Source organism: Quercus suber, unplaced genomic scaffold (genome assembly GCF_002906115.3).
Source record: "Quercus suber isolate HL8 unplaced genomic scaffold, Cork oak 2.0 scaffold_166, whole genome shotgun sequence".
NCBI classification, from domain to species: Eukaryota; Viridiplantae; Streptophyta; class Magnoliopsida; order Fagales; family Fagaceae; genus Quercus; species Quercus suber.
In genome coordinates, this window is record NW_027069627.1 from 475,574 (window position 1) to 547,412 (window position 71,839).

At 35.4% G+C, this 71,839-nt stretch overlaps 7 protein-coding genes across 8 annotated transcripts; 5 read left to right on the forward strand and 2 right to left on the reverse strand.

Moving 5' to 3' along the window:
• Positions 1-3,658: 3,658 nt before the first annotated feature.
• On the forward strand, positions 3,659-4,850 carry LOC112038043 (dof zinc finger protein DOF3.4). Its single transcript, XM_024070851.2, has one exon. The coding sequence runs from the start codon at positions 3,957-3,959 to the stop codon at positions 4,656-4,658; it is 702 nt and encodes a 233-aa protein (XP_023926619.1). The 5' UTR covers positions 3,659-3,956; the 3' UTR covers positions 4,659-4,850.
• An 11,195-nt stretch (positions 4,851-16,045) lies between these two features.
• LOC112038100 (methyl jasmonate esterase 1-like) lies at positions 16,046-27,581 on the reverse strand. The gene is made up of 3 exons (XM_065777844.1): positions 27,192-27,581; positions 16,977-17,078; positions 16,046-16,563 (listed from the first exon to the last, which is right to left on the reverse strand). The coding sequence occupies exons 1-3, from the start codon at positions 27,555-27,557 to the stop codon at positions 16,276-16,278; spliced, it is 756 nt and encodes a 251-aa protein (XP_065633916.1). The 5' UTR covers positions 27,558-27,581; the 3' UTR covers positions 16,046-16,275.
• Positions 27,582-42,034: 14,453 nt separating this feature from the next.
• Positions 42,035-48,613, forward strand: LOC112012764 (E3 ubiquitin-protein ligase SINAT5). The gene is made up of 3 exons (XM_024045147.2): positions 42,035-42,645; positions 47,194-47,580; positions 48,091-48,613. The coding sequence occupies exons 1-3, from the start codon at positions 42,343-42,345 to the stop codon at positions 48,451-48,453; spliced, it is 1,053 nt and encodes a 350-aa protein (XP_023900915.1). The 5' UTR covers positions 42,035-42,342; the 3' UTR covers positions 48,454-48,613.
• A 1,882-nt stretch (positions 48,614-50,495) lies between these two features.
• On the reverse strand, positions 50,496-52,612 carry LOC112012776 (pentatricopeptide repeat-containing protein At3g49240, mitochondrial). The gene is given in 2 exon segments (XM_024045158.2): positions 50,496-52,544; positions 52,547-52,612. Coding segments are annotated over 2 exon segments (1,950 nt in total). The 3' UTR covers positions 50,496-50,660.
• A 2,741-nt stretch (positions 52,613-55,353) lies between these two features.
• On the forward strand, positions 55,354-60,264 carry LOC112012774 (GDSL esterase/lipase At4g10955). 2 transcript variants are annotated; one of them, XM_024045156.2, is made up of 4 exons: positions 55,354-55,518; positions 56,266-56,320; positions 57,963-58,066; positions 59,030-60,264. In XM_024045156.2, exons 3-4 carry the CDS (start codon positions 57,981-57,983, stop codon positions 59,997-59,999), a joined length of 1,056 nt encoding a protein of 351 aa, XP_023900924.2. In that variant the 5' UTR covers positions 55,354-55,518; positions 56,266-56,320; positions 57,963-57,980; the 3' UTR covers positions 60,000-60,264. The 2 variants fall into 2 exon arrangements, with proteins under 2 accessions (XP_023900924.2, XP_065633944.1); XM_065777872.1 differs by lacking the exon at positions 55,354-55,518 and adding an exon at positions 55,626-55,778.
• A 5,077-nt stretch (positions 60,265-65,341) lies between these two features.
• Positions 65,342-68,079, forward strand: LOC136069388 (GDSL esterase/lipase At4g10955-like). The gene is made up of 3 exons (XM_065777851.1): positions 65,342-65,432; positions 67,334-67,427; positions 67,524-68,079. The coding sequence occupies exons 2-3, from the start codon at positions 67,366-67,368 to the stop codon at positions 68,077-68,079; spliced, it is 618 nt and encodes a 205-aa protein (XP_065633923.1). The 5' UTR covers positions 65,342-65,432; positions 67,334-67,365.
• Positions 68,080-68,123: 44 nt separating this feature from the next.
• LOC112012762 (GDSL esterase/lipase At4g10955-like) lies at positions 68,124-70,278 on the forward strand. The gene is made up of 3 exons (XM_065777845.1): positions 68,124-68,221; positions 68,708-68,801; positions 68,898-70,278. Exons 2-3 carry the CDS (start codon positions 68,740-68,742, stop codon positions 69,871-69,873), a joined length of 1,038 nt encoding a protein of 345 aa, XP_065633917.1. The 5' UTR covers positions 68,124-68,221; positions 68,708-68,739; the 3' UTR covers positions 69,874-70,278.
• Positions 70,279-71,839: the final 1,561 nt, after the last annotated feature.

The following is a 71,839-nucleotide window of genomic DNA, read 5'->3' on the forward strand; positions in this document are numbered from 1 at the left end:
GTAAATAAAGGCCTTAGTGTCTGTTTGGGATTCGCTTATTTTGTTGAAATTGAAAACTTTTTGCTGAAAATATTGTAGATAAAAGTAAAAGTTAGCTGAAATAGTATAATGAGATCCATGAATAGTAACAAAAAGTGTATGGGATTCATGAATAGTACCAAATATAAGCTGAATAGTAAAATAAGTTGATAAAAATAATCTATGCCAAACACACACTTAAGGGTCTTTTTGGAATTTGTTTATTTTGCTAAAATTGAAAACATTTTATTGAAAATTTTGTAAGTAAAAGTAAAAGTTAGCTGAAATAATATAGTATCACTTGTGAATAGTACTAAAAAGTGCAAGTGAGACTCATGAATAGTAATAAAAATAAACTGAATAATAAAATAAGTTGACTTTTTAATTTGGAGCCAAACACATAATTAGTATAGGATAAGATATAACCCACCCTAACTGCCTCTTGAGAATAAAAAATTACAAAGTTTGTTTAGCACATGCAATTTATGAACTGGGATATACCCTAAAAGATTCTCTTATAATATAGTAAGTTTTTTAGCGAAGGCAAAATTGGAACATAAGCAAGTAACCAATCAAATAACCAGTAAGAAGGTGAACTTAGTATAGACTCTATCTCAGATGTAAATCCATGACCTCATCAGAGTACATGGTATGTTGCATTGCCCATCAGCTACATGACCTAAGAATATGAAAAAAATTGATGATGATCAAATCAAAATTAATTAGAAATTGTTTAAGAGTGAGTTTGGTTTAACTTTTTAATTTTGTTTTTTTTTTCCCCCTTTAAATGGTGATTTATAACTACTACTCAAGAGATGAATGCAAAAATACTTTTTTTTTTTCGTTATATTTTCAAATTGCCTTATACAAATATACTAAACCAATCATCTTAATAATTAGGTCTGTTTGACTAGAGATTTCTAGTATCATTATTTAAATATTATAAAAATATGTATGTATTAAAAAATGTTATAAAAATATGTATTATAAACACTGAAAACTGTTGTTAAAAATTTAGTACCAAACATCTCGGAATATTCCTAATTATGGACATAAGGGATGAATCAAAAAGTTTATGGCTAGGGAATTGGGGTACATATGGGTACACTTCCTACTTAGGAAGTGGGTACACATTCAAATAAAAAAAAAAAAAAAAAAAAAAAGGAAGTGGGTACATATAGTATGTACATTACACAATGGATTAAACGATCACCGTCAAAAAACGATCTGATGTCCCCTTTAAGACAAATCACACGGCGGGGATATTTTGGAAGTTGGTATGCAGGGCTTAACAAGGCACAACAACCTATCAAAAAAAAAAAAAAAAAACAAGGCACACACAAAATTTTAGTTTTGTTTGATAATGGGTACAGTGTAGCGCAAAATCCGGTGATAGATAGGTGTACGGAGGAGGAATCTGATGCGGACATGACGCGTCCGAAATCAGAGGCGAGACCCAATAATTGCTCCCCACGCTGCCCGACATTCATGATTCTGTCGGTTCTGTCCCACACCCCCACCCACCTTCCCAACCCCAACAAAATCAATCTCTCTTCTACTTCTTTGACTACAAATATCAACCTCCCCCACCCCGCCTATCTCTTTTCAATTTTTGAAGGCTCCGATTCGACTCACCCATTTAATTATAGCCACATGTTGCTTCTTTTTTTTATTATAGCCACATGTTGCTTTCTTATTATAGATATCATTTGCAATATATGGGATTATGTGCTGCTTTGTGTACTCATACATGATTGCCTTTTGCCTCACTCAATTTTTATGTTTGTATGACTATTGGGTATTTTGTAATCATACTTTTGCGAAGCCTTTGTTTGCCACTAACGTGTAATGACGACGATTGAGCACTTTCCCTTTTATATTTAAGAAAATGTAATATATATATATATATATATATATAGGTCCAATTAATGTATGTTTTTAGAGCACATATAAATTATTTATTTTAATAAATAGTTTGTGAAAAAGTGAAAAAATTATTAAAAAAAAGTTGATCAGTTTTTTGCTTTATCGTAATGACATTTCTAAATGAGAAATAATATATTTACAACATTTTTACAATAAATTTTAAGTAGCAGGTTGTTACTGATTGTTATTGTTAAGACAAAAAAGTCATCTTAGTGTTAGATTCAAATTTTATCTAATAACAACTAACCACATATGATTTGTTGTAAAAATATTATAAACGTAGCATTTTTTTTTTCTAAATTGGTTTATTAATATATATCCTGAAGATATATATTAGTAAAATCCTATATAAAGATTAAATCATATCAATAAATCATGTTAAGAAAATTTTGGTAAATATAACAAATTGTCAACAAAGTTAATTATTTTATCATTTTTTCTTAAAATATTCTCAAAAAGAATTCTAAACCATTGCATTTTTTAAATTTCACGTAAAGAATTGGGAATTTATAGAAAAACAGCAACAAGACATTGCTTGAAAATTTGCGTCAGCACATTTTCTTCATGCAAGTTGAATTTGTTGAACACAGAGGAAAATTTTACAAGCCTATAACTCTAGAATGTGGTGCCCCCTCTATCCTATAAAGATCAAATCCCGAAGCACTGTAGCGCAAAGCCGCAGACATTGGAAGCTACATTCACCTTTTCATTTTTTTATTTTTTTGTTTTATGAATGAAGCTACATTCACCTAAATCGAAGGAATGAATGAAAAAAAATAAAAATAAAAGCGTTAATTGTGAGCTACACGTGTTATTCAGCCCCCCAAAAAAAAAAAAAAAAGCTACATGTGTCATATATATATATATATAGGTATATGGTTTGCAGGTCTTATACAATATAAAGTAGGAAAAAGTATACCATGTTTCGGTAATATCAATTTAGAATCTATTTTGATATTTCCTATCTGATAAATGAGTGATACTTATTTCAAAAAATCACATTAGACTACTCCAATAAATAATTAATTTATCTTTCTGGTAGTTTTGTCAATATCATTATAATTTATTAGAGTAATCTGATGTAATTTTTTAAAATAAATGTAACTCATTTATTAAATAGAAAATATCTAAATATCATGTCGAAATACAGCTCTTGTGTGCTATGCTATGCCAACATTAATTAAAAAAACAAACGGACACTGTACAAAGCTGCATAAATTAAACCTTGGAAAAATTATACGGGTACAATGATGCTTTGTCCTATTGCATGTAGCCAAATAGAATTCAACATACAATTCGTCTCTCTCTTCTTAAATACTGTTGTACTGCACAAGTAATACAAAGATCCTGCGTAGAAGAAGAAGAAAAATAATAATAAAATAAATAAAAATAAGGTTTTGTTTGTTTGTTTTTTTTTTTTTTTGGTTGTTTTTTAGTCTCAAAAGTTACTGGTCCATAATTGATTTGTGCATGATAAGAAAGGGCACTGTATTTAATTGATGCAGCCACTTAATTAATACTACATCGCTTTCCTACTCCTACCATTATACCAAACAAAGAAGAATGAAAAAAAAACAAAGAGTAAGAAAAAAACAAAGCTATTAATGAACAGAGAGGAATAATAAAGGCTCGGTTGAAGTTGAACACACAAGCCGCACTCGTAGCTGTGTAGTGTAGCCGACCCAAAACTGAACCCCACCTTCTGGAGCCGACTGAAATTGTCGTGCTTAACAGAACTCTGTAAAAGCTGTTCACTCTGGCTCATATGATATAAGCCTCAAATTATGTCTCTGTTTGCTGCAGCACACTCTCATATTCCTTCACACTCTCTCTCCATAATAAAACCCCCCCTTCACCCACTCCACAAGGACACCAAAATTAACTTCCTTCCTAGTCATCTTCTTCTTCTTCTTCTACTTTTTCTGCTTCATCATTCACACTCTCCCTAACTCTCAATACTTAAAAAAAAAGTTTCAATCTTTTTGCAACACTCAGAACCAAAAACCCAACAAATGCCTTCGGACTCAAGCGAGCAACGCAGACAAAACAAGCCCCAAAACTCGGGAGCTCCACCAGCAGAGCAAGAGCAACTTCCATGTCCACGCTGTGACTCCACCAACACCAAGTTCTGCTACTACAACAACTACAACTTCTCTCAGCCTCGCCACTTCTGCAAGTCCTGCCGTCGCTACTGGACTCACGGTGGCACCCTCCGCGACATCCCAGTCGGCGGTGGGTCCCGCAAAAACGCTAAGCGCTCTCGCACCACTTCTCACACCATGTCCTCTACTTCTTCTCAAGACCCATTGTCTGCAACCCCAGTCTTGGTCCCTCTTGGGTCTAACCACGGCTCGTCCGTACAGTTTGGTCTTGGTGGTAATGGTGGTGGGTCTGATAAGGGTAATGTGAATGTTTGTGGGACTTTTACTTCTCTGTTGAATACTCAGGGACCTGGGTTCTTGGCTTTGGGTGGGTTTGGGCTTGGACTTGGGACAGGATTTGAAGAAATGGGCTTTGGGCTTGGGAGAGCGGTCTGGCCTTTTCCAGGTGTGGCTGATGGTGGTGTTGCTGGTGGTGGTGGCGGAGGAAATGCTGGTGCAACAGGAATGGGGAACACGTGGCAGTTTGAGAATGGAGAGTCTGGGTTTGTCGGTGGAGATTGCTTTTCATGGCCTGATTTGGCAATTTCTACCCCTGGAAATGGTCTCAAATAAACTGCTATTTTCTTCTTCTTTTTTCTTTTACATTTTCCTTTTTTTTTTTTGAATGGAAACTGTGGTTTAGGGCTTTATTTGCTAGTGTTGAGAGTAAATTGGGGTATGAAACTTAGAAAAAGAACTAGACTTTTTTGACTCTTTTGCTGTGTATTATTTGTTGTTTTTGTTTATGTTCAGTGACTTTCTCCATGTAATTCTTTTAACTAGTTTCAGATGTGCCATATAGTTGTTAGTTGCTTAAGCGCACTTAAAAATTGCATCTTGCCTAAAGCTATCATTAATTCTTCATAAACATTTTCAAGAGGCATTGCTAAAAAGTAAAACTAATGTGAAGATATTTCTAAACATGATGAAAATCTGGATCTGTTTTGAAATTCACTAAGAAATAATACACTTGTTGATCCACATCGTTTGAGCATAAAATCTTGGTAAGCATCTGTGATGTGTGAATTCTATCTGCGACACACAGATTTGGAGTGGATTCTGTTTCTATTCATTTCAAGTAACGATTTTGATTTGATTTGATTCTATCTTATAACAAGTGCGGACGAGGATTTGAACCTAATGAGCTAGAAGAAAGACTTTTGATATCAATTTAATACTACTGAGACTTTTGATATCAATTTAATACTACTGGGAATAGAATAGATGCATGAATGTTTGCTTTCTTCGATGTAAACCTCAAAGCCTACGGGAATGGTGTCCGACCATGATTAAGGTTGTCAATTTCAAGATTTCTTTAAATGAACGACATCGTTCCTTGGATGTGAATGTAATTAAAGCATGTTAATTATAAAACTTGAGTATAATATGCAGCTCCAAAATGATAAATATTATATTCGTGCACGTTTAAAAATTAAATAAAATAAAATATATATATATATATGTTTAAGAGCCTTGTTGGAAAATATTATGAATCATTCTTTACTTATAATTATGCTTAACGTGAGCCTTGCCTCGTTTGTCTCAATTTTTAAATGCAAATTCTTCCCTCCTCTTGTAACTTGTAAGCGACAACGAAAAATTGTATTTTTGTATGAGGGAGATATTGAAAAATAAGACATTGAAAGCTCAGCCCATCTAAATCCCTCTCGGGAAAGTAGAGTAGGAGGGAGATAAAAGACGAGTTGGGCTTCTAATAATGAGATCATACATAAGCCCAACGGGTCAGATAATGTGGATCGAGTTTAGCAATTATAGTGACCTCATTTGAGCCCATAGCTGTGTCAAAGTTTATTCTAAATCCATCCCTTCGGGGTAAGGGTCCGGACAGCCAGGTTATCAATTAAAAAAAAATAAAAAAAAAATAAAAACAAAGAATCTTAGAGGATGAAACATCGCTTTCTTAAAGACTATATTGTCTCCCTTAAATTAGTCATTGAGTCTGCTAATAAGCAAGGCAAGTCGTATTTAGGAAACAACTAAGTCATGATTTTACACCTGGCAAACTTGAAGAATCCTATGCATCTCTATCTATAAGTTTATTTACAAACAATGAAGGGTTAGCAATGAAGAGACATCCACAAAATGTCACTTGTGTTGGGACAAACACATTCTAAAGCATTGTCTTGGTTATTAATAGTCATTAAGTAGTGTTGTTCAGCCATCGATCTGCGCCGACTCGCTAGACTGCCACCAAGTTGATCGCACCACTGGAAGAAGTTATTGACAGCACCAACCTTTTATTTTAATTGTCATTCAGTATGGTTATGTGTGTGTATATATAGGGAAAAGTTAATAGATGTCTTAATGTGGCGTTTGGTACAGGGTAATGTTTTAGGATTCCCAGGAATGTTTAAAGATTCCCATGTTTGGTTGCAAATCATGCGAGGGAATCAAATGCCAGGAGAATCTGGATTCCCCCCTTAAACCCCTCTCAATAGGAATGTGGATTCCCTTTAAAACAGGTGGGAATCCAGATTCCCAAACTTAAAAGAAATTGTATTTTTTATAAATTGACAATTTTAACCATTTTTTTTAAATGACTTGGTAGTTCACATTCAAATCTAAGGATAGAATGGGAAAAATAAATAATTCATTTAAGATTCTTGGGAATGAACCAAATATAGGAATAATCACATTCCTAAGAATCTGGATGCCAAGAGTAATGTGGATTTTCCTGTACCAAACGCCACATAAGGGTATTGATTTAGGAAATATTGGAAATATTTAGAAACTTTTTATAGGAAAATAAAAAAGTAACTGATATTTTTAACAATTTTTTATATTTTTTATAAAATTGATATCAAAATTTTCTTAAAAATAATTCACTAATAAATGTTTTAAGGGCTCTCATTAATCGGATCCATATAATATTTAGATCTTACCACCATGCATCCTTGGTGCGGTGGTCACTCTACAAGTATAAATGCTTGTGGGGTGTGAGGGTAAAAGCCGGAGTTCAAGTCTTTAGGAAAGAATTTCACATATATATACACTTAGATTAGGTTAGAGTAGAAATTCTATCTTGTATATATATATATATATATATATTTAGATCTTAGGTCTCTCTCTCCTGCTATGATATGCTTGGTGGCAATAAACTGCCACACCAACGAAAATCGCCACCGATATTGTTGAAGAACTATTTCAACGATACGACACAGTTTGCGTTTTTAGGATACCAATGAGTCCAGTGTGCATGGCCCAAAAACACGAATCCTCACCACGAGGGGGTTGTGTGCTAGTGGATAATTTTTTCTGTTGTGTTGATGAGGATGTTGTTCATAGTGATGAGGGTTGGCGTTTTGTGGTTGAAAAATATGTTGTGCATCACCTTGCATGAATCTTTTAAGTATGAAGTTTGTGTTTAGTTATAAGAGTAGATTTTTTAAAATAAAATAAAATTTCTTAATTTTTTTAAAAAAAAGTATCTCCTTTTATTAAGACTTAAAACCAAAAAAAAAAAAAAATCAAAATTATGTTGTTTTGGGCATGCAACATCACCCACTTAACCCAAGTGCACATAATGACCGAATTGATATGAAATGAGAGTTGAGGGAAGAATTTTTTTTTTTTTTTTTAAAGGACAAAAATTAAAACAGACCAAATTTCAAGAGTTGAGATTTTTTAATCGAAAAATTGCTCGTAAAGAATGTTCCAAGTGTCAACTGTTGAGATCTTTTTGTTGCCAATAGTAGGCCCAATACTAGCGTTTGATAAGTCAATGGCTAGATTTGAACTGTTTGAGATAGTCCGTCTAAAGCATGAGAAATTATTAGATCTGTTGGGGTGATTGCTGAAGTGATCTTTTTATTACTTTTAACCAATAAAATGTTGTTATTTATATAAATATGATATTATTTAGTGGTTTTTTGTTTTTAATTCTTGTACTGATTAAGAATCTAACACACACATTTATATAAGTGGCATTATTTCATTAATTAGGATAACCATATAATTGATCTTCTCGGTGGACCTAATAATTTCTCCTAAAACATGTACTAATGGATTACTTTTATTAACCACTACCGATATGTTTTCCTTTATACAATAAAATAATCCAGTGAGCATGGGAAGGGAAGTAGAATAATAATGTAAATTAATAAAAGAAGAATACAAATCTTCTGTATCATTTCTTTATGTTCTATTTTATGTTTCATTAATCATAACTTTATCACATATATATCTGACTTTCTTTATAAAATAATCAATGTTTAAAAAGAGAAAAAAATCAAACACATGCCATATTGTAATTGATAGAACATAAAATAGTATATAAAAAGTGATATAAAAAATTCGTATTCATAAAAGAATATTCTTTCATGAAAATAATTAGACTATAAAACATAGGACAAAGTTTAGCTACAACACCCACTAAAAAAAAAAAAAACTAAGAGCATTTAGTATCCAGATGCCAAAAAAGTTCTATTTTAGACCCTAAAATCCTATTTTATCTATTTTACAACTCTCCCAACATCCCAATTTCTATTTTTACAAATAACAAATTAAAATAATATAAAATATACCAACAAATAATCTTACAAATTATTATCTCTTCTGAAACACCAAACACCCAGAAACATACTAGCACCACCGATCATCAAACACCAAATTCAACCACCCAGAAACATCAAACACCACAACCACGACCACCACCTCTGAAACTCCATTAAAACACCAAACCAAACCCCTAAACCCACCATTGTAACACCAAACCCACAGCAACAGCAACCACCAACAGCAATGACAACCCACCAACGATAACACATCACCTACAACCAGCAACAGTAACGGCAACCCACAACAGCACCACTGAAACACCCATCTACAGTAGCACCAACGAGAAACACTCCAACAAAAACCCAAGCGCCAAAATACTCAAATCTAAACACTGATTCATCACCGAAAATACACAAAAAAATCCAAATCTAAACACACAAGACCCACGGCGAGCAAAACCACCTACCCATGGCGACCCATGATCCCACGGTGAATAAAACCACCCACCAGCCGCCACCCATGCCAACCCATAGCCACCCACAATCCTGGCGAACCCCGCCGATCTGAAGCCACCGTGAGAGGAAGAGAGTAGAGAGTGTGAGAGAAGGGGATAAAAAAAAAAGAAAAAAAGAAAAAGAAGAGAGAGGTAAAGGAGTCTGAACTCTGAAGTTAGAGGAAGAGAATAAAAAATTATAAATTTTTTACATCCTCATGAATAGTAGGTTGCAAATATGCAATCTTACCGTAACTGAGATGTAAAACTTTTTGGGTTTGCATACCCGGATGTGGAATGAATTGAAGGGTTCAGTTGGTAAAATAGCAACTGGGGGGTCACCCCCTAATGCTAGTGCCCTAACATGGCTACATATTAGAGCATTTAAAAATTTGTGTGAGGATAATTATAATTTGGTAAAATTGTAATTTGTGTTTTTAAATTTAAAATTATTTAACTAAAAGATAGGAGTATTTTAGAGCATTTAAACATTTGTGTGAGGATATTTGTGTACAAAAAATGATGAAACTCAAACAAAAAATCCTGTTATTAATAGTGTGTATATATATGGTTGGGTTCAAATTACACCTAATGTAACTTTAAGTAATGTTACACTATTCAATATTTTTTAATTCGATGTAAATTTTGACAAATCCACCATTGGATTATATTATCTTTGTATATTCTCCATGTTTGCAAAATTTCAAGGTGATCAAAGATTAATAGTCATGTCAATAATTAATTATTTAAATTCAAGTTTTTGTAGTTTAAAATAATGCATAAAAAATGAGTAATGCATCGAATGGTAAATAACATCCAATTGGCATAAATATTAAGAACATATAGAACATGTAATTTCAATGATGGAATTTTTGAAATATAAATTCTATAACAAGTTATTAGATGGTTCTCTTGTTTGTTCTTAGAGTCGGTTGAAGTTAACGCCAAGTGCCAACTGTGACATCCAGCTCTAGAACTTACCATCTAATGAGCTATGTACCACTTAACACATAGCCACATCATTTGACAATGGTACTTGCCAGAGAATCAGGTGTTCAAACTTATCATAATCAAAATTACTCATCATCTGACTGTGATCTTGAATGATTCTCATTTTGTAGCTCAAATTACTGTATTTAAACTTTGACACCATATCAGATAAAGCACAATATGTATGTTATGTTTGTAGACAATTCTATATTTATAATTAGGGATGGTTACACTACTATGCAAGGTAGTAGTTGAGCTTTTATTTTGATGATATTATATAATTTTGTTAAGTGCAGATAAGTATCTTTGGGGATTATGTGCATATGGAGGTGGCCACATGTTTGAACATGGCTAGGACTAAACAAAATAGATGGTTTTATCAATATATGCCATATTTTGAAACAACTATTATGAATGGTTACTGATTTATATGTGCAGGTTTCGAAATTGAGCATTTTTTCACTTGCTTTTGTTGTATAGAACCACAAAAATAGTTTCATATGGACCAAAGAATTACCAGTCATTTTTTAGACAAATACAATATTCCGTTGAGCACACGTATACATGATGCAAGTAAATCATATTCAATACCTCATAAGGGACAGCAAGGGTGGATTATTTTTTATTGTGCATTTGTAATTTCTCTGACATTATGTCTTTTTAGAAAAATACATTATTTCAGAGATACATAGTGAAAAAATACATTCCAAATTCCAACACACAAACAACATAAATAAGAAATTTAAGAATATTTATCCGCAATCTCTTGGAGACATGAGCACAGCTCCTTTGGTTTAGAAAACATGCCCATGTGATCAGAACCAGTTATCACATTCCCTTCATTTGTTGGATTATTCTCGATCATCCACCTTTAAATTAATATCCTCATTTACAACATTGTCTTGGTTACACACAATATAAACTCTACAAACAGACCCATATTTCTCCTTGGTTAGTTCTACTTATTTTAACAACAATGCATCGTCACCATAAAGATGGAAAGCTCACCAAAGACATGGCAAGCGTCAAATCCTAATTCAGTTCATCATTAATCATTGTTAAGTAAATTCAATATATATATATATATATATATGAGCTTATTGTTTAAGAATTTGAAACTTATACAAGTTGTTAAATTGATGATTGCATACCTGACTAACTTTTCTGATTTTTCTTTTTAATGATTTCTTCCTAATCAACGTGTGACAATGTTCAATAAATATGAGGTTAAAGAAAAGTATAAACTCTATATCTTACCTTAGGTGGGGAGAACTGGTATAACTTGGTTGACATGAAATTGGACCCAAACAGCAATGAGTTTGGTGGGTTGTTGGGCCCTTGATCGAATGTGAATTGTGAGTCCATGAACGAATCCAACCTCCGAAAGAACTACATATAACCAAAGATATCATTATGCACATTTAGGAGCTAGTATGGGAAAGAGCAGTGACCACTAACTCGATTAGGGATTTGGAGCTCCTTTGATTGTCCTAAATTTAAGAGAGGCAAATTGGAAATCCATGATCTAAACATTATCGATTTCACAGTAAAACATGTAATAATTTCATTTAACTTTTCAGCTAATCTTTTCATGGTACATTCCTATGATTCTATCCCTAAAAGGTGTATCTTCCATAAGGTCACATCACATACCAAAGCTCGACAGTTTTGTTTATAATAAAAAAGGGTTAAAGTCTATTATCAATAGTTTCAAGTCCTTTAACATCACCACTATGCACTTTTAGTGTGATGGTTACTCCACAATTGTATAGGTACTTGTGGGGTGTGGGGAGTAAGGGCTGAGATTCAAGTCTTTAGATTATGCTAAATTAGAATATTTATCTTCTATCAACAAAAAAAAAAAAGGTCCTACCACATCATTTGACAATGGTACTTGCCAGAGAATCAGGTGTTCAAACTTATCATAATCAAAATTACTCATCATCTGACTGTGATCTTGAATGATTCTCATTTTGTAGCTCAAATTACTGTATTTAAACTTTGACACCATATCAGATAAAGCACAATATGTATGTTATGTTTGTAGACAATTCTATATTTATAATTAGGGATGGTTACACTACTATGCAAGGTAGTAGTTGAGCTTTTATTTTGATGATATTATATAATTTTGTTAAGTGCAGATAAGTATCTTTGGGGATTATGTGCATATGGAGGTGGCCACATGTTTGAACATGGCTAGGACTAAACAAAATAGATGGTTTTATCAATATATGCCATATTTTGAAACAACTATTATGAATGGTTACTGATTTATATGTGCAGGTTTCGAAATTGAGCATTTTTTCACTTGCTTTTGTTGTATAGAACCACAAAAATAGTTTCATATGGACCAAAGAATTACCAGTCATTTTTTAGACAAATACAATATTCCGTTGAGCACACGTATACATGATGCAAGTAAATCATATTCAATACCTCATAAGGGACAGCAAGGGTGGATTATTTTTTATTGTGCATTTGTAATTTCTCTGACATTATGTCTTTTTAGAAAAATACATTATTTCAGAGATACATAGTGAAAAAATACATTCCAAATTCCAACACACAAACAACATAAATAAGAAATTTAAGAATATTTATCCGCAATCTCTTGGAGACATGAGCACAGCTCCTTTGGTTTAGAAAACATGCCCATGTGATCAGAACCAGTTATCACATTCCCTTCATTTGTTGGATTATTCTCGATCATCCACCTTTAAATTAATATCCTCATTTACAACATTGTCTTGGTTACACACAATATAAACTCTACAAACAGACCCATATTTCTCCTTGGTTAGTTCTACTTATTTTAACAACAATGCATCGTCACCATAAAGATGGAAAGCTCACCAAAGACATGGCAAGCGTCAAATCCTAATTCAGTTCATCATTAATCATTGTTAAGTAAATTCAATATATATATATATATATATATGAGCTTATTGTTTAAGAATTTGAAACTTATACAAGTTGTTAAATTGATGATTGCATACCTGACTAACTTTTCTGATTTTTCTTTTTAATGATTTCTTCCTAATCAACGTGTGACAATGTTCAATAAATATGAGGTTAAAGAAAAGTATAAACTCTATATCTTACCTTAGGTGGGGAGAACTGGTATAACTTGGTTGACATGAAATTGGACCCAAACAGCAATGAGTTTGGTGGGTTGTTGGGCCCTTGATCGAATGTGAATTGTGAGTCCATGAACGAATCCAACCTCCGAAAGAACTACATATAACCAAAGATATCATTATGCACATTTAGGAGCTAGTATGGGAAAGAGCAGTGACCACTAACTCGATTAGGGATTTGGAGCTCCTTTGATTGTCCTAAATTTAAGAGAGGCAAATTGGAAATCCATGATCTAAACATTATCGATTTCACAGTAAAACATGTAATAATTTCATTTAACTTTTCAGCTAATCTTTTCATGGTACATTCCTATGATTCTATCCCTAAAAGGTGTATCTTCCATAAGGTCACATCACATACCAAAGCTCGACAGTTTTGTTTATAATAAAAAAGGGTTAAAGTCTATTATCAATAGTTTCAAGTCCTTTAACATCACCACTATGCACTTTTAGTGTGATGGTTACTCCACAATTGTATAGGTACTTGTGGGGTGTGGGGAGTAAGGGCTGAGATTCAAGTCTTTAGATTATGCTAAATTAGAATATTTATCTTCTATCAACAAAAAAAAAAAAGGTCCTAGAACATCCCAAGTATATATAATTGTTGTTAATAGATTGAGATTTGGTGCAATTGCACCATGCAATTACCCCTCTCTTCTCTCACAAAATTTTTTACCACACCCACTTTTTAACTTTAGCTTTTTAACAAATTTTTACTTTATTTTATTCAATGGTTGAGATTGAGAGTTGCATTTTCCAACTCTCAATCTCAACCTGATCTCAATTTGTTGTTGATCACCAAGCCCCATCCCATAACTTCTATGACTTCATGTGTGGTAAAGAAACCTAGTAACCACATTGAACTAGCGGTCAACAATGACTTAAAACCATTGCAAAGTGGGGCATGAATTCAAGGATTGAGATTTGGTAGCTATTGCACCATGCAATACCACTTTTAAGGGTTAAAATTGAAACTTGATAAGTTCACTTTAAATCTCAATCCTTGAATCAAAAATATTTTTAACCTTTTAAATTTTTATCTTTTTTTTTTTTTTTTACTTTTTTTACTTTTTTTACCTTGATATCTTTAACCCAAGGGTGTAGCAAGAAAAAATTATTAGGGGTGGCCGAATTGTAGTATTAGTACAATAATTATAATTCATAAATTTATTAAATACAAAATTATCATCTTTGATATATCACAATATTCTTAAACATTAATAAACAAACGAAAATTGCTTAGTTCGCTGTAAACATTATACAAAAATATCCCTACACCAAAAAAAAAAAAAAAAAAAAAAATCTTGTTTTGACAAGTTTTCATAGTCATTGTATATTATCATATAGCTAGAATAATGAATAAAAGAATGATGATGATTTTGTGAGAGAGACACAGAGAGAGAGAGAGGAAAAATCCCTCTTGCAAATTCATTTCAGCAAAGCGTCAAAGAGGTGATGTCGCATCCATGCTAAAATTTGATTAATGGTTAGATTTTTTGTTATAGGTAAAAGGAGTTAGTTTTAGTTATGTTGAGATGATTGTTGTGGGGAAAAATGGCTAAATAATCATAATTTTTAAACTATTTAGTTAAACAACCCCCTTCTCAAACTAAGTAGTAAGATACGACTGTTTTAGTACTTGACATTACTGATGTCAAGTTCTTGGCAGAACTCGACATTAGCAATGTCAAGTTCTAAGTATATTTTGCCACTTAAATATTTTTGAAAAAATTTCATAGAACTCGACATTAGAAATGTCAAATTTCACTTAAAAATATGCATAGAACTCAACATTACTAGATAATTTTAAAATATGCATAGAACTCAACATCAGTAATGTCGAGTTCCAAAATAGTGATATTTTGCTAGATAGTTTAAAAAAATGATTATTTGGTTACATAGTTTAAAAATTAAGGTTATTTAGTCATTTTCCCCCATAGTTGTTGAGAAGAAAGAAAATGGGGCTATGTGGGCTGGTAAAGGCAGTAGCTGTAGTGCTTAGGAAAATTAATTTCGTAGGTAGCTTAATTCCCTGAGTTTTTTTTTTTTTTTTTTTTGGCTTTTGAGATAAGAGAGGAAATCATAAAGTGAATTTTGTGTCATTAATGATGCTAGAGTGAGTTATTGCCCATTGGATTGAGTATAAAAATTTCTCTTGGGCAATTGGGGAGTCCAACAATTAGTCATGTATAACTAGAAATCTTAAGAAGAATTAGGGGTTGGTTATAATCTTTTAGACACCTAGTAAGTTACCCATGCGATGCATGGATAATGTTGTAATGTTTTTTGTTAGATGGTTTTGAAGAATGTTATATATGTATTATAGTATAATTGTTATAGAACTTTATTAGTAATGAGTTCATCATAAAAAAGCAAAAGTTATAAATTGCGCACACACACATATATATTATAATTATTCAATTGAAGTAATGAGAAAAAAAAAAAAAATAGAGGTGGCCATATGTTAAAAAAAAAAAGGTATTTGTTCAGCTTTTATTTTGATGATATTGTATAATTTTGTTAAGTTCAGATAAGTATGGTTGGGGATTATGTGCATATGGAGGTGGCCACTTGTTTAAACATGGCTAGGAGTAAACAAAATTGATGGTTTTCTCAATGTTCATTGTGGAAGGTATGCCACATTTTGCCACAACTATTATGAATGGCTACTGATTTATATGTGCAGGTTTTGAAATTGGACATTTTTTCACTTGCTTTAATTTGTTGTATAGAACCACAAAAATATATAGTTTCATTTGGGCACATAATTATCGGTCACTTTTGAGACACATACAACATTGCATTATGCACACATACACATGATGCAAGTAAATCACATTCAATACCTCAAAAGGAATAGCAAGAGTGGATATTATATATGTTATTGCGCATTTGTAATAATTTCACTGACATTATGTTTTTTTAGAAAAATATATTATGGATGATGCTTATTACACACAGAATAATCGATTTTACCCATACATTATATCAGATACATTGTGAAGAATATATTTGGAAGTCCAACACAAATATGGCATAAATAAGAAATTTAAGAATATTTCTCCACAATCTCTTGGAGACATAAGCACAGCTCCTTCGATTTAGAAAACATAACCATGTGATCGGAACCAGTTATCACCTTCACTTCATCTGTTGGATTTTTCTCGATCATCCACCTTTGAAAATCCTCCTTCGAAGCATTGTCTTGGTCACACACAATATAAACTCTATGAACAGACCCATATTTCTCCTTGGTTAGTTCTGCTTCTTTTAACAACAATGCATCATGACCATAAAGACGAAAAGGTCTCACCAACGACATAGCAAGCGTCAAATCCTAGTTCAGTTTATCACTGATCGTTATTAAATAAATTATATATATATATATATATATATATATATATAAGCCTAAGATAGATGGACACTTCATTTGGGGTATCATACTCGTGTTGTAGCTGTGTTATACATATGTTGTAACAGTGTTCTATCTGTTATATCATGTTATAATTTTTCAAAAATTGCTTATGTCACTATATCTTATGTATGTTCATGTTCATGTTCTTGCATCCTAGATACTAACTAATTTATTAAGAAATTGAAACTCATACAAGCTGTTAAATTGATGGTTGCATGCCCAACTTACTTTTCTGATTTTTTTTTTTAATTATTATAATGTTTTCTTCCTAATCAACGTGTAACAATGTTGAATAACTATGAGGTTAAAGGAAAGTGTCAACTCTAAATTCTTACCTCCATCAAATTGAGCCCAAATAACCCCGTGGTTGGTGGGTTGTTGGGCCCTTGATTGAATGTGAATTGTGAGTCCATGAGCGAATCCAATCTCTGAAAGAACTACATATAACCAAAGATATCATTATGCACATTTGGGAACTAGTATGGGAATGAGTAGTGATCACTGATCAATGAGAGATTTAAAGCCCTTTTGATTGTCCTGAACTTGAGAGAGGCAGATTGGAAACCATAATCTAAACAAAATCTAATTCATAGCAAAACATGTAATAATTTCATTTACCTTTTTAGTTAATCTTTTCATGGTACATTCCTATGATACTATCCCTCATAGGTGTATCCTCATTCATCCATAAGGTCAAATCACATGCGCAAGCTCAACAGTTGAGTTATTAGTTTATAATAAAAAAAGATTAAAGTTTATTGTCTATAGTTTCAACTTTCAAGTCCTTTAACATCCCTAGTATATATAACTATTGTTAATCACTAGGACTCATCCCATAACTTGTATGACTTGATATGTGGTAAAGAAACCTGATAACCACACTGAACCAGTGGTCGATAGTGACTTAAATCCATCGTGAAGTGGGGCATGAAACTAGTATATCTATAAGATAAAATAAAAAATTCACCCTTGCTTTTAGCTCTTACAATTCAATTATGCTATCGCACCAAATTCAAATCCTACGAAATAACTAGCAAAACAAGTGGAGGACACAAACTCCAATAAACTTTAGTGATATAGCAAATAAGAGCACATTTGTTTCAACGCAAAATGTTTAATGATCAGAAAATGTTTTGATTTTTGGTGTTTAGTCTGAATGGAAAATTACTAATGAACCAGCCGTAGATCTTACTACGAACTACTTGTATATCTAGAAAAAAAAAAAGATCGAGTAAGAAAGAGGGGTGTGGTGAACCAGCCCAATGATCGAGTAAGAACCAGCCCAATCACCAATCTCATTGCGAATTAGTCGCAAATCTTTATTAAAAAAAAAAAAAAAAAGGAAAAAAAAAATGATTGACGAGAGGGAGAATCTTCCTGATCGTAGATCTCACCACACCATGCAAAGCTTCGACACCATCAAAACGATGTTGTCAAGGCAAGCACCAAATCTCCTTAGGTCTCTATATGTTGAGTCATGGGGTGGTTGGGGGCGGTGGCCATGATGAAGAGGAGTGTGGTGATTATGGTGGGTGGAAAATTTGAAGAGGGAGGAGGTCTCCAATTTAAAAGCCTTGGGGTGTAAATTGTTTTACACCATTTTTAGTCATACCAAACACCTGGGAAAAAAAAAGGAAATAGTTTCCAGAAGATATTATATGTTGAACTAGTGTAGCCTCATCATATATATTTTTTTTAATGGGTGGTGTAAGGAATGATCCAACATTTGAAACTCTTGTTGCATATATGCAATATTTGTGGTTGCGATTATATATATATATATATATATCACAATGAATTTACATATGCAAGTTATTGACATTTAAAAAAAACAGAGCATTATGCAAGCCAAATATACATGACAAGTGCATTCTTTTTTCTTTTCCAAAAAATGAGCATTATAATCACTCATAATTGAGATTTAAAAAAAAAAAAAAAATTTAAACTTGTGTTCTTAAGGACACTTATTGATAAGACTCTTCTTTAACAAGAGTAAAAAAAAATCACAACTTTTTAATGTTGAGGTGACATATTGTGAGAGTGCATTAAAAAAGATTTTCATTTTATCCCAAGTTTAGATAGAAGGAGCGAAAGAGATGAACAAAGAGAACACTGAAATATGCTTCAAATTAATATATTATGACTTCAAATCATTTAATAATAATAATAATAATACATTCTTCTCTCTCTCAAATATATATATATATATATATATAGCCAAAGTTCAGAGAAAATCCAATTAAGTTTTAATTGGATTCTCAATTTTGCGCTACGTGTTCTATTTAATTTTTAATTTTGTGTCAGATGAATTATTGAGTGTAAAAATCGAAGAGTCCAAATTCAATTAAATTCTAAATTGAATTTCAATTGAAGTCCAATTTTCTGCCATGTGTCCATTTATTTATTTTTTTTAAATTTTTGTGACAAATGAATTATTGGATAAAAAAAACGAAGAGTCTAAATCTAATTAAATTCTAAATCATATATATATATATATATATATATTGTAGGGTCAGCTTTTGTTGCCTAAGCCCAAAAGAGATTGGTTATAGGCCCAACGAACCCAGAATAATGAATTTGTAGAGAGTGGGTTGAAGGTTTAGGCGCTGGCCGGCGTTTACGAAGTATGAACGCCTTTCTGTTTTATTGAAGAAATACTTAGAACACTTTACAATTGGGGGATACTCTTCGGCCCGTGGCCGAGGAGGCTTTCTTCCCCCCCCCCCCTTTCTCCTTTCTCCATTTTACTTGTATCCCTTATATATTACTCTCTCCCTCCTTCTGTTGATCGTTCATTGGCCTCTCCTCTGGCTGCCTGTCCCATCAGAGGTCGTATCTGTACTCAAGTGGTTCACTCTCATCGATGTAGTCCTGCCCGGGGGTTGCATCCCCATTAATGCGGCCAGAAGGGTTAGGTGAACGTATTAAGTGTTGAGGTGACAACTTGCTCTGGATCTGTCCTCCCTCCCCTACAGTTATCCTTAGTACGCTGAGGACGAGGGGATCCTCGGCGTGGATCCAAAGAAGAGTTTGCTCCCCAAATTGGCCTTGGGTAGTCATCCTTCCTCGGATTGGGCCATTTGGGCCTGGCTTGGAGTGGGCTGTGGCTGTACGATTTCCTAGCCCCACAATAGCCCCTCAAAATCTTGCTGCACGCATCCTTGGGCGGGGAGGAGGATTTTGACATCCTCGGCCTCATCCCCCCCCACCCCTCGTTAGTGCTGGGGCCCATTCACCTGCCAAGGGCACGTCGCTGACGCTTCGGAGCACATAACGTGTCCATCATTAAATCCAGGCGGCTCTGCGCTCCCCACGTCCAATGAGGAGTTATCCATCCAAAGGTGGAGATTCGTCTGGCATTCATGAGCGGGAAAACCCGCATGGCTCCTCGATTTGGGGTATAAATACCAGTACGAACCGCTTCCTGTTCCTCATTTGTAATCGAGGATATTCGTGCGCCCTTCCCGAGTTCAGACACACCCTTACTAGCACCTCCAGCACAAAAGCCTGTCCGATGAGTCCTTTCTCTTTCCTGTAAGTCGCTCTCTCTTTGGCCCCTCTTTCTCGTTACCCTTTTTTTTGCTTCGCATGTTCTTTCTTAGTTCTTTTAGGCGTCTACTGGGATAGGCAGGTTTAAGAAATACGTCGATACTGAGAAGGCGATGGAGAAATTCATCACCGACTATAAAATTCCCGGCAATGTGAATCTGAGACATTGTGAGGACGGGGAGTGGCGCATATACAGGCAGGAGGGCGAGGTGGTAATTCTCGTAGTCGCCTTCCTTGAAGGGGGGATGACGATCCCTATGGGGTCGGTGATGAGGGATTACCTCATGCACTTTCGGTTGGCCCCCACTAAGTGTGGGATAAATGTCTTTAGGATTCTGGGCTGTGTGGACACCCTGAACGAGAAGATGGGGCTGAGGTTGACCCACCATGACGTGAACTGGTGTTACAATCTTCAGCTTCTTAAGGGCAAGTCGTATTACCTGAAGACGAGGGACGACAGGGTGCGGCTCATTCAGTGCCTCCCCGAGTCCAGCAAGGGGTTCTATGAGGATTTTCTTATTGTGTCAGGGGAGTGGCACGATGGCCTTCACTGTCCAACAACAGAGGGAACACCAGGTGGGGCAGTGGGAGACAGATAGGGTTTCAAGCTCTCGTCTTTTTTCTTTACCCCCTTTCTTTTTTACTAACGTCCTGGTACTTTCCGTTTGCAGACCTGCACGCCTTCCAGCGTCACTTCCATTTGATCAACCGGGAAGATTTGCAAAAGGTGCTGAGGGCGCCGGAGTACATAAACGAGGACGACAACCAAGTTAGGGCCGCCCACATAATTTTGGGTTATACGCCTACCCAGAAATCGTTCCCGGTTCCGAAGCACGTCATCCTCGCCAACAATCCTCGGCTCTAGAGGATTATTGTGACTGAGGACAGATTTTCGTTCCCCGAGGGGCCCTCCGACCAGGAAGCTGTCACATTAGCCGTCCCCTCCTCTTCCCAACTATTTGTCGAGGCCGCCGAGGGAGCTCCAGAGGGGGAAGGGGACGCGTTTGAAGTTTTCGCTCATCTTGATCAGTCCGAGGATCCTCCCGGGGACTTGGGTGATCCCAATTTGAGCGAAGCAGACCTCCTTGCTTCAGAAACCCCTCCTCGGCCGACAATGGGTTACAAGAGGAAACCCACCACCAAGTTGTTGGACCTGCTTGAGGGTTAGCCAGGGGAGTCCCAACAGAAAACTCCTACTCCTCCTTCGAAGGCTAAGTCGACTTCCGCTCGGCAGAAGCTTCCTCCTTCTCATTCTCAGACGCGCTCGCCCTCTGGGTCCGTGCCTGCTGGCCTTAAGAAGAAGAAGGATAAGGGTAAAAGGATCGTGGGGGATAGGACGGTGTCCTCACAGGAGGAGGACACTGCTCTGCGGCCGTCCAAGCAGATTAAGATAGGCGGAAGGAGTCCGGATAGGCAGGTCGCCGACATCACCTCGTCCGAGGTTGACGCCTGGCTCCCAGCCCCGATGCTCCGCGGGGAGCCATTGAGAGATAACGCCTCTCTTAGGGATTTCAACGAGGGCGAAGGTACGCGCGTGGCAGACGCATTGGAGAAGAGCCTGTTGCTCCCGGCGGACATGGCTGAGCTTGACTCTTTGACGAGCGAGCAGGTCTTTCTCAGCCTTAAGCGATATGTAGGGATGGTAAGGGCTATAACCTCAATTCTTCTCCCACTCTTTTCCTCTTATAGGGCTCATCGCACACTAGTCATTCTGACAGGCCGTCCAAGCTATCTTTGCGTTGGAGAGGGCGGCAAACGACCAGAAGGAGGCCCTTAAAAAGGAGCGCGACTGGCGATACCAGGCCACCAGTACTCTGAAGAATTTCGAAGCTGACCTCGTCAAGGCCCGAGAGGCTCTGAAAGAGGTGACCAATGAGCGGGATAATGCGCTGTTTGGTCTTAAGGGCGCACAGCCCCAGGCCACGGAGCAGACGAGGCGCCTACGCGAGGCGGAGGAGCAATTGCGGATTGCGAGGGATCTGATTACTGACCTGCGGGCTGACGTGGTTAAGGCCGAGGGGAATCAGAGGGCAGCGGAGTGGGCCAGGGACCAGGCCCTGCGGGCCAAGGACGAGGCTGATCGTGGCAAGGAGATGGCCGAGCGTGCCAAGGAGGAGGCCGAAGCCGCAGCCTATGCTGATGGGGTGGCTGCAGTAGAGGCCGACTACAAGGCTCAAGTCCCGGGAGTGTGTAGGCGATATTGTTCCCAGGTCTGGGCTGAGGCCCTCAAACAAGCTGGGGTGGAGGCTGCGTCCGACCTGTGGAAGGCGGAGAACGTGTATTATCCCTCCGCTATCCGTAAGGCCGCTCCTGAGGACCCTAAGGTTGGGGAGATTGCTGAAGAGGTACGGGCAGCTGAACTGGGGGAGCATTCGAGTGAGGAGGTGCCCCCAGAGATAGTGGAGATCCCTTTCGATGATCCAGCCCCCACTACTGAGGAAGTAGCTGCTCTCGCCGTACCCCCGCAGACTATCCCCTCAGGCCAGGGCTCGGAGGGGTCAGGGGTTGCCTCTGTCCAGCCTGAGCAAGAGGAGTAGAATCCCCGGCGTCTCGGCTCGTCCTGCTGTCACGTTATCATTTTATTTTGTTATACTTCTCTTCTATGTACTGTGGCTCTTGCCATGCAATTTTTACGAACTCATCGTTGTAATGCGAATTTGATTTCCCTTTATTTGAGTTGTTTATTCGTGTACACGCTGCCTGTTTTTCCTTTCTTCCTTAGATCTTGTATGACTTTAGCTTGAATTGCCTGTCGGTCAGTTACGCCAGTAACAATGATAAGGAGAGAAAACGTATGCATGGGCAGCTCTCTTGCGTCTCAAGGGCCCTGTGGTGCTTGGTTCTTTCCTAACTTGGGATGTTCTGTAGTTGGCCTCCCTGTAGGCCTGAGTCCGAGAGCCACGCGATGCCTCTGTTCTGTTCGGCGCAACGGTCTGATTGAGCGGTTAGTTTCCCCATAGGCCCGAGTCCGAGGACCATGCAGTGCCTTGGTTCTGTCTAAAGCTTTCATTGCTCTGTAAGTATCTAGTTTCCCCATAGGTTTGAGTCTGAGGACTATGCAATACCTTGGTTCTGTCTAGTACCCAGGTATAGAGGAGCGAGTAGTTTCCCCATAGGCCTGAGTCCGAGGACCATGCAGTGCCTTGGTTCTGTCTAACGCTTTCATTTCTCTGTAAGTATCTAGTTTCCCCATAGGTTTGAGTCCGAGGACCATGCAATACCTTGGTTCTGTCTAGTACCCAGGTATAGAGGAGCGAGTAGTTTCCCCACAGGCCTGAGTCCGAGGACTATGCAGTGCCTTGGTTCTGTCTAATGCTTTCATTTCTCTGTAAGTATCTAGTTTCCCCATAGGTTTGAGTCCGAGGACCATGCAATACCTTGGTTCTGTCTAGTACCCAGGTATAGAGGAGCGAGTAGTTTCCCCACAGGCCTGAGTCCGAGGACCATACAGTACCTTGGTTCTGTCTAACGCTTTCATTTCTCTGTAAGCAGGGGTTTGTCTTCGGACCGCTCTACTGGAGATGATTCTTCCTTGAGTCGGATTTTGATCTTACACGTGGCGTTGATCTCGCCTCCAGCTCGAGCCCCCATTTCCTTCACTTATGAAGCGTCCCTTGGCCGTTCGTGTTCCGCGCTTGACGTTTCGGTGCGCGAGACGTGCCCTCATTAATGTCCTCGTGAATTAGCACAAATCCAACGGTCTACGGTCCCCTTGGAATTTGGTGGCCTCATAATTAGCATTGTTGACAACTCTCTTTTCGAATTCTGCGTGAATTAATTCTCACCAACATTTATCCCCTATATAAGACACTTCGGGGGGAAGGTTTCTTCACACACCATGAACCTCCCCACACAAACAGAAAGAACACACCCTTTCAGGTCCCTACACCCCTTTAATAACCTCGCCGTAATTGTGACTGGAGTCGGTAGATATGGGGTGGCTTTGGGCGGGTGTGAGGACATCCGTGCCAAGAGCCATTGTGGCCGCAGCCCCCACTGGGCTTCTGGTGCGGCAGAGTTTAGGCGCAACCCCGACGGTGCCATGCATGGTGGCTCGGAGGGATGTCGTTGGAGTACCTAATGTCTCTCCTCGGAGCGCACCCCCGACGGAGGAGATGCGTGAATTCACGTCATGGACGGTGCCCGAGTGTTGCCGTCTCCAACGGCCAACGCTCGTGAGGGCTGGAGAGAATGGAGGGGACATCATGAGGGAGGGTGTCCCGGGGCGCCCGCATCTGCTCCTCGCTTTGTTCAAGCTCCGCCGCTCCGAGAAAGGAGTTGCTGGTGGCCTTGAAACAAGCTGGCCCTCCCCCTTCCCTGCTTTTAGTGTCAAGTTCTCCCATTCTCTTGATGCCAATAAAAGCACGGGTTGACACTTCCCTCTAACTAGTTTTAGGGCGGGTCCACCTGGGCCTCTGATTGTAGAACTAGCTGGTAGGAATAGTTGTAAAGCACGCCTGCCTGAGCCTCTGATTGTAATCTGTAACTTTTCTTTTTATGAAATAATATCGAGCTCTCTTTCTTTGCTGTTGAATCTCCTGTCTCAAACTATTATTATTATTATTTATTTATTATTTTTACATCACCACCAATCTTTCATAGAATGATTACTTAGAACTGTCGCTTGTTGCGCCGGCCGGCGCAATAATCCTTCCCACAGACGGCGCCAATTGTAGGGTCAGTTTTTGTTGCCTAAGCCCAAAAGAGATTGGTTATAGGCCGAACGAACCCAGAACAACGAATTTGTAGAGAGTGGGTTGAAGGTTTAGGCGCTGGCCGGCGTTTACGAAGCATGAACGCCTTTCTGTTTTATTGAAGAAATACTTAGAACACTTTACAATTGGGGGATACTCTTCGGCCCGTGGCCGAGGAGGCTTTCTTCCTCCCCCCCCTCTCTCCTTTCTCCATTTTACTTGTATCCCTTATATATTACTCTCGCCCTCCTTCTGTTGATCGTTCATTGGCCTTTCCTCTGGCTGCCTGTCCCATCAGAGGTCGTATCCGTGCTCAAGTGGTTCACTCTCATCGATGTAGTCCTGCCCGGGGGTTACATCCCCATTAATGTGGCCAGAAGGGTTAGGTGAACGTATTAAGTGTTGAGGTGACAACTTGCTCTGGGTCTGTCCCCCCTCCCCTACAGTTATCCTTAGTACGCTGAGGACGAGGGGATCCTCGGCGTGGATCCAAAGAAGAGTTTGCTCCCCAAATTGGCCTTGGGTAGTCATCCTTCCTCGGATTGGGCCATTTGGGCCTGGCTTGGAGTGGGCCGTGGCTGTACGATTTCCTGGCCCCACATATATAATATGAGAAACCATTACATATTTTAGAAATATATGGTTTAAAAAAATATAAGTTAATACTATGTATAATTTGAATCTCTTCTAAAAAAAAAAAGTATAATTGTGATTGTTTTTAAATATATCATGCTTATGCACGGGGCTACACACTAGTATATATTTAAAACTAAAATTGAGAGAAAATTTAATTAGATTCTAAAGATTCCAATTGTTGTCTAATTTTGCGCCACATGTCCTATATATATTTTTTAAATTGTTCTGGGTGAGTTAATATTATGCAAAAGACGAAGAGTCTAATATAAATAAATCATAAAAAACCCAATGAACAAAAAAGAAGAAGAAAAAAAAAAGTAAACTCATGTGTATATCAAAAACATTTATGTATACATCTATGACTTAAAAAAATGTGTAACTTTTATACTAGGTATAATTTGAACTCATATATCATATATATGTGTAATTATAATTGTTTTTAATTGCATTGTGTACACACATGAGTTATATAATGTATGTTTCCTTTTTGTAATCAATTAAAGTGATGTTAAATCCATCAATTCTTGGAATGTCAAAGCAGAATAATCAAGTACTTATCTAAATTTGGAAAAAAAAAATGTCGTGACATTGATGAATGAGAAAATAAAGGAATGGTTGTTTAATGGAAGAGATAAGAGCGGGTCACGAGTGTGGCTGAGGCTTGCATAAGACTAAAATCTCAATCTCAAAGCCAATGTCTATCCATTGCATTTTCCTAAATAACCGAGTTCTAGGATAATAAATTATTCTATAATTTTTTTGGCATAATTTTGATGTGATAAATTATGAATGGTTAACTATTACTTATACATAGATTAACTATTTTTTCTTTATCAATCACACTTTGCTACATCATAGTTGTAACAAGAAATTGTAAAAAAATTTGTGTCACTAGACTTTTCCGAGCAACTCTTATGAAAATTGATAGTTGAAGGGTCATAATGTCATAAAAACACACTACAAGTTTTAAGGAAAAAATTAACGGCCTAAGTGTTTTGGTTTAGAAAATATTTTTTAAAATGTTTTATGAGAAAAAAAAAACTGATTTTAGCTTTTTATATTACTCATCAGAGTAGAATTAAAACTTTCTTAGTTGTAGGTTTCAGTTAACTCAATTGATAAAGTCTCTGGTGGTTGTATAAGAGATTTGGGGTTTAATCTCCGTCTACACCAAAAACTGATTGGTGTTTTAGTTTGATGAGAAAGAGCTATTACCAAGATCGGATGCCATAAGTTAAAACTCTCTCTCTCTCTCAAAAAAAAAAAAAAAAAAACCTTTCCCTCACCTTGCAACACCAGAGCAGTGGCTTTGCTCCGGTAGACTAGAGACTCATGCAGTGATAAGAACTGTTCATTTTTTTCCATGTAACCTCAACCTTAACTTATCATGGCTTTATTTATAAAATCTATGCCATACAAATTTTAATGTGATTTTTAATGATAAAATGATCTGATTATGTACAAACATGCATGTCCTATTATTTTTGGGGGTGAAGGTTTCAAATGTAGAGAAAAGATTTGATTAGTTAAGTTAAGAAGAAACGAAAGACTGTACAGAATTTTTCGAGTCCATTATTTTCATGACATTGCCATACCCATCTACTATCCAAGATTGTCCAGCTAGATTGTATTACAATATCTAATAGCAGCAACTTAGAGAGAGAATAGTACCTCATCATATACTGCAGAGAAATCGAAGTCAGGACCAGGCATAAGGGCTGCAGCATATACTGCAACAGAAACTTTCTCAGGGAAATTTTCCATGGCAACAGAGATACAGGCTCCACCAAAGCTGTGGCCCACAAGGATGACTCTTTCGTCTGCTGGAAGAGATGCCATGAATTTCATCAAAGGCTCAAGGTAATCTGATAGTGATCTGAGCTCACGTGCTTGCTTTGGGTGAATCCCGCTCGCAGCTAAGTCCAAGGCTGTTACTTTATGACCAGACGATTTCAGTAGGTTTGCCACTTTGTACCAACTCCATGCTCCATGACAGGCTCCATGAACCAGCACAAAATGCCTTTCCTTCTTCTCCATCTCCCCCGCCTTGTGTTGTCAGTTGTGTGTGGCTATTGATAATTGCTTAATCTTTTATACTTTCCAGAAGAAAAACTAGAAGCCTCAATAATTGGACACGCTAGCTTGGCAATTATTATTATTATTTTTTAAAAGAGGGGTAAATTTTACGGTGGTACTAAATACCCGTTTGGATACGGCTTAAAATCCCAAAGTTTGAAAAAAAAAAAAAAAAAAAAACTCTTCAGTCAAAAGTACATTAAATGCACAGTTTAGTAGGTCATGTGTATTGTTCACGAGACTCATAAAGTTTTTTTAAACAAAACTTTCATTAAAAATATGTCTTACGACACTATTCACACATTTAAAAATTATTTTACTACAGTGTTTTCAGTTTTCATTTTTTAATTTTCAGCAAAATAAGCAGTATCTAAATACATCCTAAAGCACTACTTGCCATGACTTGGAATTAGGGGGAACAAAAATATAAACCGAAAAAAAAAAAAATTATGAAACTCACAAATACACAAAATTATTGAAAAGAGAACTTGACTTTGTGTTTAAAAATCTTCCAAATCATTTGAACCCTTTCTTTTGAAAAAATAAAATATTATAGTTAATTTTTTCATAATCTACAAATAAAATATAATTTGAACTTATCATCCCATTAAATATTCAATAACCTACAAATCATTACACACAAACACTCAACAACTAACTAATGAATTTCAAAGTTGAAAATAATCTTAAATTTTATTTTATTTTTTTAAAAGACACTAACAGACAAACACTACAAGACAAGCATAGTACAAACAAAATTTAACACTATCAAGTGACAAACACACATAATAGGACATGGTTGATGCACTTGGAATTAGGGGGGAACAGAAGTATAAACCGGGAAAAAAAAATATGAGACTCACAAATACACAAAATTATTGAAAAGAGAACTTGACTTTGTTTTTAAGAATCTTCCAAATCATTTGAACCCTTTCTTTTGAAAAAATAAAATATTATAGTTAATTTTTTCATAATCTACAAATAAAATATAATTTGAACTTATCATCCCATTAAATATTCAATAACTTACAAATCATTACACACAAACACTCAACAACTAACCAATGAATTTCAAAGTTGAAAATAATCTTAAATTTTGTTTTATTTTTTTAAAAGACACTAACAGACAAACACTATAAGACAAGCATAGTACAAACAGAATTTAACACTATCAAGTGACAACACGCAAAATAGGACATGGTTGATGTGTTAGTCACCTACTACAGTATTTTTTATAATAAAATATTACTTTAACTTTATTAAATGTTATCTGCCTCTTCTCTCTCTCTCTTCTGTATTCGGTGAGGGTAAATTGTGCAGAAAGTTCTTGGAAAAAATGGACATTTGCCCATAATTTACAAGTTATGTAGTAAAATATTTTTGTTTTGAAACTATTTAGCAAAATGTCCATATTTTTTAACTCAATTAAAAAGGAAAAAAGAGTTACAGTGGAATTCGATATTAGCAATGTCGAGTTTTATGTAAATTTTGTCAATTAAATTTTTTTGAAAATTTAAGTGGAATTCGATATTACTAATATTGAGTTTCACTTAAAAATATACATAGAACTCGATTTTGAGAATATCGAGTTTTACATAGAAATCGATTTTAAAATCGAGTTTTACATAGAACTCGATTTTAAAATCGAGTTTTACATAGAACTCGATTTTGTTAAAATCGAGTTTAAAAAATGAGGACATTTTTCTAAATAGTTTCAAAATAGAGGTATTTTGCTGCATAGTTTGTAAATAAGAGGCAAATGCCCGTTTTTCCTGAGAATTCTTTCATCTCTGCCTCTTTTTTATTTTCTTCACAACTCAGATAATCAAATCAAGCTAATCAATCGAAAAAAGTTTAGTAATTTTTGGCACTAGAGATTCAGATGTGGGAGATAAGATATTCCAATCCAAAAAAGAGGATAGATTAGATATAATACCAAATTTGAGAGCGGTGGACTAGTGGTGGTGTGCTACTGCTACTGCTGTGTTGTGATGTGCTGTCATTGCCCACTTGTCCATGCCTAACTAGGGGTGGCAAAATCTGACACGACTAATCCATTTATAAATAGGTCATGGGTTGAGGCTAAATGGGTTCGGGTCATATTCGGGTCAACACACCCGTTTAATAAACGAGTTGTGTTCATGTTCAACATACGAACCTGTCTAACCCATTTCATCAGTTTAGCTTATAAATGTATTAACTTTTGTTATTATTGTTTAGTTTTTTTTGTTGTAATTATATGTTTATTACTATATTGATTGTAATTGTATTTTGAATCTTAGATACATGGGAATTGATAATAGGTTATTCAGGTTAGGTATGACCTATTAATTAATCGGGTTATTAAATAGGTCATTTGTATTGACACGTTCACTAAACAAGTTAGGTTTGGGTCAACCCATATATTTGAATACTTATGACTCGACACAACACGACCCGACCCGCGAACACAAATTGCCACCACTAGGCACAGCGTGTCCCTTTCCCTGCCTTCCAGTCCCAAGTCACACTTAGTTCAGGTTTTCTTTATTTATTTATTTTTTTTATTTTTTATTTTTTAGTGTCTTGCATGCGTGTTGGGTGTCTTTTTCTTTTTAAACCCTTTCTCTTTTATTTATTTATTCATTTGGTGTATGTCTGCTTAGGTATTGTTTGGACTTAAGCTAATTTTTGAGCTAGTTAAATTTATTTTAAATTTTAGACTAATAAATTTTTTTATAACCCTTTAAAAAGATCAATAATATTGTTGAAGGGGGCAAAGTGCAATTTTATTGAAGCAAATTGCTAAAATTAATACATACATACATACATATATATATACACACACTAAATTTTTTTTAAAAAAAAAATTTAGGGGGGCCCACAGCCCTCCTAATCCAAGAATAGCTCCATCCCTGCTTGCCAAGTTACTTAAAAAGGTCAACCTACAATATTACAAAATTTAGTGCATAATACTTATAAAGTATTATAAAGTGAAAATTCACCAATCAATATCGTTATTAAAATCTATCACTCACATTCATTATACTGTACACACTTTCCATGGAGGTTTTAAACATCTCCATGGAGGCAATGTCATTATTGAGCAAACTGTCAAAAAAGTAAAAATGGGATGTTAAAACTTTGGAAGCTAATCTATATCAAAATCAATGAATAATAGCAAAATCTTGACTCTTTCTGTTCTTTGTTGGCACATTAAGTAGTAAATATAATTTTGTGGAGATAGGGGCGATGGTTAGAAAGAACACATTTAGTTTTGTTATTTTCTCTAGAATATTCTTTGAGAAGCTATTTTAAGTTTAAGTTTAATGATGTTGGTGTTAGATTTCTTTTTAGTCGTTTTTAGAAGTCTTTATTTTAGGGATTTAGTTGGTGATAGACAATATCTTAACCCTTCTCTCTGTATATATATATATATATATATATTGTGCGGCCAAAGAATTTGGTTTCCTCGGCCCATTTCATATCAGGCCCAAGGCCCATGCTGAGGAGAAGGAAACGCCTGAGGACGAAGTGCGAAAGTCCAAATTGCCTAAGAACCTCGCCAAGGACAACCCTCTCCTCGACAAACCAAGACCATGGGATTAGAAAGTAACGGACCACCAAAAGCAGCCTTCCTGAGCATCCAAAGAGAAGGAACAAGTACAACGTGCCAGTCGTGGAAGCATGGTGGAGGAGCAAGTCCATGATGAACTGTCACCTCCACATTTAATGCCCACAACTAATATTCTGGCTGCATTAACGAGGAAATGACCTTTGAACAGCGCAGCCTTGGTTGCTGCAGCTTGCAGAAAGAATGGGAAGGCGGCTGATGGGACAAGTACTCAAGTAGTGACCTGCTTGAGCAACAGATGTAGGGCTAAGATCCACTGAAAGAGGGTATATAATGCAAGAAAGCCCTTTTGAAGGAGGGACAGAAGAAGGAGGAGAAAATTAGAAGCATTGAACACTGCAACAACCTGTAACAACAGAAAAGCTTTTGTAACCAATCACTAAAGAAATAGTAAGAACCTCAAGCTCCCAAGAGGAGGGCCGAGGAACATCATTGCACATTTGAATCCATGTCCATGCTATTCAATGCATATTCAGCCATGCATAGAAATCATATCCCTCACTAGGGCCTAGTCCTTGAACCCGCTCTCTACAAATTCATTGTATTGGACTAGCTGGGCTTGAGTCCACTTACTCAACAGTAGAAGTGCTCAAACCCAGTCCCTACATATATATATATATATATATATATTAAATTATTCAACAATCTCACTAGATAAAAAAATTAGATTATAAATAAATATATGAAAATATTGATATTTAATATATTTGTTAAACGGTTTTAGACCCCTTATACTAACCAAATTAACCTAGTTAATTAGCCAAGTGATTAACTTAGTAGTCAAATTATGCAATTCTAGGTTATCACAAACATACAATCATATCAAAAATATAAATCAGCGGAAATATAAATAACACAATGATATGATCTCCCAGGAAACCACACGGTAAAAACCTGTGGAGGATTTGACCTAGCTATCCTCAAGGTAAACCTAAATCCACTATGCGAAAGAATCGAAGTTCATACAAAAAGACTTACAAGCTCCCTACTTGACTTCCTAATACTACCCACCAGCAAAACTTACTGACACGACCACGTGCAAGTTCCGAATCCACGGACTCCTTCTTTCTTGGATTCGCCAATCAGCTACAGGCACCAACACTTGTTATTCTTTAAGCTCCAATGGCAGTGACTGAGTTGATCATCAAGATGTTGATACTATCTCTACCTTGAAAACCCAAAGTTTTGTGTAAAGGAAAACTCCTCTAGATCTCACAAGAAATTTACACAAAACAGAAAAGTATGAGCAATAATAGAACAGGAGCAACTCTAAAAACGTGGCTAGGGTTTTGCCTTTTATACCTAGGGTAATAATAGAAAATCCAAAACGTTTAATGAGTTAGGGCTGAGTTGGAAAATTTTGTAGAAAAGCATTCTGCTTGAGATTCGATCGATCGAGTCTTTCTTTCAATCGATCGAGCCAGGCCGAAATGCACCAATGCATTTGCAACCTCTCGATTCCAATTTTACATGAAAGACATAACTTTGAGCAAGCCTAAAACAAGACTAAATATAATATTTTGATCATGGTTTGCCAACATTACACATTAGAATTCTAAATACATAAATTCCTAAATCTTTAGAACCTAACAAACTCTCCCTTTGGCAATCCGTGACAAAACACAAACTAAAAGCTCAAAGTTTATAGGTAAAAGCCCTTTACAAAAATAATGCTCATAAACTCAAATTCAATCCTAACTACTATACATCAGTTGTAAGTGTAGACAGCAGCTCAGTTGAATCGACCTATATATTCCTAAAATACTTAACAAACGCATAAATGCATGTGTGACAAAAAATAGCAAATAAACAGGTATACCATTCTTATATGATTCACACAACACATAATAAAGACATATATCAATGAACAACTCAAAAATATAAATCAATAAAAGTGAATCCAAAGAAACAAGAATCATGTATATATCATGTATATCAAAAACAATGCTACTCCCCCTAACATGAATAGCCCCAAAAAAAATGATATACAGAGTAAAGCGCCTAGATACAATCTAACATCTCCACTAGCTCCTAAAAAAAAAACTCTCCCCCTAACTACAAAACTCCTCTACAAAACAAAACTCTACTCCTTCTTTTTGTGACGGAATGCCAAAGGGCAATCACAAGTCATCATCTAAAGGAGATGGTGAGGGTAAACGAAAATGTGCCAGATCAGCTCGCAACACACGGATCTCGTCAAATAAGTCCACCAAAAGCTGACCATAAGCTGCCTGAACGGTCATGACAGTCTCCAAGGTACGACGTATATCAAAGTCATCCGATGGAGGTGGAGGAATAATAGCAACAGCAGCAGTATCAATAAGATCAGGAACATCCTCACCAGTAGGACCTGTAGAAGAAGAGGGAGGAGGTGCGGAACCAGAAGGCTCAAACCTAGGGTGTTTAGAGCTAACTTGAAGGTGAGCAGCCTTCTGTCTAAGAAAAGACGCACCTATAGGAGCAATAACATGAACATTCTCAGAGGAAGGGAAATCATGTAGACCTAGATAAAGCAAAATCCTATGAATAAAGATAGGATGAACAAGGGCGTGAGATGAAGATGAACTCTTATAAACTTCGTTCAAAGAATGAAGAAACAAATGGGGAAAACTGATAGGAGTATCAGTAACAAGAGCATACAAAAAGACACACCGCTCGAGAGGAATAGTATGAAGATGAGAAATGGGCCAAATAGAGTAACACGCTATCCTAAAGAAGATATAATCTAACTCAGAAAGCTCAGCAGAAGTGATCCTAGGATTAGAACCCCACTAGATAGAAGACCCAGTGATGTAAGACATGACATCACTCAATAAGAGAGACTCATCATATGGGTAGACTGTGTGCTGGACCAAGGGTACCCCCAGAGCATTAGCCACTACTATAGGAGTAATGGTGTACTCTACGCCTCGTATCTAACTCTTTACTAAAGTGTTGGAATCATAGACGCGGATAGAGATGTTCGAGAAAAACTCTCTAATCAGGGTAGCAGGTGGAGGAGGATCAGAAATATCCACCAGGGGTAACCAGCCCCTACGCTCAAAATTTGCCCTAATGGCAAGATCTAGCTCATCTAAGATGACAGAATGCTCAGACCATATCTTCCTCCTAAGGTTTAGCTTATCATAAATCTCTTGATTTTTTTCACTAGGAAACTTCTCTCGGTCAAAGGGAGGAGGGGAAGGAGTAGGTATGGGGACAGACCTACGAGTCCTAGTCTTCCTAGTCATAGTGCTAAGGAAAGGACAAAGACACACAGAGAAAACCAAAAGATAAAAAAAAAAAAAAACAAAAACAAAACCAAGGGCAGACTGCAAGTTAGCACAAAAAATAGAGTAAAAATCTATATGCTGCATAAACAATTACAATGTCATGATGCATGTACTAATGCAGTAAACAAAGTTCAAATTAAGTTTAATTTCACAAAATTGGCTTGAGCATAGAGTTTCTAACAAAAACCCCAAAAATTTGAAAAACCACTTGAAAATTTTGAAACAAATTGATGAATTGAGCATTGCATAACACAACACACAGATTATAATGCCTAATTACATCAAAACAACAAGTCAATTTCATCAATTTCAATCTAATTGAACAAAATCCCCAATTCGGATTCAATACAAACCCTAGAAAATTCAATTTTTCACAAATCACAAAATTGATCAAATTAAACCACCAAGAACAAGTTTATATCATGTCCCAACAAAAACCCATTGATCAATTTTACAAAATAGGGCTTGAATCAACAAAAATCCCAAAAATGAATAGTCCAAAAATTTGAGTGTGTAATGCATGAAAAATGCATGAAAACATGAAAATAAACTCAAAAGGAAGGGCATAATAGTTTTACTGGCTTGAGGAAAGAGAAACCTTGCAAAAATTTTGGAGGAAAACGACAAAAAATTGAAACTTTAGCCTTGCCGAGTCGGAGAGAGAAAGAAAGTTTGAAAAACTTTTTGAATAAGTGTTTTGAATCAGTTAAAGAACAGTGTTTTAAAAACCTGATTCGTGACATTCGATTGATCAAAAATCACATTTGATCGATTGAATCAATCCGAGACTTTTAAATGAATTGAAGCACATTTTCGATCGATCGAAAAACAGAATGGATCGATCGAAACAGGTAGAGGCTCACAAAATTTTGAGAAAAATCACAAATTTGAAAAACCCAAACCAAAATTTGAAAATAACTCCTCAAAGCATTAAAATTGATGAAACAAAATGCATGAGTATAAGATGAAATGGAATACTTTTTCAAAAACCCAAATTTCAATCCCAGTTTCTCCAAAGAAAGTTTCAGCCATTCTCCCTTTAAATTCTTAAGCAAAAAAATGTTTTGCATAATACTTAAGGTATTTTCAAACTTGGTTGGTCAGACCAAAAACACACACAATAACATGTACAGTGTTTAGCAAAGAGTAACTTGTGTAGTGTGTGCAACTAGCAAAAACTTGAGATACATGTGAGGTGATATGTGAATAGAAATCAATCACAAAGTTTACAAAATTCATTACATAGAATTTAAAAGAGACTATCACCTAAAGAGTTACATCATATAACTCCCACATCTCCTAGAACATAAGTTTGCAATCATGTAAGTTTATTGAATTTTGCCTCATAATTATGTGAATTGACATCAAGCCTAATAGTACACACCAATTTTAATTATGTGAATTAACCGAGGCTACACTTTATGTTCTTTTTGTGCATGTGCTATACTTTCTCGAGTACAAAATTTTACAATATGTACTAAGGTGTTCATGATTGGCTAGTGAACAGTGGTGAGATGGTTATTTATGCATTTCTTAAAAAGATCAAGTCCGACAGTCAAATAACATGTGACTTCAAAATTAAGGCAAAGTGATAAACACCATAAACATCTTTCCCACACAACATGCACTATAAAGTTTCAACTAGTAAAGTGCAGTACATAAGCTCTTCAAGGCTAAACAAGGTACACAAGATATGTTAAGTATAAATAAATTGACCAACATTGTTTTCAAAAACCAAGAAAAATAATGTCAAACATATTTTTGCTTTCTCCTTTTCCCTTCTTTATTATTATTATTATTATTAATAAAGAGAAAACAAATAAATCCTAGAATGCAATGCAAGTCCTAAAAAAAACACAAAAGCACAAACACTAAAGAACAATGGTCACAGAGGAATGAGCAATGAAGTACAAGGACCATGTCAGAAAGACTCAATTAGATCGAGTCTTTTGCATCCAAAATCTTTTAGATGCACCACGAGCATTGAAGTTCTTATTCACATTCGAGTGATTTCCAACTCCAGGATTGGAATAAAGGTTCAACACCTTTACCAATTCACCAATGAGTGCCATAGGATCTTGTGCTTGAGGCACAGACACCTTTGATTTGTTTGCTCTCTTAGCAGCTTGAAACTTGTAACAGTTAGGACGAATGGGCCTAGACTTTCCACAAAAATGACAAACCCAAGCAGGTTTACTATGCATCTTATCCTTAGAAAGGGTAGAATCCTTAGGTTTAAACTCTTCTAGATCAACCCTTATCTTCTTAGGAGGTGAAACTTGTACAGGTTTGACAACCTCACTCACAGGGGGTTTGACAGTTTCACTCACAACCTCACTCACGAAAAGTTCAGAAGAAGATAAAGGAACAAAGTTCGTGGAATGTGGTGTAGATACAGAGATGCTTTCAACAAAACCTAATCCAGATTTGTCAGAAGGATACTTTTGAACACTCAGCATTTGATCAAGTTTAGAACTAGCAGATCTAGTAATAGATAAATCATGTTCCAAAGTTTTAACTTTATCTAGCAAGAGCATATTTTCAGATTTCACATTGTTCAAAAGATCATTAGCATCAAATAATTTAACAAGCAAATTCTTCTTTTCAAACTCAAGAGATTCAATTTTCTTCAGGCCAAGTTCAACATTCATAGCATCCTTTGCAGCAACTTTCCAAAGTTCATAGCATCCTCAGAGAGTTCTCCATCAGAAGGGTTTTCTTCCACAGATACGCTTTCATTGACTACAGCAGTAGCAGTGAAAGTAATGAAGTTTCAATCCTCGTCACATCCAGACTCATCATCAGAAACCTCATTATCACTAAGGGTTACAGCCATAGCTTTACCCTTAGACCTCAAGAATGTAGGATATTCAGATTTAACATGGCCATACCCTTGATAACCAAAACACTGAGCACCCAAAGAATTGTTTGAAGATTGACCAACTTTTTCTCTAGGTATTTCAAATTGATTAACCTTAGTGGGATCATTCTTCTTAAAGTTTCTAGGTTCAGCAGTGTTTGTACCTCTTGCCTTTCTGTTGTTATTCCTAAGAAGGTTTCTAAAGTTCTTGGTAAGGTACGCAATCTCTGTAGCAGAGAGCTCATCATCAAATCCACCAATATCAACATCATCAACAGACTTAAGAGCCATTAATTTGGATTTGTTTGCTTTGGGTAGGTCAAACTTATAGGACTGAAGAGATCCTACAAGCTCATCAACAGGGATGGAGTCCACATCCTTGCTCTCAGTAATGACAGTCACTTTGGGTTTAAAGTCTTCAGTTAAAGATCTAAGAATCTTCCTAACAATTAGGTTGATCATAGATTTCACCAAAATTAAATGCAAAATTAACAATATCATTCAATTTAGCATAGAATTCATTAAAAGATTCATCATCAGACATTCTAATGCTTTCAAATCTAGAAGTTAATTGTTGCAATTTATTGATCTTAACTATCTTTGTGCCATCATGCACAGTCTGGAGGATCTTCCAAGCAGTATGAGCAACCTCAATATTTGAGATTCTCTTAAATTCCTTCATAGAAACAGCATTAAAGATGGCATTTATAACTTTGCTATTGAACCCAGCTGCTTCTTTTTGAGAAGTTTGCCACTCACTCACAGGAGTAGTGGGCTTCTCCCATCTGTATTCAACGGAATTCCAAACCCTCTCATCAATAGATTTTAGGAATGCTTTCATCCTTACTTTCCAATAAGCATAGTTATTTCCATCAAAGTGAGGAGGAACAACAAGAGAGTGTCCATGTTCCATGACAACAGGGATCAAGGATCAGCTTAGAGATAAAAAAAATCTCAAACAAGAGAGCTACCTACTCTGATACCACTTGAACGGTTTTAGACCCCTTATACCAACCAGATTAACCTAGTTAATTAGCCAAGTGATTAACTTAGTCAAATTATGCAATTCTAGGTTATTACAAACATACAATCATATCAAAAATATAAAGCAGTGGAAATATAAATAACACAATGATATGATCACTTAGGAAACCATACGGTAAAAACCTGGGGAGGATTTAACCTAGCTATCCTCAAGGTAAACCTGAATCCACTATGCGAAAGAATCAAAGTTCATACAAGAGGACTTACAAGCTCCCCGCTTGACTTCCTAATGCTACCCACCAGTAGAACTTATTGACACGACCACGTGCAAGCTCCGAATCCACGAACTCCTTCTTTCTTGGTTCCTCCAATCAGCTACAAGCACCCATGCTTGTTATTCTTTAAGCTCCAATGGCAGTAACGAAGTTGATCATCAAGATGTTGATACTATCTCTACCTTGAAAATCCTAAGTTTTGTGTAAAGGAAAGCTCCTCTACATCTCACAAGAGATTTACACAAAACAGAAAAGTATGAGCAACAATACAATAGGAGCAACTCTAAAAACGTGGCTAGGGTTTTACCTTTTATACCTAGGGTAAAAACAGAAAACCCAAAATGTTTAATGAGTTAGGCCTAAGTTGGAAAATTCTGTAGAAAAGCATTCTGCCTGAGATTCGATCAATCAAGTCTTTCTTTCGATCGATCGAGGCAGGGCGAAATGCACCAATGCATCTGCAGCCTTTCGATTCCAACTTTACATGAAAGGCACAACTTTGAGCAAGCCTAAAACAAGACTAAATATAATGTTTTGATCATGGTTTGCCAATATTACACATTAGAATTCTAAATACATAAATTCCTAAATCTTTAGAGCCTAACATTTGTAATGGTAAAAAATAGGTTCAATGTTTTAGGTGTTACATTATAAATAAAAATATGAAATATAGATATTTAATATATTTGTAATGGTAAAAATTAGGTTTAATATTTTAGGTGTTATACCTTAAATTTTCAATCAAATTCAACTAGATGACTATGTTTAATAATACAATATAAATTTTGTTATCTTTATTTTAAGAACAACAAATTCAATCATATGGTTCATTGATCAGTGCAAACATGTGATTTAATTTTAATCGAAGATCCTAGGGTACGACATCAAAGAAATAGTACCTAAATTTTTCTCAAACAATAAAAGATGAAACTAAAAAATTTTTTTTTGATAATTATGTTGCCATATTTCATAATAGTACTTGAAATACTAATTAATAAACGATTATAATGAATATTAGAACATTAGATTTGTAGTGAAATTGTAATATTTTGTACAAGTATAATTGGGGAAATATTTAGTAATTATTTTATATTTTTATTAAAAAAAATAAAGAGCATGATTTTTTCAAAATAATTTTCCCAACTGATAACAATCCAAGTTTGTAGTGACCAAATGTAGGACTATTTTCAGAGCTTTTTGAGAAATCAAGTTTTTGCACAATGTCTGGAATAGTAATAGAGCAACCGATGCTCTTTCCAAAATGGGTGTAATCAATCTGATTTTTTTGTTTTTAACTCTTGCCTAACTTGTAATCAATCTTGATTCTTATTATTATTTTTTTTGCAATAAAAAAAATGGTTAGATAAAGCGATAAGTGTGGCTTCCCTATTTGAGGGTGACCATAGTAGCACCTTAACTGCTTTTAAGCTAAGACGCCATACCGCAGTTACTAATGAGTTAGGTGAGTTAGGTGAAATAGTAAGCAAACCCAACCACTCTTATTCAAATAAACATGTAGTTTAAGATTTTAGTAGAGTAAGGGGGGTTAGGGGGACCATGGTCCCCTTGACTTTTCAAAAATTCTCCCTCCCTCTTTTTGATTAAAAAAATTAATATAATTTTGGGCATAATTTTAAACATGTCATGACTTACTTCTTTTTTTTTTTTTGCAAAGATGAACACTTGTTTGATGTAAATTTTTTTTACATAAGAAAATATTATATGTTAAATCAAAATTACAAATATTTCATGTATAAGTAATAAATAAATATTATATATATATTGTAGGGTCTAATTTCTTTACGTAAACCCAAAGACAATTAATTTGTAGAGTATGAGTCGAAGAACTAGAGTTGACAAGGGGTTCACAGCAAAGGATTATCACTCTTTTTATTATTTATTGATCAGTTTCCCATACATTCCATGCCTCGTTTCAAACCCTCTCCCTCTATTATATAGCCACTCTCACTCTCATCTCTACCGTCCACGTGCTCCCCATCCATGAACTTGCTCAAGTACCTGTCACGTCAGGCAGCTTCTTTTCATCTCTGTGTGAGTGGTGGTAGGTTATGAAGCACTGTTCAGAGGTCTTCTCCATATAAATGCGGCCAGAAAAGCTGTTGCAATGCATTGAATACGGTGGCAGCAGTCTTTCCCTCAGATATTTCCTCATCCTTATCGTTCCTGAGTATGTTTTGAGCTTATCTTGATCAGGTGGAGTCCTCGGACAATCAATCAGGCTTTTCCCCTACTCAGTTAGTCTCCGATATCATATCAAAGTAAAATATCTTCCTCGGACAGGTGATGTCCTCCTCGGACTGGAGATATCATCCTCGGACAGCGTTGATTCTCTACAGGAGGATTCCACTTCACTCTGGGCCCTGCACTCTCCGCATCTTCATCTTCGGATGTGAAACAGTCCTTTCCTGGGTATTCGGCCCATTAACTTGGGCCTGACCCCCTTATCCCCCACAAATTTAAATATATATTAAATAAAAACACACATATTAAAAGTTTAGAGTTCATTTAATTTTATTTCAAGCATTAGTTAAGCTTGAGCTCAATATTAAACAAGATTATGTATTTAAGTTTCGTTCATTTTCTTGTCGAATAAGTTAGAGCTTGTTCGTGAACTATTTGATTAATTTGTTTTTTTTTTTTTCCCATATACATTAAAACCATGATTAAATTTTTTTTACTCATTCACAAATTTGTTAATCTTTACTTTGAATGAATTGTTTAAATTATCAATAAACTACAACCCAAACTTATATGAATCTATTTACTAACTTTTAAATATAAAAATATAATATTTATATAGTTAAACCATGCCTCATATCATGGGCTTGATTGCAAACACATTATTATGATTAAAATTTACTCGTTTAATAGTCGAGTTTAAATTCGGGTTTGAACTTAACTTATTTACTACTGACAAACATTTTTTTGAATGAGTTCGTATTAATTATAAACAGTTTATTTTATTTACTACCCTAATTTGGGACTAGATGAGATGAGATGGGGTGAAAATAATCTATAATAGATGAGCAAAACTTGTTCCCACCAGTCATTTTCATCTAGATGAAAAAAAAAAATCGCACACAAAGTATAATGGATAGGTGACAAAGATATTTAGCAATCATAATCCTGATTTCTAATGCCTTATTCTTCTTTCTAATTTTTTATCCAAAAAAAAAAAAACTCCTTATTCCCCTATCCTAAAAACCAAATCAAACCCAAGTTAGTAGTGTTTAGATACATCCCAACTTCAATCATAAAATAATCCCTGTCCTTCTCTGCCTCTCTCTCTCTCTCTCTCTCTCTCTCAAATGGAGAGAATGGGTATAGACAATACATACATACGTAAAAAGTACATATATCCATATATTGTAAGAAAAACCCAAAAAAAAAAAAAAAATAAAATAAAATTAAAAAAAAAAAAAAAGCCAACAAAGAAAGAAAAGAACATCTTCTTCCACAAAAGAGAGAGAAAGAGAGAGAGGGAGAGAGAGCGAGAGAGGGTAGTTTGGTTCCTGAGAATCCATCCATCCATCCATCCAGTTCCTCCTACCATTCGATTCCTTCCATTTCATCTCCCTCTCAATCTTTCCCATCTCTCAAAATTTCCTTTAAAAACCAAAACAAAGGGAAGAAGAAAACTCCAAAGTTCAAATTTTTTACCGTAAATTTAAGATTTTGAAAAGTGGGTATTGGTTTTGGTGGGTGAGTTTGTGAGAGGAAGATGGACTTGGACAGCATCGAGTGCGTTTCATCGTCGGATTTGGACGAGGATGAGATCCACCACCATCAACATCCCCACCAACAACTCCAACACCCACATCACCACGTTCTTCATCCTCATCTCCACTCTGAATTCTCTTCCTCAAACAACAAGTCCCGCAATGCCAGCAACAACGTTGTTAACGGCAACAACAACAACGCCAACAATATTGTGGGCCCAACAGCTATTACGCCCGCCACCAGCGTCCACGAGCTCCTAGAATGCCCTGTCTGCACCAATTCCATGTACCCTCCAATCCACCAGGTCTCAGTCTTTCCCTATCTCTCTCTCTAGTTAGTGTTGTGGAATTAGTGTTTTGTGCAAATGGGTTTTTGTTTTCGTTGTTGAAAAAATTGTTACTTTGGATTTGTTTGTGGGATTTGATTGGGGATCTGGGGTGTGGAGGATTATTTGGAACTGGGTTTTGAAGGATTTGTTGGATAGAGAGAGGATCGTTGATTGCTTGGATTGTTTTTGGATTAATTTGTTCTGTAATGATATTATGCTTAGAAGAGAATTTTGATCAATTTAACAAATCAGACTTTTCTCAATATTTACTGTGTTTATGTCTACTTTTACTATTCAAATGGATCTTTGTTCAGGGTCAGAAATTTTCATTGCAAATCAATCAGTTTTCTGCCTTTAAGTGATTACATATGTGTATACTCCCTATAAATGTATTACTCAAAAGAACTTGTAGGACACGGACACCCCAGTTTTCCAATAAAGGGAGGGTCAGAAATCTAGAACCAGGCTGTTTGGTCAGTTGGTGACTTGATCATATGAAATGAAAGGAGATTTGATGTGTTACTGTTAATGATTGACTAAGGGTGTAATTTAACATTTAACTGAAAATATACTTGAAATTATTCTTTCCAGTAGACTAAGGGTGCAATTTAACAATTTGAATTTTTTTTATTTTTTTTTGGACTTATCTTACTTACTATTAGTTAAAGCAAGGGAGGCTCATATGTGTTTCTGTTCAAACTCTGTAGAGTGGAATATAAATGAAAATTTCTTTACTTACAAATTGGAAGGTTTGAAATGTCTACCTGAATGGTTGGGGAAGGTTTGCTTCTCCAGCTTGTTGCTACAAGACCTGATATGGTAATTATATGTGAAGTTTTTTTTTCAAAAGCAATTATATGTGAAGTTGATTTGCTGAATGTGCAACCCTGTATAGCACAGCTACTTAACCTAGGGATAGTGAGGTTGGAGCTCGTATTAGTTGCCATGTTTCTCTAACTTTTGCATATACAGAATTCTTTAGGATTCTCTCTCTCTCTCTCTCTCTCTAATTGAGAGTAGTCTCATTTATTTCCCTTTATGATTCCCTATGTATCTTAGGTCCCTTAAATAGCTGATTACAGTGCCTTGTTTTAATTCATGTTGACAAAGTGCAATTCAACATCTGCTGCTTGTAATTATGTGTTTTAAATATTGCTTATTAAAAGAACCATGTGCCTTAATTATCAAAATATTTTGCACTGGGAGTCACTTGAAGAGAGGAATTCAAGTTAACGTTTGGGTTTGATGCTCTAAAGTGTGTATCAGCAGTTTTTTTGGCTTGCATTTTTCACGGAAGTTTGATAAGTTGACAGATGAAGAAACTTTTGCAAAACTTTTTGGAGAAAAGGTTATTTGTTGGGAGCTACTGGAGCCTGTCCTCTGAATATGCTGTAGTTGAAGTGAGTTCTGGTTTGTGAGAGAGAAAATGGAATCTAAGGTTTGGGAGGACGTTTGTAGGCATCAAAGATTTTACTCGTCACTTGTCAGAAGGAAGTTTGCTAGTGAGGTTATATATCGGAATTCTATAACTCAATGTGTTGCTGAGGTCCTTTCCCTGCAGCATATAGAACTTCTGTGGATAATCATTCAATAAAAGTCAAGGTTTTGATACAACCAGTGGGCATCACTGAAATTGTGAAGTATGGCTTATTATGCTGGTCGGATGGAACTATAGGATATTTCATCTCCTCTTAGGTTTTTTCTTCTTCTTCTTCTTCTTCTTCTCTCTTGTTCCAACTTTGTCCATTCCATGATCAAAAGCAGATCAGTCTTTTCTTCAAAGTTGTTATTATAAAATGTTCTTGATTTTTTAGGCTATTTACTGGCTAATCTAGGCCTGAAACAGACACAGAAAAAAGTATTTGCTATAAAATATATACTTCTTATAGATTTTCTGCTTGTAGGTCTTTAGAGTGCAGAGACAGAACTCAGATTTTATTTCTGGAAGGGCCAAAGTATGAACATTTTTTTTCAACTACTCAAGAATAAGAATTATACTGAAATTCCCAACGAAATTAATACTGTAAAATAAAACTAGTATCCATTCAATGTTAATAAGATATAAACAAAATAAATTCACAAAATAACTGTTTTTTAATACATTTCAACTTAATCATCTTTCAAAATAGAACTTAAGTTTCTTTTAAATACTGAAAATCATCTATGATTGACTATGAATTAAATTTAGCAGTTATTTCCCTTCTAATGCAAAAAATAAAGAATCTGCTAGAAAACCATCTTCCCTTTCATTGTGAAGCCTAGTTTTGACTTCTGAATTATTTGCATTATTTATTTTGAAAGTTTTAAGTCAAATATCATAGTTGATTTTTCCAGAATCTACAAATCAAATAAAAATCTTGTTTAACTATATTCTTCTAAAAATCCAATTAATGTTGGCATCTTTCCAAGTAAAAAAATTACACAACCAAACACCAATCCACTAGGTCTCTCTCTCTCTCTCTCTCTCTCAATATTTCAATTGCTACACTAAGTAGGGAGGGGGATTCGAAACTTGTATCTCCTTATAAACGAGACCAAACAGTGCCACTGAGCTACAATTTACAGGGGCTTTTTTTGTTTTTTTGTGCGTGTGGAATTATATTTTGTGCATATGGGTTTATGTTTTGGTCATTGGCAATTTTTTTCTTTAAATTTTTTGTGGGATTTGGTAGGGATCTTGGGTTGGACGGTTTGTGTACGTGGGTTATGAAGGATAGACATAGGCTCATTGATTGCTTGGAATTTTTGGGTTTAATTTGTCTGGTTGATTAAGCCATAAGATTGATCAGTGGTGAACTCAATCGATGATTTAAACAAAGGCTTATTGTAGAATTTATAGTTATGGGATATTATGCTTACCCAAAAATTTTCATCAATATAAGAAATCAAACTTTTCTTAATTTCTTATTGGGTTTACATGTCCTTTTACTTTTCACATGGATCTTTGTACAAGGTAAGAAAGTTTCATTGCAAATCATGTATAAAATTTTCAAAGAACTTTTAGGCCACCCTGTTTTCCAGTGAATGGAGGTTCAAAAATTTAGAAGCAGGACTGGTTGGCAGTTGGTAGCTTGATCACATGAGTCTGTCAAGTAGCTTCTATTAAACTTAGAACTTGATGGGTGGCAAATATAGCGTGTTTATGTAAAATCAATGAGTGGTTTGTGAAATGTTTAGCATAGAAATTTTATTAGCATGGGTTTGCATTAGAAAGGAACACTGAAGTGGGGGAAATTTGATGTATGCTAACTATTGATTAAGGGTGTAATATAACATTCAAAAGAAAAGATACTTGAAAATATTTTTCCAGTAGAGTAACCTAGGGTCATACATTGAGCACATTTTGAAAAGTTTCTTTGACTAATCTTACTTACTATTTGTTAAAGCAAGATAGGCTCATATGTTTTTCTTTCCAAACTCCAAATAGTGGAATGTAAATGAAAATTTCTTACTTACAGATTGATGAGGGTTTGAAACGTACCTGAATGGTTGGAGAAGTTTCACTTCACCAGCTTGTCAGGAGCATCACTGATGTTGCTATGAAATGTGATATGGTAATTATATGCTAAGTTGATTTGCAGAACTGTACAACCATTTATAGTGTAGCTACATAAGTTATCTTACGTCATAACTCATAAGTTGGAGCTTGGAGTAGTTGCCATATTTCTCTAACTTTTGGACATAGAGAATTCCTTTAGGATGATCTCTCTCTCTCTCTCTCATTGACAGTGCTCTCATTTATTTCCCATTACCATTTCCTATATTTCTTGGATCCCTTGAATAGCTGATCACAGTGCCTTTTGACAAAGTGCAATTCAACATCTGCTGCTTGTAATCATGTGCCTTAATTATCAAAATATTTTTGGGCTTGGAGTTACCTGAAGGGAGAAGCTCAAGTTAATGGTTACGTTTGACACATTAAAGAGTGCATCAGCAGTTTCTTTGCTTGCACTTTTCATGGAAGTTTGATAAGTTAATAGTTGAAGACGCTTTTGTAAAACAACTTTTTGGAGGAAAGGTAATTTGTTGGGAGCTACTGGAGCCTGTCCTCTCAATATGCTGAAATAGAGGAGAGTTGAGATCTATTTGGTTTGTGAGAGAGAAGATGTCATCTAAGGGTTGGGAGGGCTTTCGCAGTTATCAACTATTTTACTTGCCAGAAGGAAGTTGGCCAGTGGGGTTATATATGGGAATTCTGTTACTCATTGGGTTACTGAGGTCCTTTCTCTGCAGCATAGAGGACTTCTATGGATAATCATTCAATAATGGTCAAGGTTGTGATATAACCAGTGGGCCTGCTTTAAACTGTGAAGTATGGCTTATTTTTCCCCAATAATAATCTCATTAAGCAGTAATTTTGATAAACTAGAGTGTTTCTATGTGCATAGGGCAATGGTCAATATCTTCATCTGTCTGTTTATCACTTTATCTATCTGTCTCTCTCTCTCTCTCTCTCTCTCTCATGTTGTCACTGTCTATCTGTCTATTCTGTTTTTTATTTAATAACAAATTACTTTCATGCAGTGCCACAATGGACATACACTCTGTTCTACCTGTAAAACGAGGGTACAAAATAGATGCCCCACTTGTAGACAAGAGCTTGGAGATATTAGGTGTTTGGCCTTGGAGAAGGTGGCTGAGTCACTTGAACTGCCCTGCAAGTATTACTCCTTGGGATGCCCAGAAATATTTCCATACTACAGTAAGCTTAAACATGAGGCAACGTGCAACTTCAGACCATATAATTGTCCGTATGCCGGATCAGAGTGCTCTGTTGTCGGGGATATCCCTTTCCTGGTTGCCCATCTGAGGGATGATCACAAGGTGGACATGCACACAGGATGCACATTTAACCATCGCTATGTGAAGTCTAATCCCCGGGAAGTTGAAAATGCCACTTGGATGCTGACAGTAAGTGTTAAAATTGCATTTAGGCTCTTTGGTTGGATTTCCATAGTAAGCAATATGTGATGTGCCTCCATAGTTGTTTTCAATGATGGTGTTAGAACCAAAAGGGCATGACTAGGTATCCTAGTTCTTTACTTGTTTTTTGCTCAGTGTTAACTGTGCATACAAACTCCAGAGCCAACAGGCCTGAAGGCCATTGGCCATGCTGTGCATTGTGTGTGTGACATTTTGAGGCCAGGCTGAAGTGTATTATCTGCGTATTTTGTGTGTCAGTGTGTCCATGTCATTGCAAGCAGCCTATTAGAGGATGTCACTGGAAAAAAGTAGCACAGCTCACTAAGCAGTTTAATTTATTTTGATAGAGAACTATTTTGTTCTTAATTAAATCAAAAGGAAAAGCTGATCAACCCTGACCTGGAAATTCTGGTTTACATTTCACCAGCAGCATGTGTACCCCTTTCAATGTACTCCTAATTGCCTGAATCTTATTGGCTTGGGTGCTATTTTCATCAGGTATTTCATTGTTTTGGTCAATACTTCTGCCTTCACTTTGAAGCTTTCCAGCTTGGCATGGCCCCTGTTTACATGGCATTCCTCCGTTTCATGGGTGACGAGAATGAGGCTCGGAACTATAGTTATAGCCTTGAGGTCGGGGCAAATGGGAGGAAACTCATATGGGAGGGCACCCCACGAAGTATTCGAGATAGCCACAAGAAGGTCAGGGACAGCCATGATGGTCTCATTATCCAACGAAACATGGCTCTCTTCTTCTCAGGTGGGGATAGAAAAGAGCTGAAGCTGAGAGTTACTGGGAGGATATGGAAGGAGCAACAGAATCCAGATGCTGGGGTGTGCATACCAAACCTCTGTAGCTGAGAAAGATGTTTTTGAATACATATTTATGGGTTATGTTTGGGACACAAATTGTGTGTTGTATTATTCAATTTTTCTGGCATGTTATAATGTATGAAAGTATCGAGGACTTCTAGTTTTCAGATTCTTCCAATTGTATAATAAGCAAGCCCGTTCTCCTTCACCGTTTGACTGATAAATCATTAATTAATTGGCTTTTTAAATCCAGATTAAGACTACAAGTACAAGCTATGGCAGTGTGTTGGGATTGGATACTAGACAGTAGATACTCTAGGTCTTGGAGTTGTGTCCTGTGCTTTCGCCTTTGGAGCGTGTGTGTGGCACCAAGGAACGTACTTCACTAAAATTTTAGCAATGATAGCTGCATGATTCAACGCAAGGCAAGGAAAAAAGAAAAAAAAAGAAAAAAAAAAACGATCTAACAGCACTAAGGCAAACTTGAGATGAGGAGCAACTGCTGAATGTTGGTAACCTATATCAATATATGGTATTTAAAAGTCAAAACTTAACATTTATTATTATTATACTCTTTTTGTTGTTGCGCCATAACAATAGAGTAGCATTTTAGTCCATTTCAATCCACCTTCAGTTCAATTTGGTCATTTTCAGTCTACTTTGGTGATGCTTTGAGAGGAAAGGTTTGTGAAGAAAGATGAGTTGCTTTATTGACATTTATGTCACATTTTCAACATAAGGTTTGTAAGTTCTTGATAAAATTACATCATTTTTAATGTTATTATAGTCTTGTTAGAAAATAATCACATCATTTTAAGAAAAATGTTTGAGACTAACATTTATAAGTCTCATCTACTATTTTCATTTTTTACTTAACAAAAAAAAGCAAATCATCAAATTTTTCGACGACTAGAGTATGTAACAACTAACAAGATCGCTGATGATTGAGGCCATGTGATCTTGTTATTCAGTCTGACTGCTTATATTTCAACATATATTTGGGCATCTGAGAAGATTTGAGAATAAATAGACTGGAAAAATGGGGCCATTTTCATTTTTCTCACAGCTATTTTGCCAATATCTTCTGGGGAGTAGTGGATATTAAGGATGTTATAAAGTAAGTTACAATTTTCCATCGTCACTTTATTAACGTAGAAGACAGTAACCTCATGAAATTGTGGTTAATAACCAGAAGTCACCACAAATTTCTGTAACAAGACCAGCAAGCTACCGAGTACCAAGGATACCACAAAACGTAAAGAACGTTGAGACAGATGACTAGCCTGTGTGTGCAAAATGGTCGCATTAGAACAGAAAAAGTGAATGGTAGAAAACCTTGCCAACCAGTGTAACTGTGTAAGTGCGAGCGCTTTCAATGTCAAACGCAATGACTACATCTGCTTGCTAAATGCTAACTCCATTTTTTGACTTCAACTTATTGAGGTGTGATCCACATCCTACGTTTTTTGCCTCACCATTTATTTCTAATCTTCAGTTTTCCCCCACGAAATCAAAGGGCTCTATGTCTACGACAAATGTACAGGAGACAAAAAAAAAATTCAATTTACAACATGGCAACCTTCCTTGTCTTATGATTGATATTGCAGATCAGAGTGGTAATCCGATGTTATAATGTATTGCATATCAGCTAGGTTTCTAAAAATAATTCCCCCATAAATTGTGCTAAAGGAATTAATAATGATGGTTTTACACTTTTACTCATCAATAGACCTAACAATCATGTCATTTGAACTGGCAAGAGAACCATCTATTGGTTCTTTTTCCTTCTGTTTGCTGGAGCTTCTGCTGTGGATTCAAATGGGAGTCCTACCTTCAATTGCAATCATGAGGATGTAAATTAAAGAAGACCAAAGTTACCTCATGTTGAATCTTCAACAAAACAATTTCGAGATTCTTTGGGTTCAAGTACCAGTATGGGTTTAAGAAGGGGAGAAAAAAAAAAGCTTCAACAGTTGCAGTTTAACAGAGACTGACACAGAATCCAAGGAGTTATCTCTGTCAATGTCAAAAAATCTTCAAAAATCAAAACCATAAATCCACCGGTACCAAGATGAAAAAAACTAGTGAAGTAAATAAAAATAAACCATCATCCTTTCCAAAAGTCCTAGTTACAAATAAATTGATCAGAGTAGCACATGATATAAGGTTTAAATTTCCAAAGTATTACATGAAGAAAAGGAACACAGATAACGACCATTTCCCCACTAAGTCATGCACATTCAAACTATTACCTGCTAATTCACGCCATCACTTTTTGCTTCTATACCACCTGAATCCACACTATTAGTACCGGCTTCCTCTTTTGATTCCCCATCAGCATTCACAGAAGCATTTTCACCAGGACTCAGCACCTCTTCATTCACGGAAGTAGCTTCAATAAGATTTGTATTGGCCTCTGCAGACTCCGTCTCTCCATCCTTATTTCCAAACAACTTAGACGGAAGCAAAGAAGCAACGGCAGCTCTTGCACTTCTCTTGGCTGCTTCTGCTGCTTCAGCCTCCTTAGCCTTAGCTTCAGCCTTCTGCCTTTCCTTTTCCTCTATAAGCTTCCCCAAATCCTCTTCCCTTCCTTCTTTCCTCAACTCCCCTTTTACAAACTCCTGCAATTCCTCAGTTAATTCAACCCCATCATCATCCAACATCGTATCAACCACATTAAGAACCTCATCCAACTTCCCAACCTCACTCAACGCCTTCATTATAAACTCATAGCTCGCAACATCCATCTTGAGTTTATTCACCATCAAATCGAAAAATGACTTGGCATCATCCACCTTCCCTACTTTAACCAACCCATCAACCAACTTATTATAAACCCCCAAGTTCGGCCTCAGCCCTGACTCAACCATTTTTCTATAATACCCGGCTGCATCATCCGCCCTATCTGCCTTAAAACAAGCATCCATCAACAACACAAACGTAAACTCATCTGGGTTCACCCCCTTCTCACTCATCTCCCCATATACCTCCTCGGCTTCACCCAACAACCCATTATCACACAACTGTTCAATCAAATTATTGAAAGACAAAGTATCCGGACGACACCTATACTCTCCCATCTTCCTAAAAACCTCAATGGCATCCTTAAACCTCCCTTGCGCGCAATACCCATCCACCATCACATTAAAACTCCCCAAATTCACTGTCAAACGCCACGGCGGCCTATTCTCCTCAATCATCCTATCAAACAACCTCAACCCCAACTCGAACTTCCCGTTCTTATTCAAAGCATCCAACAAAGAATTAAACGCAACAGCACTCATCTTCACCTTCGAACCCTCCCCAACAGCCTCCTCATAAAACTGCATAGCCTCCTTCTCCATCCCTTTCATGAAATACCCTTTGACCAAAGCCCCATACACAACCCCATTCTCCACAAACCCACCAAGCTTCTCCTTCAACTCCTCGAAAAGCCCAAACACACCATCCAAATCCCCACTCCTCACACACCCACTCATCAAATAGCTATACACAACAGGGTCAGGGGCAAAACCCTTAACACCCATCTCCTCTTTCAGCTCCACCGCCTTACTAACCCGGCCATTATCGACCAACCCTTTGATCAAAATCCTGTACGTAGTCGGAGAAGGATTGATGGGCGCATCGTTGGTAAACTGTCGAAAGTGTTCCAAAGCCGTGTCGGGCTTTCGACAATCCAGATAAGTCTGGAAGAGGAGATTGTAGGTGATGACATTCGGGGCAATGCCGGCCTGAGTGATGAACCGGTGAAGAGAGAGGAGATCGGAGTACTTGGATTGCCGGAGCAAACCGAACAAAACCGAATTAACTGTAAAAATGGTGGGGCGACAGTTGGAGTAGACAGAGTGGCGAGTGAAGAGTGAGGCTTCTTCCAAGTCGTTTTGGCGGATTAAGGTGAGAATACGGTTGTGGAGGTTGAGGCGGTTGCCTGATAAAGCTGAGACGTGTTCGGGTAGCTTTGGGGAGTTGGGGTTTTGGGGGATTTGGGATTTTTGGGGCTGTTGGGGCTGTTGTTGTTGGGAGCGGTTGAGGGAGGAGAGTGGGGGTTCTATGCGGAGGCGGCGTTTGCGGCGGCGGCGCTCGGCTGCGGCTTCTTCTGGGGAGGAGAAGGAGAGGGAGCGGAAGGAGATGAAGGTGGATAGCGTGGTGGTGGTGGGGTATGTGGTCTGGCTAGGATTCTGATTTGGGTGAGTTTGGAGAGTGCCATTGGTGATTTTTTTTTTTTGGAGTGAGAATGAGATAAGGGTTTTGATAGGGTTTCTGGAAAGGGTTTTGTATGTAGGTGTGCAGTGTTTGTTGAGTGTTTTGAGATTTTTAAGTGGCCATAGGAATAAAATGTGAAATACAAATGATTTTTCTATATTAAAAAAAAAAACATTTTTTGTGTGTTTCAAATTTTAATTTATGTTTTACTAATCCAATTTGTATTTTATCTAACTTTATTATAAAATAATTAAAGTTAAAAAAAAAAAAATCAAACGCATATGAATCCTTAAGGAAAATAAAGGGTAGGAGATAAGTTTTTATTGAAAAAAAATGTATACATTATTTTTAAAAAAAATTATGAACAAAAATGTGCTATTCCAAAAGATCCTAAGCTATAAAACTATAGATTTGTGTCCTATTCCAATAGACCCTAAAAGCTTTAAAACTATGTATTCTAACCCATTTTTTTATTTTTTTTTATTTTTTAAACTAAAGGCCAAGACAATTGATTTTATTTTTTTTTTTGGGGTTGCCCAGAATGTGGGATTACTAATTTACTATAGATTTGTATTCATTTTTTGCTTCATAAAGATTGCTCTTTGTCTTGAAGACCAAGAAATAATTATTTTTTTTTTTTTTGGTGTAGATAGGTTTCAAACTAGATATTTATTCAATATAAGAGATTTTATAGTTGAGTTATCTAGAACTCATGTGTTGATATTATTGGATGAGCTAAAAATCATCAATTTATTTTATTTATTAGTCACTATCCTTTGTTTTGAATAGTTGAATAAAAATTATATATAGGTATAATCAATCTCATGTAATTCATTTAAAACTAATGAATAATTGTCCTAAAGATTACATTTGTATATGCATAGCCTTCATGTTTAGGAAAATTTATTTAAATTTAGCCAAACTGAAGTGAACCGAAGTGCTATGTTAATGTGGCTCAATATAAGTGTAATAACAATAAATACTATGCTTAAGATTTAGATATTCTGAGTTTGAAATCTATATTTTCTTTAATGAATTTAGATTTAGAATAGGTGCTCTTAACCCAAACTTGTCTTTTCCCATTATATAAGTGCACAAAAATGGACTGAATGCACCGAATGGATAGAAGTGGACTAAAATGGATCAAATGGCCAAGTGGACAGAATGAGACCAGGGGTGGCCCAACAAATTTGATGTGGTCGGTTGTGATAACACACGTGAGCCAACTTTTTTCTTTCTAAAAAAAAAAAAAAAAAAAAACCTAGTGTTTAATATCATAATTTGTTTATAACAAAATATATTCTTTTTTTTGTATGTTTGTAATATGCCTTTTTTTTTTTTTTGTGTGGAAAAATGCTAAAGCTGTAACAAATTTTACTACAAAAACATTTACAAACAATGTAGCAATGATATGATTAGTGACACTTCAAGAAGATAATAAACAAGTATTTGAATGAATGATGTTAGGGATATGATAATTTTACGACATGATGCTTACAAAGATGTATCACCAATCACAAAAAGTAATTCAAAAATGTATTTAATAAGTTGTTGACATACACAAATCATGTTAATTGTTACATCAATTTGTAAAGGCTTTGAAGTAAAACTTATAGTACTTCTGGCATTTTCCTGTCGAATCATCTCTTGTAATTATTGACATATATATTTGTAAGACCCATGTATTTAAAATTGTATTATCTTTAGCATTACTCCATTCTTTGGGACTTCTTAAAAGTAGAAAAAATGTAAAACTTTTTTTTACTAGATCTCCAAAAAAATATATTAATTTTGCCCCAAAATTTGGGGGCCTTTCTCTAGTAGGGGGCCCTAGGCGATGGTTTATGTGGCTTAGGCCTAGGGCTAGGGCCGGCCTTGAATAGGACTGAAGTTGACTGAATAGAACTGAATTAGACCAAATTGAACCGAATAAGACTGAAGTGGACCGAATAAGATCAAAGTGGACCGATTAAAACCAAAGTAAATTAAATAGGACCGAATAAGACCAAATTGGACCGAATAAGACATAATGGACTGAATAAGACCAAAGTGAACATAATAGACTGAATAAGACCGAAGTAGACTAAAGTAGACCGAATAGGATTGAAGTAGACTGAATAGGACCGAATAAGTCCAACGGGGGATAAGACTGAAGTGTACTGAATAAGATCAAAGTGGATTTAATAGGACTGAAGTGGATTGCATAGGACTGAATAAGACCAAGGTAGGCATAATGGACCGAATAAGACCTAAGTGGACCGAATAGGATCAAAGTAGATTGAATAGGATCGAATAAGACCACAGTGGACAGAGTGTACTGAACTGGACCAAATAGAGTCGAAGTAGACAGTTTGAAACCAAGGTGGACTGAATAGAACCGAAGTGGACTGAATAAGGCTTTGTTTGTTGTTGTTGTTTGTATTGTGTAAAAGTAAAAAAAAAAAAAAAAAAAAAAAAAGAAAGAAAGAGGCCTTACAAAATTGTACGAGAAATCAACAAAAAAAGCTTTGTCGAAAATTCCAAACGGACTCTTTTAGGTACAAGTTGGATGCAGCCAAATGAGGTATTAGTTTTTTGAAAATTTTGAATATTGGTGGGTGACATAATTTGCAGCACGTGTTGTTGACTTCTTGTCGTGTTGATCATGGCACAGAATACGCGTGACACTCTGACTTTCTAAACTAGTTGTTGACTTTTGAACTTTACGTTTACAAAGAAATACTAGGAAAAAAAAAATGACAACCTGTGTTTATCAATTGACAATTGCAAATTCCTCCGGTAGTGCCACTCACGAAACCTTATTGTTTAAGGTTTAAGAAGGCTGGCTCTGTCTCTTTGGGAATACATAAACAAAGCTCAAAAAGTTGAAGTTTAACAGTATTGTTTGAGGCTGTTTCTTCTGTATATATGGTACAGTTCTTTTCTTATTGGTGTTATTGATTTTTTATTTTTATTTTTTGGGTGTATTATTTTTTTTTAACAAGAAATGGGAGATGGGTATCCGAACCCCAAGTCCTCCCCATAAGGTGAATGGAGCAATATCACTAAGTTACAAGGCTCTTGGCTCTCATGAGAGATATTTGATTCTGTGATTTGGGTTTTGGTTCTTTGTTTCAACTCTACTAAAATTTTGATTGTCTTATATGCTCTTGTGTTCTTTTGGTCATGAGGTAATGCCCGAGCTAACCTTTTAAATGGTCAAGATTTTATTGCTTTTATCTCTAACTAGTTTTAAATTTAATAAAAGTATTTGGCACTGAGGGAGGCATTAACTCAAATCTTGTTTTTGCTTCCAGTTTTTATTCTTTGCTTTCTTTTTCCATTTTATCCTTTTCTTTTAAATACGTTTTGAGGTTCTTCAAGTTGTATTTATGAAGTTAAGTATATAGAGAGGGAATGTTGTGAATACCATTTTCAATAAAATAGAGAGAACGCTAAGAATAGCCATATTTTAATTTGGGCGTGCATGCCTTAAAAAGATACTGGGGTAAGCAGTAACTTGGGTGGAAATGGAATGGGGCTGAGGGAGACAAAGTCAAAATACTATATTTTAAGTATCAATTAAGTAAAGTTACTGAGGTGTTGGACAATAGTTACAATATAATTTTTTTAATGAAGCCTTATAGTTGAAATCTCTCTCTCTCTCTGCAATTACAGGATGAGCCACAGATGGGTGAAGGGCTTCAATGACAATGTTTGACATATTTTACAGGTTGGTTCCTTTTTTCTCTTATTATCGAAGTGAAAAAATGTTTCAATTTCAGATGAAAATGAGAGTTTCCTTGCTAACTGTTTAAGGTACTATTGTCATGCTTTTGATATGGATGAATCAAAAATTGATTTACATGATAGTTATATTTGCTTTGCTAACAATTGGGGTTTGCTTTTGTGTCTTATTTTTAACAATATGCAACGCTCAGTTGAATTACTCATTTTATGCTTGTAAAGTCAACATCCATTTGGTAGACAAGATAGGGTGGGAAGAGAGAAGAATTTATGGTTTAAATTCTTCAAAAATTTGCCTTTGGACCTCTCGGAGGCTATGTCACCTCACCCTATATGAGTAAATGATTTCATTAAGGCTGCAGTACAGAGAACTCTAGCCTGGCCTAGATCTGTTCTATAAGTTGTTAGCTATTTAATTTCTCATTTTCAAGTTTGGATATGAGAATTACTGCACATGTAAGATTGATTGTTTCATCATAATCTTAGCTTTTACAATGAGGTTCTGAGTTGGGTGATATACAATGCCTGTTTTTGTATGTTTCATATGTTGGTATCTGCTTGAATGGACAGGGTTGAATGTAAATGGCATGCACAGCCATAATGTTAAGACTCTGTATAGATGTTGTAATTGGGTTAGTAACAAGCTATTGGATTGATTGTAAAGGATCTGTTATATAGATGAGCTGGTACAGTTAGGATGTGGTTGAGGGAAGTTAGTTAGGTTGGTTAGTCATAACAACTAACTGAAAGTAACTGCCAGAAGCTATAGAATTAGCTATTAAAGGACTTGTATCTTGTACATCAGATTCATAACAGAAATAACAGAAGTTTCATTGTTCATGATTCTCTAATTCTTCTCTCTATCTCTTCTCTATCTTAAGGAGGTCCGGTTCCCTTAAAGTAACCACTCATAATTCCCTATTCCACCATTAATTCCCACCTAGAAGCTTAACACATAAACCAGACTAGTAGGTTTCTTTTATTATGACATGGATTGGGTAGAGGCTAAAATGGAGTTGATAGTAAGAAAAGACAGTAAGCTCTTCAGCACTTTAATGGCAAAGCAAGATTCCTGAGTGGAATGCAACGGTTTCCTTACAACCAAATTGAATCAGAGAAACACGTTTTCCTGATATCTGCTTTAATAAAGTGACAGAACATAGTTGAGATTCAGCAGACATAAAGTCCATGCCTTTGTGTATTGACTGGTGTATGCAATGCCATAGACAGGAAGATGGAAATTTTGATTCACTATGCATGAGATTTGTGCTTAAATGACTTGAGAAATGACCAATTCTTCAATGCGTAATCATGTTTTAACATGATCCTGTCAAGTTTGACACAGTACGGAAGTCCTGTTGTTTTGCAATGCGTATCACATACTTCAAATGAAGTGAAAAAAAGGTGGTGCTTTCTTGCTTGTACAACATAATGCTTTAGTATTCAAATAAATTCTGCCCTTCATTCTAAATCCAAAATATAAGGAAGGGACATTGGTAATGTTTGACTTGGTGCTTATTAAACATGTTATATTCATTTAATATCTGACTCATACATATTCAATTATGTTGCACATCAATTGGCTCCATGAACAATTGAATCACGCGCTTTTGCTTCTTCCATGGCAGCTTATTTTAAAGGAAGTCATGAAGAAAGGAACAGAAGGAGTAATGCCCTCAGAGAGGGAAGTTTTCAGTCTTTCAGGGCCAGTACATCTCACAGCTGTTGACTGGTAAGACCATTAACTAATACTTCACTGACAGGGTGTAATCAATTGCTAAGGAATTCCATTCAGAAAAAAGATAAAAAAAAATTGCAAGGGGATTCCAATGCATTAAAAGTATAACATGTTCACTTTGACCCCTGGTAAAAACTCTCTTAAATGTATGCAGCAATTTTGAGTCTACAATGTTAGGTCAAGAATTATCAAAATTGGATGACATACTTTTCTGTTGCTGTCTTGTTCACAATAGTTCATTAATGTGACCAAAATGGCATACATTGTTCATGGTTTCAATTTTTAGAAGAATCTGAACATGCAGTGCAAGCCCAGTCTTTTATTTTAAAGCACTAAACGGACTAAAAATCTGTATCGCCACACTCACAACACAGTGGTTCAATATTATTGGCACCTCCCCAAAGAGAATAGATTATTGATTTTGCTCTTAGACTCTTAGTGACTCACAATTATTAATTAGGATATAACCAGCATGCAGAAATATTTTTACTTTTTTTAAACTTAAAACAAACAGTTTCTTGATCATTTTAATGTTGATCATTTGTGTTTGGTGTAATAAAAACAGATTACTCTTGTTAAGACCACCATAGGCCACTTTCACTGCCAACCACTAGCAATTTGGCGTCTCAGCAAGTTGTGTAACTAGATTTATTCTTTGGCTTAAGCAGCACAACAGTCTAATCTTTCTTTTCTTCTTTTGATTTTCCTTCCCCCCTTCTGTTGTCCCCTGAAATCCATTTCTGAGTAAAAAGTTGGCCATGTTTTGCTGGGTTGATGTTAAATTCTGGTGCTTTGTTTTAATTCACTGGGATTTTCACATTTTGGCCCATGAAAAATGATGGGGGTACAGCTCCCATTAAACAGACTGGTTATATCAGATGCATCTGTTCTTGAAATTGTACTTATTAACAAGTAAACTTCAGTAGATATTTTTCTGTTCTTACAATCTCCTTGCAGGAGCAACATACATCACCGAAGATCTATTGCAGCCAGCTTGGTTCAAGGAGTGTACATTCTTGAACGTGATCGCCAGCAGAATCGCCATGGATCTCAAGCTCTTGCTCTACCTTGGTGGGACTGCTTCCATTTCCAATTAAATCATATGCTCATAGATGATGATGACCAATCCATATTTGGTGCCATTTATGAATACAAGTACCCATCTCCTCCAAACATTCCACAATATGTTATTGCCTTCCGTGGAACAATCACCAAATCAGACACAAGGTTACAGGACCTCAAGTTAGACCTCCAGTGCGTCCGTAACAATCTTCACCAGAGTTCCCGGTTTCAACTTGCAATGCATTATGTTCACAACACAGTTTCTTCATCTAAAGGTGCAAGTGTGTGGTTGGCTGGACATTCTCTGGGGTCAGCTATGGCATTGCTTGCAGGAAAGAACATGGCCAAGATAGGTTGTTTCCTTGAAACATATCTTTTAAATCCACCATTCTTCTCTCTCCCCATAGAAGGGGCTTTCAAGGATGAAAGAGTGAAGCTGGGAATCCGCTTTGCAAGCAGTGTTGTCAAAGCAGGCCTCAGCCTTACTGTAAATGGTCGCCAACATCACAAGGCTCAATCACAAGATCCTTTTGTAGTGTTATCTTCCTGGGTACCTTACCTTTTTGTGAACCCAGCTGATCCTCTTTGTTCAGAATATATTGGATACTTTGAACACAGGAAGAAGATGGAGGAGATTGGAGTTGGAAATCTTGAGAAGGTTGCAACAAGAAATTCCATGAGGAATCTACTCTCCAGTGCATTAAGGATGGATTCGGGTTCAGAAGCACTGCATCTCCTTCCTTCAGCATATCTGACAATTAATAGGGGCCAATTCCCAGATTTTAAACGTGCTCATGGAATTCATCAGTGGTGGAATCCTTATTTTCCTTGTCAATCTATGCTTTATAAGTACAGCACAACTTGAATTGAATGAAGGAGTGCTTTTTGAGAACAGGCCCAAAAGACTACCCAATACAGCCCCCCAAGTCTTAGAGGCAGAATGAGTCTTGGCAAAGCTTCAGTCTGACCCAGAAGTGGCTCTAGAGATGCTTCTTAAGCTTTATATGTTGTTTATTTGCTTTTTAACATGTGTGGAGCTTTCCAAAAGAAGATTGTCACAGTTTTTTTATTTTTATTTTTTATTTTTTATTTTTTTTTGGGTGAATAAAAGCGGCTGTGTATTTATGTGATGCTTAAACTTTATAAGTGTCTGTACACTTTGTGAACATAAGATGTAGAGGCTCCCCCACCAGGCCTCAACAGCACAAGAATTACAGACATAATCTGCTAAGGCTAAAGCAGTCAAATTACAACCTGTCTACAAGAGAAAATTCACAGCTTCCAAATTAGAAGTAGCCCATCTTCACATCCTGAAATAGAATATTGCAGGATTCAAGTTGGACATAATTTGAATTGAAAGCTGTGATTGCCACACTCATATGGTTCACAAGTTACACATCCATAATTCCTTCTTGTTGGCATAAGTGTAGAGCTTTCAAGAAGCCATCAAAGTGAGCTTGCAACCTCCCTGACAACATCCACTCTTTCTGCTACGAAGATTCCTTTGAAATTGGTGGCAATATCATTTTCATCGACCACCAGTATCATCACTTTATGGCACACCAATTATAGACTGTCACCCGTACACCATATAGACGGTCACCATTTGAAAGCCTAAGGCGAAAATTGAATTGAGACCTTCTATATATTTAAATATGACTTTTAAAAAAAAATTACTTAAACTCTATTATCTTGTTTTAGATGCAAAATTACTAATTAACATGAACCATGTATTAATATTTTTTTTTGGGAGAAAGTCTATAGACAAAACAATTGACAAAACTTTTTACACTTGACAAGGCAGATTGATAAGTAAAAAATTGATATTAGTGATGAACCTAGATGAGTACTAGTAAAAGTTTATTAACTCAACTGTGGTTGAAAATGTTGTGAAATTTTTTGTCCTATTTTTTTTTTTTTGAGGTATACTACATTCACAATATTTTCACAACAAAGCCTAGGTATTAAGTTGTTATTGGTTCTAATTTGAATCCACTATTGAAATTACTTTTTTGCCATTCAATATCAGCTAGTAACAATCTGACATTTAAGATTTGTTGTGAAAATGTTGTGAAAAATGTTGTGGACGTATCATTTCTCTTGTTTTTTTTTTTGAATTATTTATTTATTGGCTAATATACGGGCTTAATTAATACCATTACAATGAAAAAAAAAAAACCTAGGTTAAAATTTGGGGACCTTTTTTTACTTTGGGACTTAAACAACCGTCTCATTTGGCGGCTCTGATCTCATGCATCAACAAGTGTGAAATTTGTAAATTTGTTGTCAAATTCTTTGTGCATCACTTTCTCAAGTCCTCCCTAGTCAGAAAGTTGATGGAGATCTTAGAGCATGTGGTTTTTATTACTTTTGTGAGCGATTGAAATGCGCACGTATGCATAATACATCATATCTTTCTTAAATTGTCTTTCCATAATTTGTATGTGCTAACGTAACGTATAAAAAGTCTTTGTTCTCCTTAATTTTTTTTTTTTTTTTTTAAAACCCAACGCTGTGAGGAAAAACTGTTGTGTGCTTCTTCAATTACTATTAGATTTATCAACTTATAGTATTGAGTCTATTGACTTTTGTTACATAACGTATTTTGTAAATTAAAAAAAAAAAAACAAAAACAATGACTTTTCAAAATGTGTCTTCAAAAATTTTTACAATAGAATTGAATAAAAAAAAGACTAAAAGAAATTATATAAATAGTTACTGCTACTTCGATCCGGAGGGAAATTTTCTGGTTCACTGTATCAGTCGCCATTAAAAAATAGCATAGTCCTTTTCGTATTGGTATTATATATTTGGAAAAGGTATGAATGTTTCCCTTCTTCAAGTTACTTATTATATATTTGGAAAGTGAGACGTAAGTCCCGTTGGAGCTTTCACATTTAAGTTCATTTCTGTCCAATTATTAATTTGTTATTATCTCAGTGATGGCCAACTAAATAGCCAATATTTTATTTGCTAGTTTGCTAAGGATGGCAAGTTTTGTCATCCAAGGGAATTTTTTTGGGTAAATTGCAAATTACCCCATAAAGTTTGAAGGTGTTTGAATTTTATATCTTGAAGTTTTAGAATTTGAAATTTACCTCTTGAAGTTTGGAGACGTTTGGATTTTACACTATGACATTTTAAAATTTAAATTTTACCTCCTAAAATTTGGCTCCTAAAATTTGGGGATATTTGGATTTTATACCCCTAAATTTTGAAACTTTAGGGTATAAAATCTAAACACCTCCAAACTATAAGGGGTAAAATCTAAACACTTCTAAAATTTTTAGGAGGTAAAATCTAAATTCTGAAATATTAGAGTGTAAAATCCAAACACCTTCAAATTAAACTTTAAGGGAGTAAAATCTAAACACCTCCAAACTTTAAGGGTGTGATCTGCAATTTATCATTTAATTTAATTTTTTTTTTTGAATAATAGTTTTTTCATCAAGTTTGAAATGTCACAAGATTAGCCAAAGTTGTGAAAACAACACAAAGTGTTTAAAAGGAAATTAGTGGAGAAATAATCAAACGGTGTGGAAAAAAATGGTGAGTGGAATAATTCCTAGCTCTCCGGAATGCTTCCTTCCAAGCTGTTTCTGCCTAGTAATCATGTACGTAATGTTTCTATGTATATATAATGTATGTACTGTTAAATAATCATATATATACTGTTATTAACCATTCAAATTCAACTGAAATTTTTTTTTTTAAACCATTTGATTATACTAATTCAAACTAAACTAATCGATGCATATATGCTATAGATTTATTTTAAATATTTAGTAAGAAATGTTTAGGGAGGTAATTTAAATTGTATAATTTTCTTGAAAAGAAAAAAAACTTAAATTGTATAACATGTGATTAAAAGAGAGAAAATAAATATAAATGGTTAAGACTAATATAATTAAGAATATGAACATATTTTATGAGTGAACTCTCACAAATATTCAATTATTCCAACTAATTTAAGTTCACAATTGTTAGGGCAAAAATGTATTGACCCCTTGCAAATTAATTAATAACCCAAGTTAATTAATTAATTTCAATTACATGCAATAAAGTGGTAGCACAAACAAATCACCGATTATACTAAATGTAGCGGAAAATAAATTTGACACGGGAAATTTGTTTACGAATGTGGAAAACTACCGAGGTAAAACTCCATCGGATAATTTTAAGGTCACCACTCTCAAGAATCCACTATTATCAATCACAAGCGGTTACAAGTATAAGGAATATTACCAAACCCTTTGGCCTATCCCAAAATACCAACCTACAGTTGAACCCTTACCCTAATACCTAGTTGGACTTGTATTGTAGCGGCAATCTTTTCGTCTAATGTATGAATTTCAGTACATGACTAACTCCACAACAACCCTTTGATTGATGTAGTTGATTTGCAACAGTTTCACATATAAACACCAATAAGATCTTCAATGATGCTGTGAGAGACTTTGCTTGGTTATAGAACTCAAAGGTGTACAAGAAATGTAGCAATAACTCTTCTTTTGTAGGAGGATGCTAGGGTTTCAAAAAAAAAAAAAACCTTATGAAGCTCTCTAGGGTTAGGTTTTTTTTTTTTCCCATCTCTTTGTGTAAATAGGAGCTCAATGGGCTCTCCTATTCCAAATAGGTATACATAAACCTTGGGCTTTACTAGTCCAATAAGAATTATACAAACCCATAAACAAATAGCCTTTTAGAATAAAAACGTTGCTTGCTATAGTTTGAATCCTGTAAGCCCGATAGATCGAGACATGTGTTTAGTTTTAATGAATCTTGACAGATCGAGCTTCTGTCGAGGAGGTATCGAGACTTATAGATTGTACTTTTTTTGAGCAGTTCTTGAGTAATCTTCATGTTTTCAATGTAACCACTTGTAATGATCATCTTGAACGCATTTAGATTTACTCAAATACAAGTAAGGTGCGTTTTGTCAAATAATATGCCAATTACATAAAAATATTTTCCTTACAGCAGTTACATTTTATGTTATTGATTGCGTGTTTATATGAGTTTTCTTTTTTATTTTGCTATTTTTTGTTTTAATTGTTACCAAGGCAAATAAAATCATATTTCAAATCAATTATTATGATATAATTTTTAGAAAAATAACAACATAAATATTTTTTTTTTCATAAATAATCAGTGCATTACCTAAAGATAATTTAGGGATGGCAATTCATGATAGTATTAGTATATATGTCATGTTATGCCATCTTTTGAAAGGTTTAAATCTATTATCATTTATTCCAAAAGTTGCTATATGGTGTAATATTAACAAAAGTTGTGCCAATTTTCAAGTTCATAGCATGATATAACTAATGCATATATATGCAAAAAATAAAAATAAAAATAAAAAAGGGTTTGATTCACTAATAATCTCATATATAAATGTATACGAAAATGGGTGAAGCCCTATCATTCTTAACGTGAGTGCTTCCCTAATATAGCTAAGCCCTCTATTAATATAATTTTAAAGGTAGGTAAGTAGTGTCTTCTCTTCTTTCATGCACACTAGGTATACAAGCACTTGGGAATAAAATACATAATTTGTTGGAGTTAAACTCTGACCTTTTCTCCTTTTTTTTTTTTTTTTTTTTTTTGGTATATAAATAAACAGAAAAAAGAAATAAAGAAGTTGAGGAATTCAACAGCTCAAGAAATTTTCATTACTGAAATACACTGCAAGATAGTGATAAATCTTTGCAATTCAATTGATAATGATAAGTCATTTGAGTGATATTTATAAGTTTCAGATAAACACACCCATGTAACAAAGGCAATACTTTTCATTGATATTGTTGCTCCTTTAGCATCCATTTTTTATTCTTTGCTTTCTCTTTTTCTCCTCTGATATTGATATATATGTGTGTGCGTGTGTATTAATGTGTCAAAATTGTGAAGTATATAAATGAAGAGGATATCATGTGAATACCAGTTTCATAAAAACAAGAAAACACTGTATAGCTTCATCTTAATTTGGCTGTGCAAGCCTTAAAAAGATACTTATTGGTAAGCAAGACTTGGGTGGAAATGGAAGGGACTGAGGGAGGTTAAAGCCAGTACTATATATATTAATATATTTTAAGAATCAACTATGGGTCAGATTTATTTTTTTGAAAATTGTGAAGTAGGTCAAATTACTGAAGTGCTAGTGGACAATATTTACAATATAATTTTGGTTGATGAGACCTTATAGTTGAAAATCTCTGTGTCTCTGTCTCTCAAAGTACAGGATGAGCCTCATATGGGGGTGAAGGGCTTCAATGACATTGTTAGACATTTTGTACAGGTTGGTTTCTTTTTATCTTATTAATTTTACACTTAATTAAAGTGCAAATAGTTTCGATTTCAGATTAAAATGAGAGTTTCCTTGCTGCATTTGAAGTACTATTGCTATGCTTTTGAATCACAAATTGGTTTCTTTTTTCAATCACAAATTGATTTACATCATAGTTTTAACTTGCTTTGGTTTTTGCTTCTGTGCGTTTCATTTTTAACAATATGCATAGCTCAGTTAATTTTTGAGAGAATAGTCCACTGCTCATTAGCTCATTTTGTGCTCGTAAAGTTGATATCCATTTGGCACATAAGATAGAGTAGGAGATCAGAAATTTTTTTAGTTTAAATTCTTTAAATCTTTGCGTTTTGACCTCATAGAGAGGCTGTCTCCTGAGATTTCATTGAGGCTGCAGTATTACAGTATGGAGAGCTCTGGCCTGGTCTATATCATCTCTATAAGTCATTAGTTATTTAATCGCTCATTTTCAAGTGATGATGTGAGAATTACTATTCGTTAGATATACACATATGAGTGAAATTTCACATTGAATAATAATAATAAAAAGATTGAGCAATTAATATGACTACTTAATTGAAGTCTCCCTACTACTGCAGACATAGGATTGATAGTTGCAACATGATCTGGGAAAATACCATTTGAGTTGGCTGATATTAAACATTTGCTATGTACATAATTGAATGTATAATGGCAATTGGTAATGGCAATTGGCAAATGCAGGCTTAACGTAGACTAGTAGGTCTGTTTGATTATAAGCAAGATTCTTCAAGTGGAATGCAACGATTTCATTACAGCCTCATAGGATTTTAAGTGTCAGGCTAATTCCATGATAAAAATGTATATGTTGTAATTTTGGATTGTGTACATTGTAATTTGTAAGGGTATGATTTGGAATGAAGACTAGAGCTTCTGTTCTGTGCAAGAATAAAAACTTCACTTGGTGAAATCCAAAGATCAATGGAGCTAAAACGATGTTCATACAGAAAGTTTTCCTTCAATTAATTAAAGTTTTGGTAGTTAAGCCGTTGGGGGGTCTAATCTTGTAGCTTTCAATGCCAAGTTGAATCAGATAAACATGTATTTTCTGATATCTTCTATAATAAAGTACGGAACATAGTTGAGTCTGACATAAAGTTCATGCCTTTGCTTGTTTGCTGGTATTGACATTGACAAACGCAGGAAGATGGAAATTTCCATTCACCGTGCATGAGATTTGTGCTTAATAAATGACTTGAGAATTAACCAATATGGCAATACCCTATGTGAATTAATGTTTTAACCTGAGCTTGTCAAGTTTGATGCAGTAATGAAGCCCTGTTTTTTTAACAATGCATATCACATACCGATTGAGGTCAGGATCGTCAGGTGCAATATCCACCTGGTGCAACATATGGCTTAATTCTCTCACAAAATTTTTTACTCCTTTACTTTTTAACTTTATTTTATTTTATTTTATTCAATGGTTGAAATTGAAAGTTGCTTTTTTTTTAATAAAAAATTTTAATTTTTTTTTTAATTCTCAATCTCAGCAATTAATAGTTATTGTACTAAATCTCAATCCATCACATACTTTAATTCAAGTAAAAAATAGATTCTAAAATATATATACATAAATAAAGTGAAAAAAGGTGGTTCTTTTTTGCTTATACACCATATATAAATTTATAATGCGTTAGTATTCGAATAAACTCTCCCCTACATTCAGAATCAGAATCCAAAATATAGGAGGAAAACAAAAATAGGACATTGGTAATGTTTAACTTGTTGCTTACTAAAGATGTCATATTCATTTTGTATCTGACTCTATACATATCAAATTATGTTGAACATCCATTTTGGCTCCATAAACATTTCAATCATGGTCTTTTGCTTGATTGCTTCTCCAATGGCAGTGGATATCAAGAAGAGAGAAACATAAGGTGAAATGGCCTCTGCGGAGGAAATTTTCCACCTTTCAGGACCAATACATCTCACTGCTATTGACTGGTAAGACCATTAACCAATATTTCATCAACAGGGTGTTATAATCTGTGTTTGTGTCTTCTTGAAATCCTAGTAATGTATTTTACAATCTGCTCGCAGGAACAACATATATCACCGAAGATCTGTTGCTGCCAGCTTGGTTAAAGGAGTGTACATGCTTGAAAATGATCGCAGGCAGAACCGCCATGGACCTCAAGCGCTTGCTCTACCATGGTGGGACTTCTTCCATTTCAAATTAGATCATATGCTCATAGATGATGTTGACTTATCCATATGCGGTGCCATTTATGAGTACAAATACCCATCTCCTGCTCTAAACATCCCACAATATGTTATTGCCTTTCGAGGAACAATTTTGGAATCAGACACAGTGTCACGGGACTTCAAGTTAAACCTCCAGAGCATCCTTAACAATCTTCACCGGAGTTCCCGGTTTCAACTTGCAATGCATTGTGTTCACAACACAGTTGCTTTGTCTCGAGGTGCAAGCGTGTGGTTGGCTGGACATTCTCTGGGGTCAGCTATGGCATTGCTTGTAGGAAAGAACATGGCCAAGATAGGCTATTTCCTTGAAACCTATCTGTTTAATCCACCATTCTTATCTCTCCCCATAGAAGGGGGGTTCAAGAATGAAACATTGAAGATTTGTGCTTAATAAATGACTTGAGAATTAACCAATATGGCAATACCCTATGTGAATTAATGTTTTAACCTGAGCTTGTCAAGTTTGATGCAGTAATGAAGCCCTGTTTTTTTAACAATGCATATCACATACCGATTGAGGTCAGGACCGTCAGGTGCAATATATGGCTTAATTCTCTCACAAAATTTTTTACTCCTTTACTTTTTAACTTTATTTTATTTTATTTTATTCAAGGTTGAAAGTTACTTTTTTTTTAATTTTTAATTTTTAAATTCTCAATCTCAGCAATTAATAGTTATTGCACTAAATCTCAATCCATCACATACTTTAATTCAAGTAAAAAATAGATTCTAAAATATATATACATAAATAAAGTGAAAAAAGGTGGTTCTTTTTTGCTTATACACCATATATAAATTTATAATGCGTTAGTATTCGAATAAACTCTCCCCTACATTCAGAATCAGAATCCAAAATATAGGAGGAAAACAAAAATAGGACATTGGTAATGTTTAACTTGTTGCTTACTAAAGATGTCATATTCATTTTGTATCTGACTCTATACATATCAAATTATGTTGAACATCAATTTTGGCTCCATAAACATTTCAATCATGGTCTTTTGCTTCTCCAATGGCAGTGGATATCAAGAAGAGAGAAACATAAAGTGAAATGGCCTCTGCGGAGGAAATTTTCCACCTTTCAGGACCAATACATCTCACTGCTATTGACTGGTAAGACCATTAACCAATATTTCATCAACAGGGTGTTATAATCTGTGTTTGTGGCTTCTTGAAATCCTAGTAATGTATTTTACAATCTGCTCGCAGGAACAACATATATCACCGAAGATCTGTTGCTGCCAGCTTGGTTAAAGGAGTGTACATGCTTGAAAATGATCGCAGGCAGAACCGCCATGGACCTCAAGCGCTTGCTCTACCATGGTGGGACTTCTTCCATTTCAAATTAGATCATATGCTCATAGATGATGTTGACTTATCCATATGCGGTGCCATTTATGAGTACAAATACCCATCTCCTGCTCTAAACATCCCACAATATGTTATTGCCTTTCGAGGAACAATTTTGGAATCAGACACAGTGTCACGGGACTTCAAGTTAAACCTCCAGAGCATCCTTAACAATCTTCACCGGAGTTCCCGGTTTCAACTTGCAATGCATTGTGTTCACAACACAGTTGCTTTGTCTCGAGGTGCAAGCGTGTGGTTGGCTGGACATTCTCTGGGGTCAGCTATGGCATTGCTTGTAGGAAAGAACATGGCCAAGATAGGCTATTTCCTTGAAACCTATCTGTTTAATCCACCATTCTTATCTCTCCCCATAGAAGGGGGGTTCAAGAATGAAACATTGAAGCTTGGGATCCGCTTTGTAAACAGTGTTGTCAAGGCAGGCCTCATGGTTGCTGTAAAAGGTCGCAAACATCGTAAGGCTCAAGCATATGATCCTTTTGTAGTGTTATCTCCATGGGTACCATACCTTTTTGTGAACCCAGATGATCCTATTTGTTCAGAATATATTGGGTACTTTGAACACAGGAAGAAGATGGAGGAGATTGGAGTTGGAAAAATTGAGAGGCTTGCAACAAAGAATTCCATGAGGAACCTATTCTCAAGTGTGTTGGGAATAAATTCAGGTGCAGAAGCACTGCATCTCCTTCCTTCAGCTTATCTGACTGTTAATAGGGGTCGGTTATCAGATTTTTATGGAGCTCATGGACTTCAACAGTGGTGGAATCCTTATTTTCCATGTCAAGCTATGTTTTATAGGTACAACACTACAACTTGAATTGAATGAGCTAGGCAGCGCTCATGCAAAATAATTTGCAAATAATTTTTTGTTCTCTTAAGCAGACCATCTAAAATATAACACTAAACTAAAAAAATGTCACACCTGATGATGAGTCTTCCTTTCACTTAGATGATTTAGAGTTTTATTGTGTATGTAGTAAGAGAAAGGAAAATAGACTCTGTTTCCCCATTTCTTGTTTTCTCTTGATGTCAAGAATGGAGAGCAAAAGTGTGTGTTTTAATGAGTTATCAATGTATATTAAAGATGAAAATAAGAACCATTTCTATTGATAACAAACGCAATGCAAATTTGATGTCAGGAAATGGGGATAGGGTTCTGGAAGGGTTTTGTTTAGAGGTGGGAAAGAGTAGGAAAATTGATCAAATGGTGATATGGAAGAAAATGAAGTGGGTTTTTGTTTTAAGGTTTATCTCTCATTCAGAATTTATAAAGCTTTGTTTTAAGGTTTATAAAGTAATACAGTTACCAACAAATAAAATAATTGAGAGAATCTATGGACATGTGACTCTAGAATATGGATACATATGTAGCCTTTGCTTGATACGCCAAAGAGCAGTGTGTTTGTTACACACAAACTATTTAACCCTTTAATAGAAACTAAAAGTTGAAGCATTTAAGATAAAGTTCTTTACTATTCACAAAATTTGAATCAATGTGGAAATAGGATCCCATCTCTTAAACCTTTTTTGCCCTCAAAATTGTCCTATAAGCCACCATTAAGAGCAATAGTGTACTTAGGGGTAGCAATGCAAATTTTTCTTCGAGCAACAAATTTTGTAAGGCACCCAATAGTCATGAACAGATCTATGATGAAATCCCATTTAATAGTCATAATTACTTGGAATCCATAAAAAATAAAAAATAAAATAAAATAAAATAAAAAAACTCTTTAAAATTTTTATTAATGAAATTCTGAACTCTGAATTTTTATTATGTATATTGTAGGTTTAGCTCCCAAAAACCTATTTTTTAGGTACAAATATTCCTAAAACTTTTCTAATTAGTACCATAATATGATTTTATGTTGACTAACAAACCTCTTAAGAACACCTAATATCAAGTACAAATGTTTGTAAACCTATTCATTCTAATTGATACAGTACCATATAGGACTTTATTTTTACTAACAAACTCCTTAAAAATACCTAAAATCAAGGAAATAAAATTCTATTTTCAAAAATTATATAAAAATTCAAAAATTTGCTAACAATAAAAATTAAGAACAAAATTTGGCTAGTTTGTAGCCAATGGCTATATCTTCACTTAATATCATTTTATTGAATGTGAATTTTGACAAGGACAAAGTTTGACAACAAAATTGATTGTAGACTAAAGTTACAAGTTCAAACAATATTTTTTTATTGGGTGTAAATTTTGACAAATCCACCATTAGATTAAATTTTTTTTTTTTTATATCATCCATATTTGTAAAATTTTAAGAAGATCAAAATTCAATAACTATCATCAATCAAATGTTTAAATTTCTCATTTTTAGTCTAAAATTATACATAAAAAATAAATTTATGGATCGAATAGTAAATAATATCCGATTGACATGAAATTTGACATGTGTTTTAAGAAAATAAAAAGCATACAATTAACGATTATATTTTTAAAATATGTAGCCGTGTTAATTTGTTTGGTGAGAGTTGTAACTTTAGGCTACAACTAAATTTGTATTCAAATTTTGTTATTTTGACAAATCTACCATTGGATTACATTCCTTCTTGTATTTTCCATACTTGCAAGTTGCAACATTTTCAGAAAATCAAAAATCAATAACTAGCTCAACAATTAATATTTAAATTTCAAAATTTTATAATATAAAATTATGCATAAAAAATAAATTTATAAATCAAATAATAAATAATATCAATTGTTACAAAATTTAATTTGCGTGTTAAAAACATAAAAAATACCAATCTAATTGTTAAAATTTTAA

Excerpts from the sequence above, each read along its gene's own strand:
- LOC112038043 (XM_024070851.2), top strand. The coding sequence starts at position 3,957 with ATGCCTTCGGACTCAAGCGAGCAACGCAGACAAAACAAGCCCCAAAAC.
- LOC112038100 (XM_065777844.1), bottom strand. The coding sequence starts at position 27,557 with ATGGAGAAGAAGGAAAGGCATTTTGTGCTGGTTCATGGAGCCTGTCAT. Across the intron at positions 17,079-27,191 it reads TCTCTGCAGTATATGATGAG|TTCTTTCAGAGATTGGATTC; the intron begins GTACTATTCTCT and ends GGTTATATGTAG. Across the intron at positions 16,564-16,976 it reads TTGGGCTCAATTTGATGGAG|GATTTGACGCTTGCTATGTC; the intron begins GTAAGAATTTAG and ends AAACTGAACTAG.
- LOC112012764 (XM_024045147.2), top strand. The coding sequence starts at position 42,343 with ATGGACTTGGACAGCATCGAGTGCGTTTCATCGTCGGATTTGGACGAG. Across the intron at positions 42,646-47,193 it reads TGTACCCTCCAATCCACCAG|TGCCACAATGGACATACACT; the intron begins GTCTCAGTCTTT and ends ACTTTCATGCAG. Across the intron at positions 47,581-48,090 it reads ATGCCACTTGGATGCTGACA|GTATTTCATTGTTTTGGTCA; the intron begins GTAAGTGTTAAA and ends TATTTTCATCAG.
- LOC112012774 (XM_024045156.2), top strand. The coding sequence starts at position 57,981 with ATGAAGAAAGGAACAGAAGGAGTAATGCCCTCAGAGAGGGAAGTTTTC. Across the intron at positions 58,067-59,029 it reads CATCTCACAGCTGTTGACTG|GAGCAACATACATCACCGAA; the intron begins GTAAGACCATTA and ends ATCTCCTTGCAG.
- LOC136069388 (XM_065777851.1), top strand. The coding sequence starts at position 67,366 with ATGGCCTCTGCGGAGGAAATTTTCCACCTTTCAGGACCAATACATCTC. Across the intron at positions 67,428-67,523 it reads CATCTCACTGCTATTGACTG|GAACAACATATATCACCGAA; the intron begins GTAAGACCATTA and ends ATCTGCTCGCAG.
- LOC112012762 (XM_065777845.1), top strand. The coding sequence starts at position 68,740 with ATGGCCTCTGCGGAGGAAATTTTCCACCTTTCAGGACCAATACATCTC. Across the intron at positions 68,802-68,897 it reads CATCTCACTGCTATTGACTG|GAACAACATATATCACCGAA; the intron begins GTAAGACCATTA and ends ATCTGCTCGCAG.